This window comes from Salvia splendens, chromosome 13 (genome assembly GCF_004379255.2).
Source record: "Salvia splendens isolate huo1 chromosome 13, SspV2, whole genome shotgun sequence".
NCBI lineage: Eukaryota > Viridiplantae > Streptophyta > Magnoliopsida > Lamiales > Lamiaceae > Salvia > Salvia splendens.
This window is the reverse complement of record NC_056044.1, coordinates 12,417,391-12,489,479: the sequence shown is the minus strand read 5'-3', so window position 1 is coordinate 12,489,479 and position 72,089 is coordinate 12,417,391. Positions and strand designations below refer to the sequence as shown.

Sequence of the window (72,089 nt, the reverse complement as noted above, 5' to 3'; positions counted from 1 at the left end):
TTCTGTGAGGTTTGTTCGGTGAGAGGTTAGATCCAGTGTTGAGGAGTGTTTTGGGGTTGGTTTCCGGTGTGTAAGGTGATTCACTTGAGGAACCTTCGGTGCTCCCTTGGATCTTGGTTCTGGAAGAATAGATATGCCCTATTGGCGGGTGGCTAAGCCATATTTGTGATCTATTGTGTTTCCAGTTGCTTCTTATCTATTTCTTTGATCTTATTGCACTTGATCCGAGAGGATCCTACCTATTGTACTAACTACGGTCTTGAAGTGTGCAGGTTCTCGGAGGCTCAGAAGCGCATCCGGTCAAGGAGTGTGCGGTCCGAGTTAGTTAGCTATAATCTGTTGTAATAGCTAGTTCATTTGTATAAAATCAGTCGCGTGGGTGATAGTTTGATTGAGCTATCTTGTACAAGAAAAAAGAGGTCTTGGTAATTAGTGAATCCGGATAAGTCTGATCCCTACTGATTCAATGAAAACTCCGACAGAAACTCGAAACGCAAGTTGTTTGGATTAAGCAAACCAAGCTTGAGCTCAATCACAAGTGGAATAAGAAGAGGGTTCGTGCGAGGTTTGGCTCAATCAAAGCTGGAATAACCCGAGGATTTGTTCAATGTTTGACGAGTGGGAAGAAGAGGAGAATTCTGGATCCGCAAGGGAATTTTCTGCAGAGATGGAATAAGATATTCGTGTTGTCCTGCATCATCGCTGTCTCCCTCGATCCTCTCTTCTTCTACATTCCTGTCATCATTCGCGACCAATTTTGTCTGTCTTTGGATAGGAAGATTGAGATAACTGCTTGCATTCTTCGTTCGTTTGTAGATATCTTGTACATATTTCACATTATGTTATCTTTACTAAGACTGCGTAGCTGCTTTTAACCTTGTCCTCTATATGCTTGCTAGCCATGTAGGACTAATTCTTTTTTCTTATTTTCTTTTTATTGTTTGTTGAACATACATACATACATACATACATACATACATACATACATACATACATACATACATGATGTGTCAGGTGGTAGGTGCGTTTTGGTATCTGTTTGCAGGGAGTCGTGTTGGAGCGATGTATGTGGGAAGAGCAGTGGTTGTAATGTGGATGGTTTATACTGTTTAGGCATAAATGGTGGCAACAGCTTGGAGTTTCTGAACTCATCCTGCCCGCTACTGGATGCTCTTCGGGCAGGCGTAGCTGAACATACCTACTTCTAGAGGAAATTCTTCTTTTGCTTTGGTGGGGCCTGCGCTATTTGAGGTAGGTTGTATGAGTATGAGTATGAAAATTATGTAATGTGCACTTGCATGCAGTTCATTGGGGCAGAACTTGAAAACCAGCATTGGCCTCATACTCTTTTCCTTGCTTATCGGCAACATGCAGAAGTATCTGCAGTCGATCACTACTAGGGTGGAGGAGATGAGAGTGAAACGCCGCGATGCAGAGCAATGGATGTCACACCGCATCCTCCCTGAGTATCTTCGAGCTCGCGTGAGGCGCTACGAGCAGTATATATGGCAGGAAAACAGAGGCGTCCAGGAAGACTCGTTGATCCGCAACCTCCCAATGACTTGAGAAGGGACATCAAGCGCCACCTCTGCTGGACTTTGCTCACAAGGGTTAGCAATCTCAACTCAATCTCATCATATATAATACTCCCTCCGTCCACAATAAATAGTCTCATTTGTGGACGGCACGGGTTTGAATGAGAAATTGGTAAAGTAAGAAAGAAGGAGAAAAAGTAGGTAAAGTAAGAAAGAGAGAGATTAGAAAAAGTGAGTAAAGTATGAGAGAGTGATACGAGACATTAATGTCATATCTTCCATATCTTTTATTTAGTTATCTTTTGATTCATAATATCTTTTCATATATTGTTTTCTTGTTCCATAAGCTAGTATTCTAGAATTATAAATAGAGATAGGTTGTTATCATTTTATTCATTCAACCAATTAATGAAATCAGTATTTCGCCCAACTTGGCTTGAATTACAAAACTCTAATTCTCTATCGTTGCCGACGAGAACCTCTCTCACGCCCAGCACCCCCTCTTTCGGACGTCTTCGCCGACCCAAACTTCTTGGGCGCTCGACGACCACGGCTTCAGTTTCTTGATTGTGTGGAATTCGAACGTTAAGGAAGGCTACCCTTAACAACTGTTTCTTTCATCGTGAGCTCACCCTCCACAACACCGATCGAACAATAGCTACGTCGCTGCCCGACGGGAATCCACCCGCGCACAACAACTAGCCACACCGCTGCCCGACGGAATCATTCCGCACACCCTCCGCAGCACCACCATCACTGCCGCATCTCGTGCTCATCCTCCATCTTCTATCAACCATAACCCAAACCTCACCCAAAAATAATTTAATCCACCACCACTTTTATCCTTTCATCAAAGCCGTCAAAATTTTCACAAACCATGGCTACCACCATCTCCACTTCTCAAACCAAAATCCACCAATATCAGCCCCTGCACCAGATGCACCCTATTATTGCCAAACTTGATTGCCTACTGGACAGGATGGAATCCCGTATTGACGCAGCAGATCGGCGCGTGGACAACCTTCGTCGGAAACAATACCGACAGAATGGCCACCGGCCACCGCCGCCTCACCGAATGGGGTCGTCCGGACACGCCGCCCCTCCTGTTGGGATCCTTCCGGAAACCGGCCACTACCAAGCTTCCAGCCCTATGACCCACCACGGTCATGGCTGCCCTCTTGTTGGGAACCACCGTCTCATCGTGCATCGCAAGGATACTCGGATTATGATCAGCCACCTCCATGTCCGCCTAGTTGTTGGGATACACCCAGGCGGCAAACCGTTCACTTCCGGCAGCAGCGCAGCCCACGCCCTGGCACACAACCTTGGCAACACTTACCCCCAAGTTACTTGCCCGCACAGCAGCGTCGGCACGCCTATAGGCAGCAACACCAACCTGTTGCTACACATATGGAGCCCCTCAATCAGTTTGGCGATTCCCGACCTCGACATCAATCAAACCCAACACCAGTCTTTGAGCATTCGCCGTACACCTGCACGCTTTCAGACGCGGCGCTGCAAAATCCCGACGCCGAATACCAACCACATAAGCCACCAACGTGTATGGAGCCCCCAGACTATGTTTTCCAACCCCTACTGCAGCCACCACAATCACATTGCTGTCAGAATGCAACAGATGAGGAAAGATGCATTGGAGAAGTCATTACTCATACACATTCACCAAACCTTGACAAGTGTTTGGATAGTTATGTGTGTGGATATGCACATGAATTGAGAGACCAAGACGAAGAAGATTCTTCTTCATCGAGTTTCGTTGCGCCGATTGGGCATTCATGTGAGGTTACAAGAGATTTTGACTATTATTCTAAGCGCAGGACGGTGGAAGAGGAGCATTGTGAAAACTTGGGCAGTATGCTTTTAATGGACTCTAAATCCGAGACAGAAGTGGAAAATGTATGTGGCGATGATGCTTCTAATTCGGATGCTACTGTTGTATCGATTTCGTCTATTGCCTTGCTTGGTGAAAAGCATGGAGTTGAGGAGGATAGAGCTGTAAGTCCTGCAGACCACCAAGTTTCAGCTTCTAAAGAAATATATTGGTCGTGCAGCTCCGATGTGAATAACATTCTCTCAACAACGCCTCTGCCTGCTGCTGTATTATTGTAGGATGTCGACGGGGATTTCAAGTGTTTACTGCAGGGATATACACACGACGAGTGGGACATCTGCTTGGTAAGAAATCATTCCGTGCAAGAATATATAGGGAGACGTTCAGTTGTTCGGTATGCATTTGATCCAGGAGGAGACGCCTCCCAATAGCTTTTGCTGTCAACTCTCGTCGTTGGTTCGTGGTTTCCACCTTGAGAACAAGGTGGATTTTAACCGTGGGGGAGTTGATACGAGACATTAATGCCATATCTTCCATATCTTTTATTTAGTTATCTTTTGATTCATAGTATCTTTTCATATATTGTTTTCTTGTTCCATAAGCTAGTATTCTAGTATTATAAATAGAGATAGGTTGTTATCATTTTATTCATTCAACCAATTAATGAAATCAGTATTTCGCCCAACTTGGCTTGAATCACAAAACTCTAATTCTCTATCGCTGCCGACGAGAACCTCTCTCGCGCCCAGCACCCCCTTTGCCGGACGTCTTCGCCGACCCAAACCTCTTGGGCGCTCGACGACCACGGCTTCGGTTTCTTGATTTTGTGGAATTCGAACGTTAAGGAAGGCTACCCTTAACATATATCACATTAATATCACTTGACATAACAAAAGAATATCAATTACTAATACTTAATACTTCCTTCGTCCGCAAATAGAAGTCTCGTTTTTATATACACAAATTGTCTCCCGGTTCATTTATACTATAAATGGTAATATGTCCTATACTCCACTCACATTTCATTTAAAACTAATAAATACAAATGAGACTTATATAACACTAACTTTTTTCCATCCACTTTTCTTAACATTTCTTAAACCCGTGCCGAAAAGAGATGAGACTTCTATTCACAGACAATGGGAGTACTATTAATAAATAGTAGTAGAATGAATATCAGTAGATTTTGTGATGACCAGATATAGTTTCATTTTAACCAACATATTAGTTCTGAAACGAACCACTCTCAAATTGATTACTCCATTCATCCACGAAAAAAGTCTCATTTTGCAATTTTGGATGTCCACAAAAAATAGTCAAATTTCTAAAAATGGAAAGTTGTTCTCTACCTTACCTATTTTTTCTCCTCTCTTTCTCTGATACGAGTATTCTATTATTATTATTATTTTGTTTAGATATTATAGGGATTTAGCATATCTTTTTTGTATCCACGCATATTTCTTGCATAATAATTAGTCAATCAATCTATGAAATTATCGATTTTGGCTCAATTAATTGTGCATCAAGAAACCGTCTTTACCGCTGCCGACGAGAACCTCTCTCGCGCTCAGCAACCCTTTGCCGGAAGTCACGTATACTGGCCAGCAGCGAGAACAACCCCAAAACCGGAACCGGCACCTGCACCCCACATTCCCAAGCCCCCGTACCCCCACATATCCACAACTCGTTCTCGACCAGAAGCCACCGCTGCAGCACGTGCTCGACCAACAACCACAGCCAAGTCACCGCCGCGCAGCAGCGCTACCGGCCCCTGCTGCTGCACCGCCCCCACCACTACACATGGATCAGCAACGACCGCCATCCCGCTGCCATCCTACGACTCACCTCCGTCAAGCTGAGGCCTGCCTCGAATTGCCCAGTACTGTGAAGCAGCCCCTGCTCCAACGCCCGCTCTCCTGCCTGCATCCACCGAGCCTCCACTCCGCTACGAAGCTTGTTTCTTGTGAAGAGAAATACTTGGGAATTGAGGGTAATTCAAAAGTGTTGAATCAAGTTGACTTGCGGCTCAATGAGAAGAAATTAGTTGATGAAGAAGTACGAGCTATAGAGGTGGATAAAATTGATGACGATGATGGTCTTCATGATTCAAGTAAAATTGCAATATTTGATTTCGATGGTTGTCTCGCAAAGACATCTGTGAAGGGAGTGAAGGCAGATACATGGTCCATCGTGTCTCCTTCAATACCAGAGAAGCTCCATAATCGGTGTAAAGATGAGCTACATGATGCTCGCGAAGATACGATTAATGGGTTGAAAGACATGTCAATATACTCTCGTATGGGTGTGAAGAGGATGGGGGAACTTGATAACAAGCCATTTCATGTTACGATCATGAGGAAGTTCGTTGAGGATGTTTACATCGAATATGCAATAGTAGGTTATTGGAGATTGAAACAACGATCGTGTCCGTTTGATCCGGGAGGAGATAAATCGCCAAAGCTTCTTCTTTCAACTCTTCGTTGCTTCATGGTTTCCACCTTGAGGACAAGATGGATTTTAACCATGGGGGAGTTGATACGAGTATTCTATTATTATTATTTTGTTTAGATATTATAGGGATTTAGCATATCTTTTTTGTATCCACATATTATAAATATGTGTGGAGTCTTCCATAATAATTAGTCAATCTGTCACGACCGCCAATACAAGGGGTACCACAACGCGGCGATCGTGACCGACATGCATGGATAACAATTTAAAAAGAACAACTTGATTAACTTAAAAGAAGAAAAACAACTTAGTTTAAAGAGTTTAAGGTTATAATTTTTTTTTGAAAAGACATAAGGTAAACTACTTTTAAAAAGGACAACGGGAAAAATTAGACTTAAGAAATACAACAACCAATAATAGAAGTAGAACAAACACTTAACTTAAATCTCGAAGAATAAAGTTCTCAAAAGACAACGTAAACACTTGTTTAAAACTCATCACCACCATACATGTTCAAACACAAAACATAAAGGAAAGATTAAGTCTTGAGTCATAATTCAAATTATAGCAGCGGAAAAGAAAAGGTTTAAAGAGAGTCAAGGATAACGCCTATGTATGAAGACACAACGCATCCTAAGTACTTAAGCCAGCTCAACATCAACCGCAACATCCCGCTCAACCTGCACATAGGAAAATAATATGCAGGGCTGAGTACTTGTTGTACTCAATGGGCTCATGCCGAAAACATTTAATAAGTTATGTCATCCATACCAGTGATCTCGAGTTTTATGTAGTAAGAAAATATCACGAGAAACACAAAAATATTCAAGTCTGGCCAGACAATTTATCTCCCCACCTTTCACATCAATCCAACAATCACAATCACAGTGAGACGAAAGTGTGGCCACACTATTCGCCCACGAGACCGGCCAACTTGCAAGGACGGCTCACGATCCCACTCGGACCCGAATTTGTTTCACAATACAGCCATATAGCCTAACGGAGTAAACTCATACGAACTAGGCATCAGGCACACAATCTCATAACAAAAACAACATGGCATGACATAACAGTTAAACCACCCTTATATCTCCACATTCGGAAAAGTAAAGAAGTTTGAAAAGAAAGCCCACCTCGTTCTCTTAGCAATTCACAACCCAACTTAGCAACTCTCGATCCTCGAGTTCACGAATACACAACACCCTTGTCAATGACAACACAGTTAGCTTTCCACAACAACATATTACTATGCATGTCCTATGGATTCTCTCGTCGTTTTTCTCAAATTCCCGACCCAACATACGTCACAAAGATGGGAGAACACACCGTAACACATTTCAAATTATCACACGTGATCACATCATTTAAACACGTTCCTTGGACATACATGTATCATATAATACTTTTAAACATGAAAATAAGTGTCATTTTAACAGGGCAGAAAACTGGCAGAACTGCGCGACTGTATTGTAAAAATCACTATAAATTCACCCGACCTCAAAAGATGCTAAATTTTGGTCACAATACAGAGGACACATTCAAGCTCATCTATGAAAATTTTCACACCGAAATCACATCATTTAGTCAGTCATATCACATATTAAACTCTCTGGTCGGAACATACAATTTCTGACAGTATTGCGCAGTTCATTTGAAAAATTCACCATAAATTCATCCAATGCCCAGATAGGCTGAAAATTTACCACGACTCAGAAGACACTTCAAATTTTCATAGAGTTCAAGAATCACATCAATTGGAGGTAATTTGGTCAGTCAGACAGAAAACGAAACGTTCATGGAGAGAACTCAAGTTTCTGGCAGATTTGTACAGTCAACTTCAAAAATTTATTAAAAATTCATATTTCAATAAAAAGGGCTGAAATTCACACGGGACACAGAAAACACCTTGAAGTTTACTCAGTAAAATTTTCATAGCAAGATTCGTTCGTTTGATGGGTCAATCACAGATCGTAAGTCACTGGTCGTGCATCACAGATTTCTGGTTCAAATTCGGAATTAGGGTTTTTAAAACTTCCACAACACAACCACCGATTTTTCATGCTTGAACACACATAATCATGCTTACACGTTCCTCATACACATATTTGCATACAACCTCATATTATTCACAAATATTTCGATCCAATACACATGATTCCAATCAAAAACGTAAAAATCAAACAAGTTCTTACGAACACACAATTTCCCTCCCGTTAAAACTTGCGATCTATCAAACCTGTTGAGAAAACCGGGTAATTTTCTCTCAAATAGTGAAATGAACCGATTCAGTAATTTCAGAGTTAACCCAATGGGGTCTACTCGATAAAATTACTTCTCCAAATAAATTCTTTGGAAAGACTGGCGGGGATACTGTCCCTCTTAAATACCAGATTCCTAACAGAATTTATCAGTCGGTGTAATTATCACAATATAAAAACACCCAAAAGAACCGTACAAAACACTACTACCAAACCCGCAAATAATATTGAATACAATATCCCAACAGAAAATAAACCCAGAATTAAATGCGGAACAAAATAAATAATAAAGAAAGAACACACCCGAAACTTTGATAACGGAGTTCGGCCAAATTGCCTACGTCTCCGAGCACCCTCTGCAGAGCCCGCTTATATATAGACGGAGAAGAGAATACAAATTTGGGATGTATTACAAAATGGGGGGTGAGCTCCTTTTATAGGCAGCCACACCCCCAAACAAGTGATAGCCCACCGATGTGGGATATGGAATTTGTGAAAATTTGACAAACTTCAACAAATCTCCACCTTGGCAAAATTTCAAATCCCACCGAACACGATTCTTCTCCATCCAAACAGACGACTCGCGGTGCTTTCATATTGGCGCAGTCAAGCGCCAACTCCAAATCGCAGAATATTAACCAAGTCCAAACAATGTTCAAACTTGGCCCTCGTCACCACCTTGGTCAACATATCTGCAGGATTCTCCAAAGTCGGAACCTTTCGGATGACAATTTCCTCTTCTTTGAGAACTTCCCGCACAAAATGATAGTGAACATCAATGTGCTTCGTCCTTGCATGAAAGACCTGATTCTTTGCTAAATGAATAGCACTCTGGCTGTCAGAATATACTTCAAGTTGTTTCTGACCAACACCCAATTCTTTCAGCAACCCATGAAGCCAAATTGCCTCCTTCACAGCTTCAGTAACGGCCATGTACTCTGCCTCTGTCGTAGACAAAGCTACCGTTGACTGCAAGGTAGACTTCCAACTAACTGGCGCACTCGCTAAAGTGAACAAATAGCCAGTAGTAGATCTTCGCTTATCCAAATCACCAGCATAGTCGGAATCACAATATCCAACCGCAAAATGACCAAGTGATTTATCCTGCTCAAACAGCAAACCAATATCTACAGTATCTTTAATATACCGCAGAATCCATTTTACAGCTTGCCAATGACCCTTGCCTGGATCATGCATGTATCTGCTCACAGTACCAACGGCCTGTGATATATCTGGTCTTGTACACACCATTGCATACATCAAGCTTCCAACTGCGTTAGCATAGGGAACTTTCGCCATATATCCTCGCTCTTCTTCCGTATTTGGAGATAACTGAGAACTAAGTTTCAAATGAGGAGCAAGTGGGGTACTTACAGGTTTGGAATCATCATTTATACCAAAACGCTGTAGTACTTTGGTCAAATATTGTTTCTGTGTCAGCCAAAGCTTGCCTCCTTCTCTATCTCTTGTTATCTCCATGCCGAGAATCTTCTTGGCTTCCCCCAAATCCTTCATCTCGAACTCTTTACTCAACTGAGCCTTCAATCTGTCAATTTCAACTTGGCTCTTTGATGCTATCAGCATATCATCAACGTATAAGAGTAGGTAGATGTAGGAACCATCTTGAAGTCTGCGCAAATACACACAGTGGTCGTATTTGCTTCTTGTGTACATCTGATCCTTCATAAACTTGTCAAACTGTTTGTACCACTGTCTTGAAGACTGTTTCAATCCGTACAACGATTTGTTCAACTTGCAAACCCAATTTTCTTTACCAGCAACCTTGAATCCCTCCGGTTGGGTCATATAGATTTCCTCCTTCAGATCACCGTGTAAAAACGCGGTCTTCACATCAAGTTGAGCTAGCTCCAAATTCAACTGCGCTACCAAAGCCAACAAAATTCTAATGGATGAATGTTTAACAACAGGAGAAAATACCTCATTGTAATCAATTCCCTCCTTCTGGGCGTAGCCTTTAGCTACCAATCTTGCTTTGTAGCGAACATCATCTCTGTCAGGAAATCCATCTTTCTTTGCAAAAACCCATTTACATCCAATTGCCTTCCTGCCTTTCGGCAATAGCATCAACTTCCACGTCTTGTTCTTCTGAAGAGATTGCATCTCTTCTTCCAAAGCACCTTTCCAACCATCGCTTTCTGAACTTTCAATAGCTTTCGAAAAGATACATGGAACATCATCAACAACTGGAAGCGCATATGCTACCATATCCGCAAATCGAGCAGGTTTCTTATTTTCCCGCCTCGTTCGCCTAACTGCAATTGGCTCTGATTGCTGCGAAGGTTCTTGGGGTGGAACCTCTTCATCATCTGACTCTTCTTCTTCCGTAGGAGAGTCATTTGTGGTGTTCGTAGTTGGGATCACAACTGCTTCTTCGAACTCCACCTGCTTCGGTGTATACTCCACCTGCTGCGAAGTATCACTACTATTTGGATTTACCTTATTCAACATGGAAGATTCATCAAAGGTAACATCCCTACTTACAATCGTCTTCTTAGACTCCAAACACCATAACCGATATCCTTTAACACCAGCACTGAAACCCATAAACAAAGCCTTCTTTGCACGTGGATCTAATTTTGACTCAGTCACATGATAATATGCAATAGAACCAAAAATACGCAAAGAATCATAATCAGTTGCAGGTTTACCGGACCATACCTCTAAAGGAGTCTTGCCATCAATGGCAGAACATGGCAAACGATTGACAATGTGTTGAGCGTATGTGATGGCCTCAGCCCAAAATTTTCTGTCTAGCCCAGCATTAGACAGCATACAACGAACTTTCTCCACTAGTGTTCGATTCATACGCTCTGACACTCCATTCTGTTGTGGTGTATTTCTCACTGTGAAGTGCCGAACTATGCCACACTCCTGGCATACATCTTGGAAAGGATCACTCTTGTATTCTCCACCGTTGTCAGATCGGAGAACCTTGATCTTCCTCCCCATCTGATTTTCAACTTGAGCTTTCCATTTCAGAAAAATCCCAAGGACTTCATTTTTGCTCTTCATAGTGTACACCCAAACTCTCCTGGAAAAATCATCAACAAAAGTGACAAAATAGTGTCTACCTCCAAGTGACGGAGTCTTGGCAGGTCCCCACACATCTGAGTGCACGTAATCCAGAATTCCCTTCGTATTATGGATTGCAGTGCCAAATTTCACTCTTCGATATTTTCCCAGAACACAATGCTCGCAAAACTCTAATTTGCAAGACTTCGTACCTTTCAATAATCCTTGCTTGGCGAGAATTTGCAATGATCTCTCACCAGCATGTCCCAATCGCAAATGCCAAAGCTTCGTCGCCTCTGCATCCTTCTTATTACTCGAAGTTGCAGTTGCTACTGTCCCAACAACTGTACTACCTTGGTAGTAATACAAATTGTTCTTCCTCACACCTTTCAGCATCACCAATGCTCGCTTTAAGAATTCCATCTCGCATCATCACAACTAGGCCTTTAGATTCTAAGGCCCCCAATGAGATGAGATTCTTCTTCAACTGGGGCACGTACCGCACATCCTTCAAAATTCTGGTAGATCCATCCTGATTCCGTAGCTTGATTGAGCCTATCCCGGCTGTCTTACATGGACTGTCATTCCCCATGTAAACAAGTCCGCCATTGAGTTCTTCGAAATCAAAGAACCATTCCCTGATGGGACACATATGATAGGTGCAACCTGAATCCAATATCCACTCGTCTGGATGCGATGTTGAAGGTGAAACCGTCAAAGAACAATCTGACTCCGCATCATTTTTGCATTCAGCAACATTTGCATCTTGCGAAGCCTTTTCTTTCTTCTTCAACTTTGGGCAGTCTTTCTTCCAATGTCCTTTCTCATAACAGAAAGCACACTCATCTTTGGCAGCTCGCTTTTTCGATTTGGACCTTCCTCTTCTCTCCTTTGATCGGCCTTGTAGACGACCTCTTGCAACTAATGCTTCATCTGTAACTGCTTTGCCTTTCATTTTATCTGCCTTTCGCAATTCATGACTATACAAAGCAGAACATACAGTATCTAAAGACACATTCTCTTTACCGTGGAGTAATGTGGTCTCCAGATGTTCAAATTCATCAGGTAGAGACGACAACAACATCAATGCCAGATCCTCATCCTCAAATTTCACATCTAAATTTAGCAGGTCTGCTACTAATTGGTTAAACAAAGTAATGTGTTCATTCATAGTGGTACCTGGTCGGTATTCAAATCGGAACAACCTTTTCTTCATAAGGAGCTTATTCTGACCACTCTTCTTCAGAAATTTGTCCTCCATTGTCTTCCACAATCTATGTGCAGAAGTCTCATTCTTGACAGCATACTTCTGCTCCCTGGACAGACACGACCGAATTGTTCCACAAGCTAACCGATTTATGGTACTCCAATCTTTATCATCTATATCTTCTGGTTTCTTTTCTTCAATGGCAATGTCAAGACCTTGCTGGAAAAGAGAGTCTAGAACCTCCCCCTGCCACATACCAAAATGGCCAGTACCGTCAAATATCTCCACCGCCAATTTCATATTTGACGGTGGAAACCTCGACCATGATGACGAAGAACTAGCCTTGTTTTCTTGATCATTACCCGCCATTACAGACTCAAAATAAAGTATTCAATATTACAAACAAACAGAACCAAGGACGAACCTTTGGCTCTGATACCACTTGTTGAGAAAACCGGGTAATTTTCTCTCAATAGTGAAATGAACCGATTCAGTAATTTCAGAGTTAACCCAATGGGGTCTACTCGATAAAATTACTTCTCCAAATAAATTCTTTGGAAAGACTGACGGGGATACTGTCCCTCTTAAATACCAGATTCCTAACAGAATTTATCAGTCGGTGTAATTATCACAATATAAAAACACCCAAAAGAACCGTACAAAACACTACTACCAAACCCGCAAATAATATTGAATACAATATCCCAACAGAAAATAAATCCAGAATTAAATGCGGAACAAAATAAATAATAAAGAAAGAACACACCCGAAACTTTGATAACGAAGTTCGGCCAAATTGCCTACGTCTCCGAGCACCCTCTGCAGAGCCCGCTTATATATAGACGGAGAAGAGAATACAAATTTGGGATGTATTACAAAATGGGGGGTGAGCTCCTTTTATAGGCAGCCACACCCCCAAACAAGTGATAGCCCACCGATGTGGGATATGGAATTTGTGAAAATTTGACAAACTTCAACAAAACCTACACTCTCTACATGCATGTAGGACTCAAAACATGGTTCAAAAGAGAAGGAGAAGAAAACGTGTGCAAATATACCACAATAACATAAATCTCAAGCTCGTCATTCCACAATAACCACGTCAATTTTTTTCACACAAAGCACTTAATCACATAGAATCAAACGTTTCAGAATTCCCCAAAATTCCAATTACATAAAAAGAAGTCACAAAAGTTTGGGATGTTACACAATCAATCTATGAAATTATCGATTTTGGCTCAATTAATTGTGCGTCAAGAAACCGTCTTTACCGCTGCCGACGAGAACCTCTCTCGCGCTCAGCAACCCTCTGCCGGAAGTCTTCGCCGACCCAAATCTCTTGGGCGCTCGACGGCTACGGTCTTCGTTTCTTGATTGTGTGGGAAGTTTGAACGATTAAGGAAGAGATTCCTTAACAATATACTAGTTCTTATTTTAATCAAACATATCACTTCTATAATGAACCATCTCCTCAACTCTCAATATATACATGTCTAGGTGTCCAGGTTCGACAAAATGGACGAGCAACTTCTAGACGCTATGTGCTCCCGCTTAAAGCCGGTGCTCTACACGGCGGACAGCATCATAATCTGGGAGGGAGATCCTGTGGATGAGATGCTTTTCATAATGAGGGGAAATATATTGACAGTGACGACAAACTGAGGGAGGACAGGGTTCTTCAACGCAGTGGGCCTAATTGCAGGAGATTTCTGCGGAGAGGAGCTCCTGACATGGGCACTGGACCCCAACTCCTCGTCCAGCCCGAGCTGTGAAGGACGTGGAGGCATTCTGCCTGATGCCCGATGACTTGAAGAGCGTGGCGTCGCAGTTCAGGCGCCTCCACAGCAAACAGCTGCAGCAGCAGTGGAGGACGTGCTTTATACAGGCCGCATGGCGAAGGTATTGTAGGAGAAAGATGGAGAGGGCTGTCAAGGTTCATGATAGGGAATTTGAGGCGTGCCCATCATGTGCCCTCCCCAACCCTGCTGCCTCAGAAACCATCTGAACCTGATTTCACTTTCTAAGATGCTTCTTATGGAAACTGGACTTCTTACTAAGAATAGCTACATGCATTTTTTTTATTTTTATCATCTAGTCTTGCTTGCTTCTGTGTATTGTGATCATTTGTGATCGTCTTCTGTAAAGAGAGTCAACAGCAGCTTATTTGTGGTTGTCTTCTGTAAAGAGAGTGAACGAATTGTGCTTCTGTGAATTGTGATTGAAATACATATTTGGTTTGTTTTTTCCTCTTCTATTACTTGCCGTTTTGAGGTGCCGAAGGATTCGAATTCCTTGCAGCTTGCTGCTAGGACGAGCAGGAGCTTGGACTTTTTTGGGTAAAAATGTAAACTTGTTTCCAATTCTTCATACAATTTTCAACTCAGATTAAAAATAAAAAATAAAATTGGCATAATTCTTATGATCATTCAAGACTCACGTGAAATGTATATTGTAAATTGAACAAATAGAAATGGATAGAAATAGAGTCATTTCTACAAAGCAAACATCTCCTAATCTTAATTAATTCCATGTTTTAATCCTCGTATATTGGTTTGCTTCTCAGTTTACTAAAATGTGGGTTACATAATATTTTTTGCCTATATTATCTTCATCATTTATATAGGCACATCTTAAAAATTTAAGTATCATATGAAAACAATGTCACAGTAAAATCCTTGAGATGCAAACAAACAGAAATTTAAGTAGTTATCATTAGAAACAAGGCATAGACATATATGACTAAAGGAGAGAAGTCCGGCAAACAGGGCAAGTAGCATTCTTTCCCAGCCACTGGTGAACGCAGTTAGCATGAAAGCAGTGTCCACACTTACTTATCACACTCACCTTCTCCTTCTCAGAGTAAGCCTCTAAGCATATCGAACACATCTTACTCTTACAACCTTGCTCACCTTCACTAACAATAACTAGTTCCGTGCATCCCACAATCTTGGACTCGTCGAGCCCTGTCGTGGAAGAGGGCAGATGTACTTCTGCAGCCTCTGCTTCCACAACATTTCTGCCTCTCATCAACCTCAATAAGTGAAAGCAAAACAGGGAACAACAACTTAAGCTCATTATAATCAGGCCAGGTAAAGTCAATGCCACTGTAACTATTTTGCCTATTATCTTTGCTCCCCATCCACCTGCAGTACAAAATAGTTTCAGAGGACAAGTAAAATAAAATAAAATAAAAGCATTGTAGAACCATTCATTTATTGAGAGAAAGAAAGAAAGAGTAACTCCTGACCTGAATCATGATCGTCACAGTTTGCACAACCATTAGAATCCCAAGTTAAGGAAAAAGCATTATCTTCATGAACTGGAAGAAGGCGATAGTGGGTGGGCTCACACTTGTTGTCATCCTTGAAGGATCCACTAGCAACTACTGTTATGTTGGTGGAGTTGCTCAAGCAAAGAATGGAGCCCATAGCAAGATCAGGAGGGCATACGTACAGAGTGTAGTTTTCATAGTTAGTCTTGAAAGGAGAAGGCACGGGGAGGCTCAAGTCGAACAGTCTCTTTGTGAGGCAGTTTCGAGGATCGTAGAGTTGGATGTATTGTTGAGTGTAGTTGATTTTTTGAACGTAGAAATGTCCTGCTGGAGGGAGGTGAAAAATGGTGGTGCCTGAGGTTTTGTTGCAGATCAGATTGAAATAGGTGCACTTGATCGAAGCTGAAGGCGTCTCGTGTTCAAGGTTGAAAGGGTAATGCACGCTCACGTTGCCGCACTGAGAAGATGGACACACATTATGTCCGAGGATTGTTGAGATGTTCAAAAGAGCCATAATTAGAAGATAGTTTATGTACAATCCCATCTTCCATGACAGCTTTCATGTCTCAAAAAAAGTATAAGAAGTTGCTTCTTGCCTAGTAGATTCCTGTTGTTAACAAGGAAATATTCGTAACCAAGTGTTACTGACTATTTTTAGGGAATTCTTTGGTTTCTACAAACTAGTAGTATTTTTTTGTTGATGTTTTCTATACTAACTGAAAGCAATGTAAAAATAATACTAGAAAGTAATGCGTAGATGTCAACTGATTTTCTTTATATACGAAATCCCGAAAATGTGTATATCAATTTGCATATGTTACATTACTATTGGGTTAATGGGCATATGATGACATGAAAGAAACTAAAGTAACCAATAATAATAACAATCCTTCCAAAGGTAACTAATACAAAGTGCTAGCTAATCAATAACAATACAAAACAACCACATTTTAATCAGCACCATTTACTTCCACTCTTGAGAATAATAAAGGTTTTCCTACAAATAAATTAAGTAATAGAGCAGCTACAATTGTGATTTGTGATTTTTTATTGTGTAATATGCTTTTAATTAAATGAAGAGTAAATGTCAAAACTGGTCCTGAACATATGTCCATTTTATGATTTTGGTCCTATACTTTATCTTTTTGCATTTTTGCATCCTGAACATTTCAACTAGGATCACAATTGGTCCTACACTAACAATTCCGTCAATTTTTAAACGGTTTTAACCCGATTTTGATGGTTTTAACAGTCACATTCGGGTTAAAACCGTTTAACGGCGTGTTACGAGGATGAGCATTATGACGAACCGAGAGTACCAAAGATTCGTAATCCCCACATATGGTCATCTGACGTGATCGTAAAGTGAAAGTAGCTTGTGACCAAAGTTTCCCATAACTCATTTACCATTCTCTATAAAGAGTTAAACAAGGGAGTATCACCGTTGTAGTTAACCAGGAAGATTCATCAGCAACGCTTACTTGGATTCCCATGAATTCCATTTTCTCGCATCCCCCTTATCAAAATACTTTTTGTTGAATTAAGATCTTAAATGACTTCTTTTTCAAGGTAATGTGTCATTATTTTCCCTCTTCTATGTCAAGGTTGTGAATCACTTTCAGTTTTGAGCTTGCTCCCTCATGTTTTCTGATAACCTCCAGTGACTACGGTCCTTCTTTACTCGTTCTGTATTTAAGCAATACTTTGACTCTCTGAATTCTTGCCACACAACTCCTATACTCGGAGCTGCTTTATTTATAGCCTTCAGAATGAACATGTTTCTCTAAACAATTGTCTTTTCAATGATGTATTCTTCAAAGATCATTAGTGGACCTTTGTGTTTTCAAATGTGCTTGTTGACAAGCTCTTTAATTTTTAAGAATAACCCCCTCATTCCACTATAATTATTCCATCATGCTTTGAGCTCTTCAGCAACTCCAAGTCTATTCTCTCCGAACTATTTTTGCTTTGCTTGTCATCTCTATTAGTTGATTTTCGTGATTTGCTTATAAACCTCGTGAATTCGTTAATGTGATCTATTATCATGATGTTGTTGACCAAAATGGTAGTTCCTTGCTATTCTTCTTTCTCAAATCTACTTGAGATCAATCATTTTCGGTCTTACTATAGCGGAGCAGCCATCTGGTGGGACCTTAAACTTTTTAATTTACCCTTGTGTGTCCTCAAACATGCTTGGTGACAACCTCTTTATTTTATATGTGTACTTCCCTTTTCTAAAATTCTAATATGATTATTGTCTCTTGATTTGAGTTTTTCCTGCAGCTCCATGTTTAAGACTAGCACATTGCTTTTTCCTTGACTAGTTCCCTCTTGTTGCCCCTCTATGAGTTGGTTTCCTTGAGTTGCTTATAAACGTTGAAAATTTTCGTTGACATGATCTTCTATCGCTATGTTGTTGAGCAAATGGTAATTGTTTGCTTTTTCTATTCTTTTCTAATCCACCTGTAACCTCCATCTCAGGCTTACTGTTATCATCTAGGAATACTTGAAGTCTTCCTATTTGACTATTCATTTGAATTATATTATTTACAACCTATTGATGAAATCTACATTCGGTTCATTTGTACCCTCATTTTCGCAATTTATTCCATCTGGCAAGCTCTTCCCACAAGAAAATTCTCAAGTTCTAAGGGTATAGCTTAAAGCCCTTGGAAGTTGTATCTTTTCTTTTCTTGGAGTGAGCATAATGTGCCCAATTGAGTCTAGTCTTTGCACTTATGAAAACTTTTGTTGCAAGCTACTGGTGAGAGTTTGTAGTGAACCAAACACTCAAGTAATTGAAATAATTATAATCGTTTTGTTTTCATGGTTATCTTAGAGCCTACCCAAAGCAAGGACGATTCGAATAATTCTCTTTGAACCCCAAATTCAGTTCCTATCAAAGTTAAAACAGTTATATCAACTCTATGTTTCCTCGCGTGAGGCCCTCATGGGAAGCAAGGCATTGACCTCTACAGAAAACGCCAAAAAATAAAATAATAATAATAATAATAATAATAATAATAATAATAATAATAATAATAATAATAAATAAATAAATAAATAAATAATCTGAAATGGACATCCATAAAAATAATGAGTTGACCAAAAGTGTCAAGACTAGAGCGACAAGCCGTTAGATTTATGCTATGACTAAACACTGCATGCGACGAGCTGCAAGAGGATCGAACGTTAGGTACCTAGAAAGTACAATTTTGAGAAAAGAGTGATAACAATGGTCGCTGAAAATTTTTATTCGACCCTATTAGTCCCTTCATAGTGCACAAGATCTCTACGTATACAATTGGGTGATCAATCGATACACGATTAAAACTAAGTGATCAGCGAGAAGTGAACTAATTAAGATCTATACTACAATAATGACTAAGAAATAAAGGTATGAGTACCCTACTTATTTTCGACCTAATGCTAAGACGAGACGTGAATGAATATTTGACAACTAGGAATAAACGGGAGAGGACTTAGAAACGAGGAGAGAACTAGCAAAGATGTGCAAGAGAACTTTGAAATTTGAGCAACAACGCCAAAGGAGATAGCAGTATCAACTGCGATACAACACCTCTACGAACCAATTCCCAAGATTTCAAGAGGCAGAGTACTCCTAATTAGACAACAGAACATCCTGCTTGTTATTCTACGAACAACCAAGTGCACAAGGGAGTCTGCAAGGCTGGGAGCGGCCACTGATACATATGTTATAAAGTAGACATTTCGCGAGAAAGTGCCCCACGAGAATACCAAATGTAAATGCAATAGAAAAATTAATAAATAAATATGATGGGTAGTTGGGAGAATGTCTCTATCTCAAAAATGAGATGCTCACCTATCGTAAGATGAATGAAGAATGTGAGCGACCACAGTGGAGGATCACGCTAGAAAATTTTAAAGCTATAACTCACCCATAATCCCAAACAAAATTCAAAGTTCATTTGGATTTGTAGGTTACTACCTAAGACTCATTAAATTATTCTCTAAAATCACAAAACCGATGAACATAAATGGAACCAGGTTTGTGTGGGGCCCTAGAATGCAATGAAAGTTTACAGCTGCGATAAAAAAAAAGTGACAACGACGTCGTGTTAGCAGTACTAGAACTAGGAAGAAATTCCAAAGCCTACACAGATGCATTAAAGAATGAACTGAGATGAGTTTTGGGAAGATGATCGTTAATGCATCGTGAAGGCTTAGGCCCCACTAGCTAAGATACTAACACATGATCGGGAATTTACAATTATAGTACACGCACGGAAATTATAGAGACACTACCTCTACAAAGTTCGCTGCGATACTTCCCAAATCATAAGAATCTTAAATAGTCATTTTGAGAAAAGAAACTGAGCACGCGGGAAAGAACGAGCTAATTGACGACTAAGATTGCAGTTTTAACTACCATCCTAGTAAGGCTAATGTGTAACCGACGCTCTGAGTCGAAAATTTTAACAACTAGTCATTCCAATTAAGAAAAAGAACTACCACGAGAATTCGGTAAGATGAACTTTGAGTTAGTAAAGCACCAAAAATAGTGGGTCCAGTGGCATATCAATTAACAGTACCACTAAGTTTGTGAACGTACACCATGTTCCACGTTTCGCAACTTCGAAAGTAAATGTTCAACATAAAACACATAATTCATCATGAGGAGATTACGTAGCACCATACCTGAGTCACGAAGAATAAGGCAATGACAACCCTAAAAAGAAAGGTGGCAGCAACTATAGAATAAATCAATTTCTAAGATAATAGATTGTGGACTCAACATGGAAAAGAGGAGGCAATTTGGGAAGTAGAAAATGAAGGAACAATACCACGAGTTATTCGCCTAAAAAGCTTTCCAAATTCTGGGACGAAATTTATTTTAAGGGGGATAAAATGTAACATCCCAGACTTTCAAAATATATAATTATTATTATTATCAGTAGCTTAACTACAAATAATATTAAATAAGTGTTCGTTGTAGTATTAAGAATAAGTGTTTGTTGTAGTATTAAGAAGCGGCCCTTTTAAGTTTTAAAATGATCTATCGATGAGTTGTAAGGGAATCGAGATGCGACCTACTATAGTAGTTGTTTCCACGAGTATTTCATATACAACTAAAAGAGTAAATCCAAAATAAAAGTTGTTAATGTCCGGCATATCCATCGCATGTCCATCGGAACTTCGAAAAAGTCTTATGATACAAGTTTATCGAATCCTAATCTAAATCAATTGGGGAGAAACGTGCTGAGTGCCGAATAACCAGTTCGATGGTTGTAGTATTTTCCAAGGAAGCCCGATGTATCGCCCATGTTCCCTACATAGAGATTTTCTTTCCTACATAAGAAGAAAGTTAGAGAGAGTGAGATAAATTAGTTATAAATGAAATCTACATGTATATACTTGAGAAAAATCAAATGAAATCCAATAGTAGAAATGAACAGAATTAATAGACGGAGGAGATTTATCCCAAATCCAAACACAATCTTTGAAAAGATTTTATGTAGTAAACCTCCCACAAGTTAAAACCTTCCCCATGTTAAACATTCCCCAAGTTTGAACTCCCCACAACTTGCATAGCAACTTGCAAAGAAACAAGTGTATAAACCCCACGTCATTGCACTTGCAAGTACCCATCACTATCCAACATCCCAAAGTTCTCTTCACACACACACCAACACAACATAGGATTGACAAGGAATCGAAGGTGAAGAGCTGCAGATAATTGTAGGATCAAGTCCTACAATCCAACAACACTTTTTTTCACCATCAAAAGGTAAATCCCAAACATTTCTTTTCTTGCATATACGTACAAACATATGCATATCTAAAGAGAAAGTAGAATCTGCCCATATCAGAAATGAACAATACACAGCAAGTTTAACACCCATGTTTCACCATCAAATCTCAAGTAGCAAGATAATTGTTCAAGGATCACCAAATTCATATAACATATATAATCCAAGTCCTACAACAAAGGTAAGCATAAATTAAGAATCTTATCTCATGAATATGAATCTGCCAGATTCCGGCGACTGAACTTAGGCACCCCGTCGACACGGTGGCAACCCCACACCCCTGATCCGTCACTAGTTTCACCATCTACAAGTTTAAACACCAAACCTTGAAATCAAAGATTAATTTTTTAGAAAATAAAACAAAAAGAAAAGTGATAAAATCTGCTCACCTTACCTATCGGAAAAAACGACGTACGACGGGGGAGGGGTGTCGGCAGTGGCGGCGACCGACGGTGCGAGGCACGGAGGAGGCCGAAGCCGCCGCCTGTGCATGCACAGTGTTGGCGGCGGCAGATCCGAGAAAGAGAGGGAGAGAGAGAGACGTCACCGGAAGCGGCGGCGCCGGCAGGGTGGCGACGATAAGTAGCAGGTAGTGAGAAGTGGGAGCTTCTCTCTCATCAAAGTAGGATTAGGATTTGTTTGGTGAGGGGGGTGAAGTGGATATTTATATGTGGGTTATTTTGATTTAATTGTTTGGGCTAGCATTTTTTTTACTTGGGCCAAGGGAATGAGAAAACAAATATGAGTCCAACTCTTTTAAAATAACAATGGCTGCATTAAATAATTGGAGGGAAGCCCAATTTCGGATTTAATTATTGTGGTTTCAAAAATGGTTCATGAAATTTTTATTTGATCTTCATGTTTTCTAATGGTGAAATTAATTTGGTCTTATTAAAGTTGAACCTCCGAAGCTAAGTAGGTAATTTACTCCTTGAATTAAAGTTTTCTTTACCGAAATATGTATGAGGGCCAATTTTCATAGTAAAGTATAGAGTTCTAATTTAATCAAAGCCTGAGAATAGTGAAGGAAGAAGCAAGAAATAATATATGAGTTCTAGAAATTTGAAATAATATATGAGTTCTAGAAATTTCTTAAAGATAAGTGAAAAAAAGGAGACTAATTATGAGACATGCATTCTAATTATATTAGTCCTTGAGTCTAATTACTATATTATATTGGGATGTTTTTAAAAAGGTTATCTCAACAAGGTTGGAGCGAGAAATTCAAGTTAAGGAAATTAAACGAACGAGGTGAACTTTTCTATCCTGCATACTAATGTGGATAAAAATAAAGAAATTATTTTCAAATGATTTTTATGAAAACTCGAACTTATGTTCGTTGCTCATTTTCAAAGTATGTTGTCTTGACATAAATATTTTGTGTATGATGCCTATTTGTTTTGGTGTGAGGCCAAGTGAGTTGTGAATCGAATTCGGGTCCAAGTGAGGGACAACTCGGACTAGTGTACACAGGAGACCTATGGCCAGAGGGCAGGTCTGATAACCGAGGAAGGTGGTCACCATCCCGGCACAAGAATGTTAATTTGGCAGTGAGAGAACACCATCTCTACGACACAAGAATGTTAATGCGACCGTGAGAGAACACCATCTCTACAGCACAAGATGATCAGATATGGCAAAATACAGAAAGAAAATCGACTACAGTCGAAAAATGATTTTTAGTAAGCTCAGGTCTTTTTGATAAATCCCCTGAGTGTTACTGTGATAATGGCTTGACACTATTTTCAAATGTATATTTGTATTTTTCGACAATGTGTTCACTGAGTACTTTTGTACTTAGCCCCACATATATTTCTAAATGTGCAGGTTGAGCAGCGAAGTGGTGGAGGAAGTGTTATTGAGATGATACATTTAATTCAGTCATATTAGGACTCTCGGAGGTTCGTGTCTCCATACAAGGAACAACGTTCATTTGCTTCCGTTGTGCACCTTAAAAGACTCAAGTTTATTTTGGTCAAACCTTTAGTATTTTGAAATTTTTACAAACAATTACTCGAGTTTTCATGATCGAATATCTTTTCTTCTATGTATCAGCACTTGATTAGTCATGTCTCGCAACCAATGTTTGATTTTATTTTCCCTTATTTCTTTCCCCGCTTCTCATACCCCCGCCCCTAGTCACGGTTCCCCGACTATTCTATCTTTAACAAGTGCGGTCGTGACAAGAATAAACGGGGGACTGTCAGTCCCCTGCAAAGTGTACGATAAAGTAAAAACTTTTTAATAACTTCATCTTCTTCACCGAATCAACATGGAAAACAGAACAAAGAACAGATCTGAAAAGCTACGGAAGATGAAACTTCATAACAACTCATAAAATTATGTCTACTCCTAAGATCTAAGCTACAACTACGTAAACAAGAAAGCTAATCCATAATCATGCAGAAACTAAACATAAACTACTAGATCTAAACATCCTGAGAACTCTCAAACATAAAACATCAGATCTGACCAAATCAAAACAAAAAAAGATATTTTTTAGCTAAGACATGCAACATGAAAAGGAAACCGAAAACAGATCAGAAACACCATGCATGAAACAAAACGCATCAACTGGAAAAGAAAACGTAGTTTCAAATCTACTAAATCAAAACATCAAAGAGTCAACAACACCAAAAGTAAACTTGAAAATGAACAACGAAAGCAATAAATTGTTTCATCGCCCCTTTCGGAGCAGAACAACAGAACCGAAAGTTAAAGTGCAGGGAACTACCACCAAACGCCAACTAAAACTAAACTAGACTTGGTCCAAGTGTGTGCGTGCAGCGGAAATCAAGAAAATGAAGTAAAAGAGCTCCGATTTCAGCCCTAGAAGAGAGTTGAATTCCTAAAGATATTCTAAGAAATCCTCTAAGACCCCCCCTTTCACCACTGGCTGGGACTCCCCTCTTTTCTTGTGTTGGGCTTCCTTTATATAGAGAGGCGTAGGGCTCTGATCCCTAGGGTACCATCCTCTTTGAAATGTCATTCATTCCCTTCACTTCGTGGTGGGGGTCTTCAGCTCTATCTCCCATGCGGAACTCCTGCTGGCTCTTTCTGATTCCTGACTTGATCAACTCAATGCCACGGTTTTTTACTTCTTTCCTTGATCCGTTCGTCCGCCCAACTGATTTGTTCCTTTTCTGAATATGGCGCTTTTCATATACACCTAACTCAAGATTGGTTGTTAGTTTACAAAATTTGATGTAGTTTTACTATAGAACACATGCATGAAATGAGCCTCATAAAAAATCCTCGTCAAGTGTCAAATTTTAGAATGAGGATCACATTATTTGGTATCATTAGTCAGTTCAGGTGATTTTTTTCCTTTTTTAAATTTTCGTGATTTAATAAAAAAAATAAAAAATACTTTCTCTGTCTCATAATAAGAGTCACATTTTGTCATTTCGATCCGTCCCATAATACGATACACATTTCACTTTTTTACTATTTTTGGTAAGTAGTCTCACATTCAACTAACTCACTTCACTCACATTCTATTATAAAACCAATATGAAAGTGGACTTCATATTCCACTAATTTTTCAACTCACTAACTATTCTTTATACTCACTCCGTCCCTTAAATTTGTCACATTTTTCCATTTCCGTCCATCCACAAAATTTGTTTCATTTCATTTTTTTACAATTTTGTTAGTGCATGGACCCCGAGTATATTCCACTAACTCATTCCAAGTCACATTTTATTATAAATAGTATAAAAGTAGGACTCACTCTCCACTAACCTTTTCAATTCACTTTCCATTACATTTTATAAAACCCGTGTCCGGTCAAAGTGTGACAAAATTTAAGGAACAGATGGAGTATTTATTAAAACTCGTGCTCACACCAAATGTGACTCCTATTGTAGGACAGATGGAGTAATTCTTTTTTTTTCCTTTTTTCTTGTGATTTTTTCATGTTTTATTAAAAAATATTTTTTATAATTTCAAGTTTTATTAAAATAAAGAAAAAAAAATTGGCCAATTTTTAAAAATATTCAAGTTATTGTCTGCCAAAAAAATCTGTTTTTGCCGAATTTTTTCAGCATATTATATGTCTACAGAATTTCTAGGAAGATTCTTGAAGGAGCAAACTTGGAAGTATGATACTGGGCAGAGAGAGAATGCGTTGTACACGCGTTGTTACATCGGAGATAAGGTTGTAGTGTGGTCATAAAAAAAGGACGCAAATCAATGCGGTTAGTGATATACTCTGTCCATTCCATAGTAGTTGAGACATTTAATTTCGGCAAGGAGATTATGAAAAATTGTGTTAAATGAGTTGAGTAAAGAAAGAATGTAGTAGGAAATGAAAAAGATAGAGAGATGAAGAGAGAATAAAGTAGGTGATAAGAAATGCGTTAACTTTTACTAAAAAAAGAAATTACCCTACTCCTATGGAACAGAGGGAGTAGTTGTTGAAAAACTAGGACTACCTCTAGTGGAACATGCTCAACAGACGTCTCATAAAAGAAGTCAAGGGATTGTTGTAAAGAGGTGATAGTACCTATTAGTCTATTACGTATAAACAAAGGGTATTACGTGTTATACCTTAAGGCTATGTTTGGTAGCTATGTCATGTTTCGACTAGACATGATAAAATTTAAGATAGTTATCATAGTTTCAATTAGTTTAGTTATCTTGATTGGGTGTTTGATAGCTTAAAATAACTATGAGTTATTTTATTTAAGTGTTTGGTACATAAGTTATAAAAATGATAAAATTATAATGGTCAAAATTAACCTCACTAATTTAAGTTAATAATTAAAGTACCCTTGAAGAATAATTGCTACTCCATCTCTCTTCTACGGCTCTCTCTCTCTACTGTACTTAACCAAATTCCCAATATTCCACAATCTCCATCTTCCTCAACTCTCTCTACTATACTTCTCCAAATTTCCAATATACTAAAATCACCATCTTCCTCAATCTCTCTCTACTGTACTTCTCCAATTTCCAAATATCCCAAAATCACCATCTTCCTCAATCTCCTCTTCACGGACCGGCGATTCTCCATGGCACCACCACGCCGTCTTCCCTCTCCCTTCTCCCTCTCCCAATATCCCTCTTTTTTTTTCCGGCGGTCTGCGCCGCTGCTGGAACCCATCGCCGTAACACCTCGGTTCGCGCTGCCTACCATCTCGCTCAGAACCCATCGCCGTAACACCTCGGTCGTCTCCGTCACACTGCGGTCCCGTCGCTTCACCGCACGCGTCGGCAGTCCGTCTCTCTCTATTTCGGCATCGATCTACTTCTCCCCCAATTCCAAAGTTTGGATTTTTACTCCTGCTCAGATAAATCTTGAAGAATAATTGCAAAAATTTTAACCTTTGATTCAAAAATAGTCGCCGGAAAAGATACATAAACGGAATCGTCGAATTTCGTCGTCCGGAGGGAGGCAGATTGAGAAAATGAAAGGAGAGAGACAATAGCGATTTTGAGAAGAGGAAAAATATGGAGGCACGTTTATATTTTGTTTAAGGATAGAAAAATTGATGGGTAAAAATGTATTTTACTAAAATTAACTAGGTATCCTGATATGTAACATAGCAAAATTGGGGGTTACATATATGGTTGAAACATAGATTTTTCAGTGGGCTTTGTGCGGGCCGGATATAAAACACGGGCTATTCAAATAAATAACATTGCTACCAAATGCACAAATAAACCCATATTACTCTTCTTATCTAACTGTAACATAGCTACCAAACGTAGTCTAACTGTCAACCCATATTATGTTGGGTGCACAATGGCAAGTTGATCACCAAGTGAAATTCGATAAGTTTCACGATAAATACTCTTTCATGTTGGATCAGTAGAAGATTTTTTCTTGCCCCTCTCTCGCCTCACAAAGTAAGTAAAGATCAAGAATATGTGCAACATCAACACGAAAAAGCGACAAAGGTAATATGAGGCCTAAGTTGCAATTACGAGGCGTAGAACAATAAAGAGTTACAAAAGTTGGCTATTGAACAGTTCTGATTCCTACTTATGGAGCCAACAAAGACACTATCCTATCTCCTTCAAAATTTTGTTGATCTCAATACAAGGGTTCGAGCTATAGAGTGGAAAGATAGATTAAACCAAGAAGGGTGGTCTCGTGAGTTGCCCAAGATGTTCAAGCAATGCAAAAGATGGGTTATGTTCTAGCAATAAAAAATATGTATACTTAACTTGCATGTGAAAGGGCTGAAACCCGAAACAAGCCAAGCTACTGAGTTGGTTTGTGACGAGGTATTTCGGTCGCGAAATATATTATCTAATCAGGATTTGAGGACAAATCCTTTTGAAGAAATGGAGAATGGATGAACCAAGAAGCATAATGATGAATTAAGAAGAGTGGTCTCATAAGTTTCCCAAGATGTTCAAGCAACGTAAAAAAATGGGTTATGTTTCAGCAACAAAAAGTATGTGTACTTAACTTAACTTGCATGTGAAAGGGCCGAAACAAGACAAGCTACTGAGTTGGTTCATGAAGAAGTATTTTGGTCGCGACAAGGATTATCTATTCATGATTTGAAGACAAAACCTTTTGAAAAAATGGCAAATGATGCATACAATACTCGGAGGCTTTCCAAGTTTATTTTAATATTTATTTATTTTCTAGTTAGTAGAATTAGTAGATATTAATTGTTTTTCCTTTTTTACTAAATTACTATTTCCTTTCTGTTTATTTCATTTCTAGTTATTTCCTATCAATTTTATTTTTCCATAAGTTTGAGATTTGTCTTTGCGTATGTAAAGGTCTCATTGTTGGACTACAAAAACACACCTATGAAGACTAATATAATTCTGAGTTTCATTACTCTTGAGTTCTCATTTCGTTGAGACTTTTATCTGACTTATCAAACGATCTTTTCATAATCGGTCGTGGCGTCATTCATTCCACCTTCACGACTTATAAACGGTTCATTCATCGACGTTGTGGCATCATTCACCTCACCAATTCACTCTTTCAAGTCTTTTCACCCCTTCCTTCATCAAGAACCTAGTCGAGCGTCAAATTCTAGAACAAGGATCACATCAAATTAAAATTAATCATCTAAAATACTACTTCCTCTGTTGCATGTTAATTGAGTTATTTTTCTATTTTGGGAAGTTCCAAGATAGTTGAGTCATTTCTATTTTTGACAAAAAGTAAGCATCTCACTTACTTTATTCATTATCCACTTAACACACTATTTTTAATTGTCATGCTGAAAAGAAGTGTAATATTTATTAAGGAACGGAGAGATTATTTTAAAAAAAAAGATTATATTCTTTCTAATTCAGAGACTTAAATATGCAAATTGCAATTTTAAAATTTATATTCTTTCTAATTCAGAGACTTAAATATGCAAATTGCAATTTTTTAAGATGTTAACTCTTATTTTTATTATTAGAAAAAGGGATATTTGCCTACAAATGCACCAAATTTAAATATTTTCTTATTTTTCCCCAAAACTTTGATTTTTGAATATAAATACATCAACTTTACATTTTTCTGATTTTTCCCCAAAATCAAAAATCAAAACACATTTGGCAAGATAATACTTAGGTGGGAGTCAACTCTACATCTATATTAATTTTAATTACTGAAAATAATTTTAAAAAATACCACGTCATCACATTCAACTTTACTTGCATTTCTCGTCCCCTTCTATCTCTTCCTTCATTCTTTTCCCCAAACTTAGTTTTGTGAATTAGTACAAAAAGAGAAAACTTATCAATTTGATTTTGAAGGTCCTCCGAAATTGAGGAATACGCCAGTTTTGTATAGTTTAGTCATCTAGATGATTTGAACTATTTCCGCCATTCTAATTGCTCCCTCTTGGATATACCTGTACAATTGTACTGCAAGTCCGCCGCCAATTTTTCCGACAGAACTCCGTAAAGCTAGTGTATCAGCGACACCGGAGGAGACATGAGCAGCGAAAGAAAAGCAGCAAGTTTCGGTAAGGAATCACGGGTAGGAGCCTAAGCGGACGGAGACTTGGCAGCGCAGGTCTTGACACTGGCGAAGGCTTCCCGGAGAGCTAGACAATGAGGATCTAACTCTTTTTCAGAATGGAATGAAAACAAAATAATGTGATGGACAGTCGTAAGGTTTATTGCTTAAGTGGAATGATGATGTGGAATTTTTTTATTAAATAAATTGTGATAGTTAGAGTTTTGAGTGCCACCTAAGTATTAATATGTCAAATGTGTGTTGATTTTTAATTTTAGGGAAAAATCAGAAAAATGTAAAGTTGATGTATTTATATTCAAAAATTAAAGTTTTTGGGTAAAACAATAAAATATTTAAATGATGTATTTATATTCAAAAGTTAAAAGTTTTTGGGAAAAACAAGAAAATGTTTAAAGTTGATGCATTTATATAGGTAAATAACCCTTAGAAAAACAATAATGAATGAAATAAAGTTATAAATTGACCGTCCGTAAGTGGATAAACCCTGAAACTCGGAAAATGGCAACTCTTCATCTCCTACCACACCATTCTCACTCATTTGCCCTAATTCAACACAATTTCCCCCAAATTTCTCACAAATCAACGCCAATCAAATCCTCCGCCACCGATTCCCCCTCAACCACTTCCACCAACCCCCGCCGCAGCCGTAGAAACACCACCACCACCACCACCAAAAAAACAAGGCGGTCGAGAAAAACAGAGGATTCACCAGAGCTCCACGACTACGACGACGGCGTCGATTTCCCGTACCTGGATCCACCGCTGGTATGCTGCTTCGGAGCGGCGCAGAAGGAGTTCGTGCCGACGGTGAGAGTGGCGCCTGAGCAGATGCACCCGGACATCTACTCGCAGTGGAAAATGCTGCAGTGGAACCCGCCGGAGTTCTCCCGGGCCCCCGGAGGTCCACCTTCGAATGTGGCTATCTCTCACGTGAGGCTCGGCGGGCGGGCGGCCTTCATGGGGAAGGTAGGGAAGGACGAATTCGGCGAGGAGCTTGTGTTGATGATGAATCAGGAGAGGGTGCAGACGAGAGGGGTGAAGCTCGACGAGGGTGCTCGAACTGCGTGTAGCCTTATGAAGATCAAATTTGAGGACGGGAAAATGTCTGCTGAGAATTCCAAGGATTGCCCCGAGGATTCGTTGCTTGTTTCAGAACTCAATCTTGCGGTGCTTAAAGAGGTTCATTTTTTATTCAACTTCAAATTTGTTTTTCAATTTGCTTATGTTGCTCTAGATGTTGAATTGTTGATAGTGTATTACTCCCTCCTTTCCTCAGAAGTAGAGGTTAAGAAATTGTGTTAAAAGAGAATTAAGTGAAGGGATAATAGAGTAGGAAAGGAGAAAGGTAAAGAGATGAAGAGAGGAGGAAATATGTTTCTTTTTGTCAAAAAAATAAAAAGAAATGACCCGAAAATGTATACAACTCAGCTATATAGGGACGGAGAGAGTACTACTATTACTACTACTCCCTCCATTCACACAAAAATAGTCTCATTTGAGGATGACACGGGTTTTTACGAGAAATTAGTAAAGTAAGAGAGGTGAGAAGAAAAAATGGATTAAGTGAGAGATAAGGGGAAAATTTGGAAATTGGTAAAGTAAGACAGGTGAGAAGAAAAAATGGATTAAGTGAGAGATAAGGGGAAAATTTGGATAAAGTATGCAGATAAACTTTCTATTTTTAGAAATGAGATTCAAACTATTTTTGTGGATATTTCAAAATGGCAAAATAAGACTATTTTATGTGGAAGTGAGGATTCAGAGTTATCAATCTACTTGTAGTTGTTTGCAATTGCAGTGTAGAGATATGTTGATTTACTGATTGATGCTAGTTAATTTGGTTTTTGCAGGCTAAAATATTTCACTTCACTTCTCAAGTCCTTACATCAACTTCTATGCGTTCTACCCTGTTTAAAGCGCTTGCGTGGACTAAGAAGTTCGGCGGTCTTGTATTTTTCGACTTGAATCTCCCACTACCGCTGTGGAAATCACGGGACGAGACGAGGGAGGTGATCAAGGAAGCCTGGGAGAAAGCAGACATCATCGAGGTCACCAAGCAAGAATTGGAATTCCTCTTAGACGAAGAGCATTACGAGAGGAAAAGAAACTATACACCTCAGTATTTTGCTGAGAGCTATGAGCAAACCAAGCAACGGAGAGACTACTATCACTATACCCGCGAGGAGCTCTCGCCTCTGTGGCATGATGGCCTGAAATTCTTGTTTGTCACGGATGGGACGCTCCGGATACATTACTACACCCCTAGTTTTGATGGAGCTGTGGTTGGCACTGAAGACGTGCTCATAACTCCGTATACCTGCGACAGAACTGGTTCGGGTGATGCTGTTGTGGCTGGAATCATGCGGAAGCTCACCACACAGCCTGAGATGTTTGAGAATCATGATGTTTTGGAGAGGCAGCTCCGATTTGCCATTTCAGCAGGCATAATATCACAGTGGACGATAGGTGCGGTACGAGGTTTTCCCACGGAGAGTGCTGCGCAGAATCTTAAAGAACAGGTGTATGTGCCATCCATGTGGTAGGCAAGACTGCTTCGTTGAGAAAGACTCGTTAAGTTTCAGTGGCGCACAGTCCCTTGTATCCGGCACATCTGAATATGTATTCACCACCTGTTTCAACTACCATTCTCGATTATCTAGCCGCTATTTGTAAGTTGTAACACGCCTTAATGATGTCTTGTGCATGTGAGTGTGATTATTGAGAGATTATTGCGATTCTCCTTTCAACTGTTTAACGAGTGTATTTTTTTCATTCCAAATTATCAACACCCATACATCTTTGTGTGTTCCAAATTAACAATACCGTACCTCTTCTAAATTCCTGAGTCATTACTATTATGAAACGAAGGGAATATTATTACAACCATTATTTATTATTATTAGTTGTAGTAGTAGTAGTAACTTACTAAGCAAATCATAACATATGATCTCATATTTTATGTTGCACCAGGGTTTGCTTGGTTTCCATGTTGGGTTCGCATGGATTGGTGCAGACATAGGTTAATGGATTAAATATTGCATGTTTTGATGGGTGTTTGGCTTGTATTACATTTTTTTTATTATCTGGGGTTTGGTATCATGAACTCAGGATGCCCTTTTTTTGAAAATGACTAAGTTAACCTTAGGGTTTGCTGGTATTTCCATCTATACCCTCATTGTGAACAAAAACCCAACATTTCTCTCTCGTGTCGCATAAATTTATTTGCAGATTTCCAAGCTCGGAAGAATATGCAATCCTGCCAAGAGTGGTGATCGTCTCCACCGGATTATCTCCCTCGTTGAAGCCCAATCTCACGAATATACCAGGTTGTCCAATTGAACCTAGTCTCAGTTTTTCATTTTTCTTCTTATATTTTGCTACAACTCATGTGTCGTTCTGCCATGATATTTATTTGAATGTCCGGCGCTAAGTTTCTTTTAGGTTCTAGGATTTGAGTTCTTCTGTGTATTAATTTTTTCTTGTGTGGTTTTATAGTGATATCAATATAAATTTCTTATGAAATCCCCAGAATAAATCTTTTGATTTCTTCTATAGTTTATACCCCTGAACTTATTGACATGTTTCTAACATCAACCTATAGCTACGAGTTTAATTTTTTGTTTTGTTGTTGTTATGTTTGCCGATATGAACGACAGCTACACACAACGCCATGTCTCATTTTCGTCGAACAATGCCAAATGGAAGTTTGAGCCAGGGCAATCCGAGTAAGTTGCGACATACAAAAGAATTTTATTCTCTCAATTTATTTTACTGGGACATGTGGTGAACCTTCAAATTGCCCGAAACGTATGCATCACTTTTGTGTAGGTGCATTCCAGTATGGAGGCCTGGCACATGGAGGGTAGACAGATCACACCAGAGCTGGTCGGAAAAGGAAGAGCTTGCGCTTATTGTAGCCATGAAGGATTTCGTTGCGACTGGTTAGAAATCTGACAATGGCTTCAGAGGTGGCTATTTGAACAAAGTGGAGGAATCATTATACATAATTTTCCTACCACGGATTTAAGGGCAAACCCTCTTATTTAGTCTAAGATAACAGCTTGGAATAAGAACTACAATAGCCTCAGCATTATTCTCGAACGTAGTGGGGTCGGGTTTAATGTCTGCAATGACTACAAAATTGAATGCAATGATGAGCAGTGGGATCATATTATTAAAGTTTGTTTGAAATTCATCTTAATTTTTTTTGTAATTACATAATGTAGTTGACTCATGCTATTTTTGCAATCAAAATGTCACCCACAAGTGTACGGGATATGTAGCACGTGGCAAGTTAAATTATCAATCTACAAGGACTAAAATACTAGAATGATTACTATGATGCAATGTCGAACACTATCTAGACTAATTAAAGTTGTTTTTGAGTTTTCTTAAACTAAGAACAAAGAGCAAACAAGCAAATAGAGACAATTAACTAAGTAAAGCAAGTAAAAGATTGTTTTCACACAAATTGGGGAAGGTAGGGATATGGATTCGTTAGTATGGATCACGGGTGTCACCTAGGGATCACGCTCATCTATAGGGTCTCATGTGTGGTTAGGAAGGTCGGGATAATTTGTTAGACCCCCTCTCGGGTGCATCTAACACATGGGTTAATCTCCAATGTAGGAGTCTCCTCCATACAATTCGAGATTGACTCCCAAGAACAACGGACCCAAGTCTTCTCTCAAGCTCATGCATCTCTCGATCATATGTAATGTACGGAGCTGTTGATTACTTAACCATTCTAATCATGCATCTCTCAAGTACAACAATTAGAACAAGATGTATCAAATTGGTAGCTAAGCAATTGGATAATAAGAGCTCAATAACTAACAAAACCAACACAAAGAGATAGATAGCATAAATCAAGGTTCAACCCATGGATTCCATACAAACATCACTACATCCCTAAAGAAGATTTAGCTACTCATGATCAAAGTCAAAATAAAAAGAAATACAAAAGAAACAAAGCAAATCATGGATGTAAAATGAAACTAGAACTCCCTATAGGTGGAATTGATGTTAGGAAGTCTTCTTCCTTCAATCTCTTGAAAGGGGAAGCACCTTGCCTTCAAATCCTCTTCAATCTCTTGAAATCTTGATTAATTTGGTAATGTGGGAGTTAGGGTTCAAATGAGTGAGATCCCTTTTATATCCGGAGTGAAAATTAGGAGAACATGGGCATCCGTCGTCATCGCCCGACCGCAAGATTTGTAAGTGTGAAAATGCTCGGTCGGGCTTTTCTTAATCACCGCGAGATCTGCTCTAAACGCCCGACCGGACGTTCTGTTGGATGAAAAACGCCCAGCCAGGCGAACTTTCTATTTCTCCTCTGAATCGCCCGGGTCGGGCATTTTGTTCCTAAAATAACGCCCGGTAGGGCGAACTCTCTGGAATCAGCCTCGTTCGCTCCGTTTTGCCCGTTTTAACCTGTTTTTACTTAAAAACTCCAACAAACTCGTTACTTCATCTGATTGATAAGTAAATGGGTGAAAACCTATAATAAACACCTTAATTCAACAAAAATATGGGTTAATCACTTCTAAAACCATCCTAAACTATGAGTTTGTCAGTAGTTCATAGTGATGCTTACAACTCTTGTTCACGGGGAGATAGTAGTCTCAAAGGTACGAGGACTAAAGCATGGACCTATTGGGAGGATTGGAAGGTGATCTTTGGGCCAGTGGTGAAACTGCGGAGGATATGATGGATGCTAGGAGATGGCATGGAGTATCAAATACTGATGAAGTATCACATTTGACGAGATCTCTCCTGAGATGCCAATTGGTTACAACGGAGTGCATCTGTGCCAACCTCCATTCCCAAACGAGCTTCCCGAAAACGGAAAAATTCTGACAACAACGATGGATTACTTCAGGTGCTCGAGAAACTCCATACTGAGACGAAATCTCTTATAGATACTTTGTCTGCTAGGATTGGCTGCGATTGGTAGAGCAAGGCAGGCGGTGTTTGAGCAGGTCAGTGGCATTCGTAGGCTCTCCATGATTTGTGGGATATAAATGGCAAAGAGAATACTAGGTTGGAGATATTCATGGGTATACCACCAGAGTCGAAGGCATGATATTTGTAGCGTGTTCTTGAGAAAGGAGAATGCGATGTGAAATCCATTCAGCTGGAAATGGATTATCTAGCATGGGATTTTTGTGCAGGGACGTACCTAACATCACACTAATATGATTATTTTTGTGTAGGAACAGATATCTAAGGTTGAAATGGTTTTTTTATGCATTTTTCCAACATCAAACTCTTTTACATTATGTCGGTTAGTTATACGTTAGTTAAGGTCCTATAATTATGTTTATATCAAAATAAATTTGGTTTTGTATACCATTATCACAACCTTCATTTTGATTATAATTTTGCTCTTTCTGTTATCATTTTTTTAAAGCTTATCATGGAACAATGTTTTCATATGATGATTTTATTTACCGGGAATGGAATACAAATTTTTCAAAATAAAATTTCATTTTATTTTCTCAAACTCCTTTCGTTGCTAATATATTGTGACTAATACATCTTTTCTTTAACTTACTGAATCTTATTACAATAGCAAAAGGCATTCGTCAAATTACATGAATATCTTTAAATGAAGATGATCGTCAAAGGTATGTTGTAATTGATTTTTATTCTTATTTAACTTATGGCTTCTAATTATAATATCCAAAACGCCATACTTGACGTTATAATAATGAGAAATTTGGGTATGTAATTGAATTTTATTCTAAGTAACAGCAAGATAGAAATCGATGAGCATACACACACAATTGCCACTTTAAATTCAACACAAAATATTTTGTTTAATACCTCGAACATACAAGAGTTTCACTTGAATATTCAACACAAAATATGGTTCCCAAACTTGTGGGTATAACTGCTACGACGAGGAGATAAAACAAGTGCATAGAAACAACTAAAACAACAACACAAAATACACGTCTCTTGTCGATTGTTATTCCTCCCCACTTATTCCGCGTCCGCCACCACATCGGGGGGCTATAAGATGCCGAGAAGCTACCATTAGGGCCGGGGAAGATAATGGGTGGGATGGTTTTGGCAGTGGGCGAGATGACATGACTGTTTTCTGCTGGCAAACTAATTCACCACCGGGGCTCACTTCGTACAAGTGATCGACCGTTTCATTGGTTGATTGCATGTCATCTTCATCAAATAACTTACGCCGAGCAGGGGTGACATGCACGCTTTAAGATTCTCCATCATGGGTGGTGAGGGAGAATCAGATATGCTGATCACCGTGTGCCCCTTCACGTCTTTCATCTTATTGAACCCAAATATCATCATCAACTCATTGTACGTCGGTTCACCTCGCCGATTATAAGGAGCTGTCGACAAAATTAGAACAAATATTAGTAAATGTTAAGAAAATGAGATCAAATGATTATAATAACAAGAGTTGAGGTTACATTCATCAGAGGCTCCAAGTGATGATCGACTATCACCTTTGAGTTTTCGTCACAGTTCCATAGAATACCTTGCTCATCAAGGACGGTATTGAACGATGTGTAGCGAAGTTCTAGAAAATGTAGTCGATCATACAATTTTTCCCACTTGAACGCATATCCAAGCTCCTCCTCGATGAAAAGAAGAAGCATGGGAAAATGGTGTCGTCCCACCCGTGTCAACATCTGAACTAGCGTGGAGTCAAGAGTTAGAGTCCAGTTTGCTGTGTAAAGGAAAGAACTTTGGTTAGGGATGGGGAGAACTATATTTGGGTAAATAATCAAGACCAAAGCTATGAAGTTGTTGGTGTTCGATTGCAAGGAGTTATCATTTTTATTGACATTGTCTATAGGGTTATTATAGTGTATTAATAACGTGACTTGACAGCCAACTACCAAGGAGATATGGGGTGATTGCTTCCAATAAGTGCTCGTAAATATGTACTAGGATTTAGTTGTTTTGTAAATTTCTTAAAACCTAGTACCAGTCAATATAAGACATTTAATTGCAGTAGTCGGCAGTGACATGCTATAAGTTGGAACAAAAATAATAGAGTGGCTTGTTTCATGGTCATGACTTGTAAGCACTTGGCCTAGAATATGGTGATAGCATGGTAATAAAAATTTAAAAATGAGTAGTAGTAATAAAAATTCAATGCTGCAAAACAACAACGCCCAATCTTCTTCCACAATTCTCTTTCCTCATTCTATAACTCTTTCCCAAGCTCTCTTCTTGCATTTAACTTTATCCTCAAGTTTCTTCAATTCCACAATAATACTTTCTCTGTATTTCTCTCATTTCCTTACTGTTTTTCACTAATTTTCAGCACTTACTCTGTTCCTCATTTTTCTTCAATGGAGGTGTCAGCTACATATATTTCAGGCTGTTCATACAAACTATAGAATTTTAATAATCAACTATCCATCTTGAAACATAATCGTAGTCATACACTTTTCCAAAGTAATCAAGTGATTCATTACACATTCAATCACAATAAAGGAACACAAAATTAGTTGAAGACCATCAGAAGTAACCAACAACCAATATTAGACATAAACATAAGCATTACACGATCCTATCATACGGAATTACAGTAGCTTCCCTACAATTACACCAAATAGAAACAACACGATCCCCATAAAGGCGAGGATAATATGGAAAACCTTGTCTGCATCGTAGCGTCTGTTAGGCAAGCTCGAAAACATCCAGATTTATCCGCCTCGCATCGACCATGATATTTCTTCGGGAGATATTCTTGATTCAAAACTAAAGATGGCACCTATAAAGTTGTATTAGAATTGTGATAATCATCACACCACATAAAGGCCCCCAGGTGTTCCCATTTCCTGGGCACTTGTAAAAGTAAAAACAAACGGTCCAGGTTTCGTGTTGGTGCATTTATAAATACTCTTGTGTGTGCAAAGCTTCAACTTGGCCAGAAGGGTACTAGACCTAGTAGTCTTGCGTTGGATCTGTGTCTAAAGCCTAATATCAAAAATCTCAACCCAATTCTACTGGCTAGTATAGCGGAGTAAGGATCGATCCCACGGAGATGGATGGGACGTGTACATTTGCAATGACATCTTGAAAGAGTTGGTTTGCTACCACGCTTTATAGGGTTGAGACTAAACTACTATTAACTTGAAGAATAACAGATTATGCGTTTGACTTAGCCAAGAGGTCTGGCTGACTTAAACTAAATCCTGACTTGTAATAATGATCGGAAATTGTGTGAACATTAACTACTGGTGTGAAAAGCAACAAATTGAAACTTACTAAATTTGGACTAGACAAAAGGTAAAAGCAATAAGCAATAGGGACCATTAATCTTAACCAACTACCTAGTACAGAAAAGCTGATATGCGAAAAGTACTAAAAGCATAAAACCTATTTTTGATCTCATGCTTGATTTGGACATTTTCTTCTTCATCAAGCTAAACTAACGAAACAACAATAATCTTAAAATACGAAAGATGAACCGAATGAAACAACTTAATAACTTGAACTAAAGCAAGATCAAAAATCTTGGCATAAACAGAATCCAAGTACGATTAAACAATGAGATTCAAGAGTAGCTAGAAGTTAACTACGAAGAACTGGAATCTAACAATATCTAGAACTAGAAACGAAAATGGAAATGAGAACGAAAACAAAATGTTTAAACTCCTAAGAACGGCGGAACTGCTGCTTGACTAACTACGTCGGCTGGAATGGAAATGGCATGGTTGAACTTCTCCTTCGGCTGGTTGCCGAAGGTTGTGAGCTGGAGTAAAGGTGGTGGAACAAGGATCATGCCCTCTCCCTCTCTCCCTTTTTTCTTCATGTAACTGCCTCTATTTATAGGGCGGTGCGACACAAATCTCTAGGGTTGCTTTTCCTTTGACTTGACAATTTTACCCTTAGGATTTTTCATCACTTCTTCCTTCTTCACTCTGACTTCATGGTGTAGTCTCTCGTCTAGTTTGCATCTTCCCTCTTTATTGATTTTGCCTTCAACTGGCTCTGCATCATGCTCACGTTGCAGCGAATTTGATTTTGCTCTACTTGATCAGTTGGGAGGCAATTTAACTGCATCTTTGTTCCGTTTTGTCTCTTTTTCATCCACTTGGTCAAGTTGCACCCTGAAACTGATTTAGTAGTAACCATGCACATTTAATCTCAAAATTCGTGCATTATTGAAAGAGCTCACAAAAGACTCAGAGTTCACATGCAAATTAAAACATGTAGAGTTGCGCAACTTGATCAAGTTAGACAATAGACGGTTCAAGTCGGCTAACAACTACTGGTCGCTGGGTATGCGAACGGAGAGACTCATGGCTTTCAAGACCTTAACCCACAATACTATGATTTAGTAAAGGGAAGTAAGGGTCGAAGCCCACAGAGACAGAGGCGAGTTGAGTCGTGTTCGAGACATTTGGGAGGTTGGCTGCGACCACGCTTTTCAGTGGGTTAAGTTTAAACTAAGAAACAGGAACTGGTCAACTTGCTAAACTAAACTGATCAATCTAGACTAGACATACTCAAAACAAAGGAATAGCTGACTTGATCAACTAAACTAAGAACGGAAAGGTAAAAGTAACTAGGGACCACTGACACAAATAGGCGCACTACTAAAAAGTTGTAAACAACGAAAAGGTGACAGAGACTGCTATTCTAACAAACTACGAACTTGTTCTTCGCTAAGCAACTAAACAAAACAGAGCAGATAACACGAAAGAAAGAAACAAACAAATTAAACACAGATCCATGAAAATTGAACGGAAGAAAAACCGATCTAAAGTATCTACCCTAATTTCAAGCAAGTTGACGAACTAAAATGTAAATCTACCTACGGGAAAATCATAAACAAGGCGGAACTAAAACAAACGAAAGCAATTAAATCAGAGAGCATCAGATCCAAAATATCGTGCACTAAAAACTCCATTTCATAAGCGATCTCCAATAAATACAACTAAAGTAGAAACCAAAAGAAAGATTTAAAGATCAATTAACAAAGAAAAAGGTAACTAGAGTAGCAACTGAGCGAAAAACATTATAAACAACTAAGCTACGGAAAGGATGAACTAAAAGCAGAGTAGAAATTGTTTTAACCCCTCGGGGTGTAAGGAAAACACAAACTACGAAGACTTCTGGGCAGATCCAGGCCCATCCTGTTGGTGTTTAGCAGCGGAAGTATGAATAAATCAGAGAACTAGTTCTATTTAGCATATTATTTAGACAAATTCTATTCGCGCAATTATCACATGTATCATGCTCAAAACTTGAATTAAAACATGCTTTTGATTAATTGAAACCTAAAACATGCTTTTCTACGGAACAGAAGTTGTACCTTCTTGATTCTCCAAAGAATCGCGGATGGCTTGCTACTTCTCCACATGTCGTTCTTCAATACTCGACCACGAATCTTCTGACTGTTTCCCGAACCGTATTCCGATATCAGTGTGGGCTGATCTCACCAGAACACTAGGACTCGAATAAAGAAGACAGAAATTCTCACGGATGAGAGCTGAAAAATTCGATCCCTACACTGTGATATGATGGACAAAAATTTCAAATAAAATATATTGTCTATCTGTCTCTCCTTTATTCTCCTATTTATATTGAGTTCATATTTGTGCCCAGACAAGGATCTATGGAAGGTTTTGGATATGGCTTCCCCCAATTAGCTTAGGACTAATTAAATTGAACCCACAATTTAATACAAGCTTACATTGGAATATTATTTGCAGCCACTACAGAAATAATATTGCACTGCCCATCCAAATCCGAAATTACGAGTAATCCGGGTTTCCATTTTTAATTAAATTTTTATTTTCCGCACTTAAGATAGAAATGTCCATTAATTAATTATTGTCTGCTATGGAAGAAATTAATTAACTTCTTATTAATTCCAAGAGTGGACTTAGCACGAAACTCTTATTTATTATTCATAGAGTAATCAAACTCCAACTAGCCAGGTTCTGAATAATAAAACCTTGTTTCACGCACCTCTTGAGGACATTATCAAACGAGACTCCCCTCGCGTGCGTTTCTACATAATAGCAATCCTAGCACCGCTAGATATTAATCATCACCACCCAATATATCAGGCTCAATGCTAACGTATGTAGATTAAAAAATACTTATTTATCAATACCTCGTCTTTCAGTACATAGCATAAAGACACGTCTTGCTGTTATATCCGTTCAGTGCTATACCACACCAATGTCATCTTATTTCACTAAGGCTTAGAAACAATCAGACTAACATTGCAACCTTTCTCGATAGGTAGTCAAAGCCTATCTAGGTTGTGAAATTCTTCTTTTTCTTTGTTCAGAACTGACCGTGTTACCTTAAAGTGGACGACGTCCACAACCGGTCTACTAAAACAAAGACTTAGACTTTGTTAAGTTTCTTATACATTTAAACATGTAATAAAATAACCATTAAATGTAAAACATAACAACATTATGAGTTATTATTCATTGAAAAATAAAATAAGAGTTATTACAGTATCCAATCACTCGAAAGGTGATTTCTAGTATACAAAACTCTAACATCTCCTTCCTTGGCGAGGAAGAAAAGATGAAAGTAGAGGTGGAACGACGACTCCTATTGCTGCTAACTTGCTTGCTCCATGCTATGAAGATAAAGGGTGAAATGTGGAATGTGGTGAAGGAAGAGGATGATGGTGTCGAACTCCCTCTTGTGTGCACTCTCTCTACTATTTATAGGATGACATTGGGCCCAAATCCCTAGGGTAAGCCCATCCTGTCTTGACATTAATGCTCTCGAGATGGCATCTTTTCTTCTCTCTCCTCTGACTCATCATCTCTTGTGGTGAATTCCACTTGATCAACTTTTTGTCTAAGTAGGCTCCATTGCTTGTCCGCAACTGATCACCTTATCTTCTATTCTGATAATTTTTCGCTGCTTTCCTGAGTTGATCAAGTTGTTCCTGCATTTTGCCGCTTTGACACTTTATAACTCCTGCACACTCAAATTCACCACTTTTAAGCTCATTATCAACCATGTTAGTGTAATAAACCCTAATAAAATCATGCTTGTAACGAGCCCTATCAATTATCTCCCCTAAAAATAGATAAAACAGCCAAAAGTCAGGGCATGAAATGAGACTCTTCAACAACCAACATGCTTCGCAACCTTCCCCTTCCACAACACTCGTATCTTTCATGTCCCACAACGACAAAACAGCACACTATCAATTGTTGTGTCAGTTACCACCTCCATTAGCCTAAGCATATGAGGAATAAGAACATAGAAATATAAGAAGACATTAGACAATAGTAGTATCACATACCATATTTGTTTGTGCATACACAATGCAAATAATCTAAGTAATAGGATTGTCAACAAGCACTAATATGTAACCACATAGAATTTGCCATCTCAACTTGCATTTGTGTCCACTCAGTTGAAGGCTCAACGTTACCGACATACTCTTATTCTCCAAGGGGATGGGATCATGTATGGCATCGAGCTAGTTCGATAGGGTCATTGGTCATCTCTGCTCGGATGAAATTGTGGAGAAGGATGCAAGCCATAATTAATCAGATTTGGATCTTAATTGGGTAAAAGGATGCGCTACGAAGGATTCCCTATCACATTTTTAAGACCGTGAAGGCACGTCCAATTACGTTGTGCGTTAAAATAAAGAACTCAATAGCATTTTGAGGGTGTTGTGACCTGACTATCCATTCCCTGAGATGGTAGTGCACACCCTTGTACGGTATACAGTCCATTGTGTTAAACAATCAGTTACAAAAATGTTGACAGCAATGATCCATGAGTGAATGTTTCTTCCATTCTCAACTAGAACATGTAAACCTTAGACTCCATCAGGCTTTAGACTTCATACTTGTATGGAGTATATATTGTTCGTAGATGCTAGAATTGCTTATTTGATCTATAAGTTCTGTACAAGAATTGCAAATATATTGATTACTTAGTGTACGGTTTTCTCTTCTGGTAGGTTGTACAGAAAGCTTTGGAAGTGTGGGATTTGCAAGTCATTCCGCTCAATAGATAGATCCCGAGAAGGAAAATGCATTTATTTGTCACCTACAGGACCATTGGCTCTGTATCAGGAAAGTTAACGGTGAGTGGTACAATTTCGACAGCCTCTATCCCGCACCAGAGCACCTCTCAAAGTTTTATCTTTCAGCCTGAAGGGCTTCGGGTGGAACATTTTTCTGGTAAGAGGAAATTTCCCAAAGGAGTGCCCTGTAGCATCCTCCGAGGCCTCCAATGGCTTCGGCCAGTGGCTTTTACCTGAAGATACTGAGCGGATCACCAAATCATGCAACACTGCATCAAGAACACAAAAAGGAACTGAGCAGCAGCAGCAGCAGCTTTCTGATCCATACATGAAGTATGATGAGGATTTGAAAGCTGCAATAGCTGATAGAATCCTCTCCGGCAACGACAACTTCTACTAGTGAAACGCAACCAAGTTCCTCAGAAAAAGAAAATAAGATCAGTGAGGAAAGGAATGAATGAGACTTGTTCATCTGTGTTGAATGGTTTGTGTATATTTATGTAAAGGAAACTGTAAAAACTTTATCCTCAAAGCAGTCACTACGAGAGGCAATTATACCCACTTCTTTTTTTTAATATTATTGCCTTACATATTTGAAAATGTGTGATCTTGGCTGGAGATTACAACAAACTTTTGCATATCTTGGGGTTTGAAATCCCAATCTCCCTGTGTAGCTTTCCTGTCTAAACACAGGTTCTAGTAATGTCCCATTTCGTCATTTCGGGATGTCCCCGATTTAGAGTCCTATTTACCTTTTTCCATTATAAGTAAATGGGCCACACCATTCATCTAAATCATTACACTCACATTTTATTACAAAATCAATATATAAAAGTGAGGTTTACATTTCGCTAACTCATTTATCAATTTTTATTTACAAAGTCGAGCAATATTTGAAAATCCGTGTCAAGTCAAAATGAGACTATAAATAATGGACGAAGAGGAATAGCTGGATTATTAATACATGTACATGTGTGCGTGTGTAAGAGAGAGGAACATAGACACGAGATTTAGGTCAGTTGATGTTAGAAACAAAAAAAAACACTACAATTTGCCTCTAATATAATATGGTCATTATTACATACTAGCCGCCTCCACAAAAAATTGACTAATTTTATCATTTTAGGGGTGTCCACCAAAATTAAACCAACTTTAAATATAGAAAGTTTTAAACAAATACTAATCCTACACATTATTATAAATGTGAACCTTAGGTCATCCGCATCTATGTCTCAATATCGTCTCTTAACCGTCTCATCTCTTCACTATTCATGAGTTCCAAGATGGGCTTGATATTGGGCAGACGTCATGCGGGAAGAGTCAGCCATCGTGGCGGTGAAGTACATGGACATTAGGGAGGACGGCGACCCTTGGGAGCCCGCCGGGCTTGATTTGCCTCGGCCCCTCCCCCCTCCCCCTTCGCCGCCTTGTTCCCTTGCGGCCGACGTCGTGTACCGAAGGAGCCCCCTGCATCGGATGTCGGAAACTCAACCTCTTGTGAGGCGTTGCCTTCCCCGCCATCACTAGACGAGTATTAGCCACCCGCCATATGCTTTGTGCGTTTCAAGCTCGAGCTTGTGCTGGAATCGACACAGCCAGCCCACCTATCAAGATGTTTGACCGCCTCCCAAACATAGGAAAATTTGAACTCTTTTTTGGTGTCGGATTTAAAAACTCGTAAAGCCGCTCTCAGAATGTCGGCTCCACTGACTCCGCTTTGGTATTGCTCTGCTTCCCTCTTGTAGATCCCACAAAATCTTTTGACATCTCTGTCGGCTCGCTCAAAATGAGCGTGAAGCATCTTCTGGTTGCGTCTGAAGGCCCCCTTCGACTTTTTTTGCGTTGTATATCCCAAAAATACTTGCGGGTTTGTTGATTCCCGAGGATGGGATCGTTCGACGTGTTAATCCAAGCGTCGAAGAGAACCATCGTCTCCGCTAGTGTGTATGGATGACGGTCGCCGTCCTCACCGCCCTCCACCGCCTCCGAAGTGTGTTCCTCCGGAATATCCTCCCTAATTTGGGATAATCCTTGCGTTTGCGTGCTCCTCGGGCCTGGGGGACGATAGTATGCATCAACTTGAAAAGATGGTGTTTGGTACGCCGGCGTCGCCGAGCCTTGGGTGGACAGCGACGAACCGGAACCGGAAGCACCCAAAACATTGTACATGCTCCCCCAGTCGACAAACGCGTTCAAGTCGTAGCCGCCGCCCTCGCCGCCGGAGTTTCCGTCACCAGACATTTTTGTAGAAATTGGAGAGGAAAGAGAGATGATATGATAGTGTGTTTGTGAGAGTGTAGTGTTTGTGTGTGGAAAAAATGGTGGAGGAATTGAGTTATTTATAGATGAATGTAGAAAAAAAGAAAAAAAAATCTGCAAAAAACGGTAAAAAAATGGTCATTTTTTTCAGATTTAAAAAAAATTAAAAATAGCCTAAAACGTCGCCCACTCGCAGAGCCGGCGAGTGGGCGTCACGCCCCAACCACTGCTCGCCACGTGGCCGACGCGCGTGGCGAGACAGCCCGCCAACCGCCCCTCCCCCGAGCTACGAGACGCGACGGAACACCCGCATCAGCGTCTCGATGCAGTCTCGTCTCGCCGGGACGAGACCGAGCCTGCATCGAGACGCCGATGCGAGTGCTCTTATGATCCACTAACACTACTTCAACCACTTTTTTCTTCTATCTTTTTTACTTTACCAATAACTCGTTAAAATTTGTGTTATTTACAATTTTATCTATTTTATTTTGAGAAAGATAGTATTGTGTTGTTGTGCGCTATCACCACCCTCTGAAACACCAAAAGCAAACGGTGGAAAAGAGGAGAAAGTTATAAACACCAACCACACATGCCCCCTAAATCTGTATCTATATTCAATCTTCTCAGTATGGAAACTTTATTAAATAATTAAACTTTATTATTTTATGTAATTGGAAAAAGGAAAAAACCAGTGGCGAAATAATTTTTCGAACCTTTCAAGCTGGAATTTGATTTGAGGACTATCAACCCCACAAGTCAACATCTTTTATTCCACACCCATATATACAACACCAAGAAAAATAAAAAAAGCGGATTAATAATACTTTCCAGGCTACCAAGTTTTCACTTAAAAAGAATCAAAGGATCCAATTTTTATGTCTCTTTTTTTCCCATCTCCCAAATCTTGATCTCTGATTTTCTAGAACTGGATTCACTAGTATAAGTTGATGGGCTCTGTCTGATTCTGATTCTTGAAAATGGGTACATCGTTTTTCAAAAAGCAGAGAACTGTTCATCAGATTCTTGGAGGAGGTTTTGGTGAGTTTTTTAATGGTTTAAATCTGCATATTTACTTTTTATACTGATTTTATTTGATTTGTTTGAATTACTGTCATTCTATCTTGACCTTGATGCTTAATTTCGATCTCACAGAAAAACTATTAAATTTTGTTGGTCAATGGTCTCATCTGAAAAATGAAGCAAAATACTAAATCTGAAAAATGTTTGGCTTTTTTTTTTCTTTATAAATATTCAAAAACAGTTGCAGATGTGATGCTGTGGAGAAGGAGAGATCTAACATTGGGAATTTTGATTGTGACTTTGGCTGCTTGGATGATGTTTGAGATTTCCGGTTATACACTTCTCTCATTTACCTCAAATGTGTTCTTGCTATTATTCACAATACTTTTCCTGTGGGCAAAATCAGCTGCAATTTTGAACAGGTTAGTTAAGTGCTCTTATTTTTAAGTAATAAAAAAAAGTGAATTAGTATCCGAACTTTGTATATTGCTCGTTTGCAATTCTGGGAAAGTTGTATCCTCATCCTCCGGGAACCATTAGAGTGTCCACTATAAGGCGGACACGCCCAATAGCCCCGCCCTAGTTTTTGTCCATATCCCCAGTTTTGTTGTCCATAGCTCCAAAATTCTATTTCCGCTACTATAGTGGACACCTCCAATAGCCCCCAAATTTTATTATTAAGATAATCGCAGTGTAAATAAATAAAAAACGAGGTAATTAGGGCTGAATATTCGTTGTATTGCAAACCGGTAAAATTATACAACGAATAATTAAAATAAAATACAACTAAAAACTCTGCCACCGTCTACTCGGTGTCGGAGTCGGCTTCCTCGTCGTCTTCTTCTTCTCCTCCTCCTCCTCATCCTCCCTCGCTGCTGCCGGCCGCGGTTTCCCCAGGATCATTATCAACGCTCCCCAGTCATCTCTCAATCCGAGTGATGAGCCGCTTGTAGACGTTCCTGAGGTACGGGTCTTTTTCCCCTGCGTATTTGTTGCATACGTCTTGCAGTTGTTGCATCAACGTTACGTCTATGGTATTGATCAATACCTCGTGGGGTTGCACCGTGGGCTGTGGGATTGGGGCAGACTGGAGATGCGCGATCCGGACGCGGCCGCCGTTAGGCGGGAGGCACTTCTACCCCCTCTGGCGCTGCGGATAGAGGCCTGTTGTCCCGGGGGCCGTCGTCGCCTAATGTGAGTCGCGGCTGGCTCTTCGACTTGCTCGTCGGACTGCTCGAACTCGTGCGAGCCTCTCCCACTGCTGTATTCCCCGGCAAGGTTGTGCCTTGTGCGCTTCGGGCAGGAGCTGTGCCCACCTCTTGCGCCACGATCGACCTGAATTTCGGACAATCCGCGAGGACAAGATACTCCTCTCACAAGGTGAACTTCGGCGCGCCCATCTTGTGGTATTGGCCCTCCGATAGGGTCTTCACATCTGCTACGCTTCGGCCACTCTCGGCGTGGCGAAGGTTGTTCTCGTATATGGACGCGAACAGCTTGGTAGCCCGCAGAATCCTACCGAACTTTTTTCGGACCTGTTCTGGGTCGCGCTTCTCGGCGCCGTCGGGCTTGAATTCCTCGTATGCCATCATGACGCGCCTCCAAAAGCTCCCCGACTCCTGATCGGTGCCCACCACGGGGTCCGAAGTGATAGAATCCCACGCCTTCGCCACGGCAATGCTCTCATCTTTGGTGTATGGCTTGCCGCGGCTGGACCCCTCGGCCTGATTAGAGCCACCGCTACAGCCGGCGCCACTGCCCTCGCTACTCGCAATGCCGGGCCAGCAGCTCGAGCGTCCACCGACGTTGCCGGTGCCACGACTGCCGCCTCCGCCCCTAGGGCCTCCGCCCCTACCGCCACCAGGGCACCGACTGCCGCTACCACCTCGGGTCGGAACGGGCGTTTCCACCCGCGGTGCCGGCGTATCTGGGATGCCGGAACTGAGCAGACCCATCATAGTATCAAATGCGTCTTGATCTGCTTCGGTGATCGGAGATTGGCTGGCTTGGAAAGGGGAACCCGGCCGCGGCTGATGAAGCGCGTCTAGGTTGGGTCTGTAATCTCCAAATGCGGAACGACTCAGATTCCGCTGTAAAGGTGGCGGCGTTGGAGAAGACCTCCACGGCTGAGATGGAGGAAGGGGTGGACTCGATGCCCATGGTGGGGGAGATTGATTCCAATTCCAATACTGGGACGGAGTCGTGCCATATCCGGCAAAACCCGACGGGTGTGATGTATTGGTGTCATATCCCGATTCCTGAGAGTCGGGTGAGTCGTCGTCTCCTCGATTCATTTTTTAGAGAGTGGTTGTGTGGATAGTGAGTGGATGGATTTTGTGAAAATGGTGAAAAATAAGTAGGGGGGTGTGGTATTTATAGAGGGAGTGTAAAAAAATTTCAAATTCCCCGCAACCGGCTAATTCGCAGCGGCTATGTCGTCCACTATAGGCGCGGCTATAGCCCCCCCTGCCGCGTCCTCGCCCCGCACCCGGCTATCGCGCGTCCGCTGCCTCTCGCCCCCCTCGCCGCGTCCGCCCCCGGGGCGGACAACTTCTCCACTATAATCCGCCGCCCCCCCGCCCACCCTCTTGGCTACAGCCGCGTCCACTCCATAGTGGACACCCTTAGGAGTCCTGATTTGTCATTATAGTCCGTCCGACAAGGCGCCAACAAAAGTTCCGATTCACTTTTACTATAAATACTACTAAGTAGATACCATATTCCACTAACTCATTCCGCTCACATTTTATTTTATAAAATTCACATATAAAAATGGGTCTAACATTCCATTACTTTTTTACCGAATTTCCTTTTTATTTTTTAAGATTCGTACCAAACTCAAATAGGGGACTTCTAATGGCGGATGAATGAAGTATTTAATGTATTTATATTTGAGATATTTTCACAGCTTTTTTTCAACGTTTTAAGTAGTAAAATGCTCACCAACTTATAACGTATAAGAGTATATTTATCAGCAACCACTGAACTCAATTACCTACTTTTTTAATATCCAATTAATTCATTCAACCCAACAATACCCAACAATACCTTTTTTATTGTTTATCAATAACCACCAACCAAAACATTATATATTTAATTTTTATATTTCATTAGTCCCCTAAAAATAGAAATTTTTTCATATATAGTCAGTCCCCTAAAAATAGAAGCTTTACATTTTAGGAAATTTCTTTCTCTCTAATGATGTAAGACTTATTTTCCATTAACACATAATACCAAAGTTCATACTCTTTAAATTTTAGTTTTTAACTAAGAGGTCTATGGTGTAATCAAAAATAAATATAGTAACATGTTTTTTTTTCTTTTTCTTATCCGTCCTTTCTCTATTTTATACTCCCTCCGTCCCAAGGTAGAAGTCACACTTGGGAGATGGCACGGGATTTTAGGAGATATTATTTTGTGTGTTAAGTAGTGAGAGAAAATATAATTTTATAATTGATGTGAGATGGAACTTTTTCCAAAAGAAGAAATGTGACATCTTTTGTGGGACAAACTAAAAAGGAAAGTGTGACATCTACCTTGGGACGGAGGGAGTACGTATTTTTATAAATTAATATAACTTCTTTTTATCAAAATAAATCCTAAAATACTTTATGAAATCAAAATTTTTACTTGTTTACACATATGAGGTGTGATCAATTGCTTACTCTTCTTAAATTGTTAACTTGCTACTTCATCAACGCAGCGTGTTAAAAATGTCAACACAACGTTAACGTTAATATGTGATGACAAAAATTTTACACCAATTCCAGTTACATAAACATATGGGTATTCCAGTTATGGAAAGTTATCCCATTTTTTTACACCAATTCATCAAGTTATTTACAACTTATACCACTATTAAAACACTAAAAATGATATAGGTCTCACTTTCCATTAATACTACTTTAACTACCCTTCCAATCCTCTCTTTTACTTTATCAATTTTGTCTTAATTCTCGTGTCACATCACATGTCCATATTTTTATAGGACATGGGGAGTAATAAATAGAGAAAGGAGTAATGTAAAAGATAGAATAATGTAGAAAAGAGGATATTTCTTCAACTTAACTATTTATTATTATTTTTTCAAAACGAGTGCAGAAAATAAAACGCATCTATTAACATGGAACGAAGGAAGTAACTTTTTAGAATTACTCTCTCCGCCCCACAATAGGAGTCTTATTTGGTTTGGGCACGAGTTTGAAGAAATGTAAAAAAAAGTAGGTTGAACTTGAATAAGTTAGTGGAATTTGAGTCACTCTTTTATATATATTAGTTTTATAATAAAATGTGAGCTGAGTAAGTTGGTGTAATGTGAGGCCTACTTACCATTCATAATAAAAGTGAAATATAATTCTTATTGGGGACAGAAAAAAGGATAAAATATGACTCTTATTGTGGAATGGAGGGAGCATAAAATTCTTCATTTCTTGTAATTAATGAGGAGTTATAATAGATACGTATTCAGACATCTTTTAAAATAAACTAACTATAACAAGAAAATCTATTAAATTATTACTCCATTTGTCTCATAGAAATATGTCATATTTCCTTTTCCGTGCGTATCATAGAAATAGTCTATATCCATATATGAAGATCTATCATTTATGGTTTTCATCATCTATAAACATTATTTCAACTATATTTTCTTCTTCTCTCTTACTTTATCATTTATGGTCTCCACCATCCACTAATAATATTTCAATTATTTTTTATATTTCTCTCTTACTTTACTAATTGTGCATTAAAATCTATGCCGTCCTCAAATGGTATATTTCTATGGGACGAAGTATGTACAGCTTATGCATGTTTATATTTTATTTAGGATTTCATAAAAAATAGTCACATTTTTCATTTTGATCAGTCCCACAAATATAGCCACTTTTTATATTTGGTTTGTTTTTCTATCTTATAAGGTGGGTCTCATCTCTACTAACAATATTCAAATTACATTTTCTTTCTATCTCTTACGTACTTTACCAACTTCACATTACAACTCGTGTTGTCCCCAAAGTCCCTATTCTTTTCATTTTGGTGAGTAAAATATAGTAATATTCCGACTCTAGATGCAAGTGATACTCCAATATAATATTCCGACTCTAGATGCAAGTGATACTCCAATATAATATACTCCCTCTGCTTATGAAAGTGGTCATCTTCCTTGTAAGAGAGGGAGTAATATATTAATTCTATAAGATATTGGTGTTGATTATTGATTTATCTAACAGAGCTCCTCCTCCATTGCCTCATCTCCATCTCTCACAAGAAAGTGTAAATGAAGCATCCACTTTGATACACAATGTCATAAACACATCACTCTCCATGTCGGAAGACATTGCCCTCGGAAGAGATTCGAAGGCGTTTGTGAGACTTGTACTTGTGCTCGTCACAATATCTGTGATCGGGAGCCTCGCGAGTTTCCTCATCCTATCGTACATTAGTAAGTCACCGAGTTTGATAAAAATTACTGAATTTAGGGGTTGGATGTTAAAATGATGGGTCTTTTAATTTGCCTCATTGCAGGTCTTGTCCTTGTTCTTACCGTTCCACCAGTTTATGAAAGATATGAGCTCCAAATTGATGATTATGCTGGGATGGCCTACACAAAAATGCAGCACTTATATATGAGATTACACCAACTACACATCTCTTCCATCATTCATAAATGGAAGATATATTGAGCTGATAAAATCGATCTCTTTTGTGTTCTCAAATTTTACTTTTATGTTTGTTCACCGCAAACGAACATCATATAAACAACCAAATCTTATTATCATATGTTATGTCTTATTTTTGGATATAAGTTGTTATAGTATTGTTGAATTCATATGATATGAGTTATCACAAAATTGTGATACAATTTTTTTTAGATTGCTTAACATCTTAAAAATAAACCATGATTTCCTACCATATTGGTTTTTCATTTTTAATTATTGTTTATTATACTATAAATGATATTCACTTTGCTTCAACTAATTTGAGCCGTATTTCTTTTCGGATGCCCGACAAAGTTGAGTCATATCTTGTAACGATCCGCTAAAACGATATTATTAGAAACAATAATGTTGGCGTAATTACACACACATAAGTGACTTTTTGCGTAATTAATTTCGAACTACGATAGAGGGTTGTGTACGATAGAGTGTCATTGTTGTTTCTAACGGCAGACAAGTATATATATATATATATATATATATATATATATATATATATATGTACAATAAAAGAATAAAGACTCATAATCAAAGTTTTAATGTCTGATACATCCAACAAAAGTCCAAAAGCGTTTTTACAACGAGTTCGATGCTAGATTAGAATAAGAACACGATTTCGGACATCACAAGAGTCGTGCCGGGACGGACTCGCGTCGGACAGCCGTGCCGAGTGCCGGGCAGCCCCGGGACAGCCCGTCTTCTGTCCTCCGGGTCTTGCTCGATCACCACTTTTTGCACTCCCGATACCTACACGAAATAATAGACCACGTATCAAATACACTTTCGACATCAAATCAAGACGAAAAGTTGGATAAGAACCGCATCACATCAAGCACGTTTTCCTAACGACGGCCGCATTTATTAGTCGTCGTATCGAAATGAGAAGACGGGAGTTTTTGTCCTTTGTGAAAAATGTAATTTTCATTCCATTTTTTTTTTCTCCTTTGTCTATAAATATAACTCCCAAACTCCACGCATCCTCCGCAAAATCCGCCAATTTCTCCACCGCCTTAAAACATTCAACAACACGTGTATCATTTTGTTCCCAACAAAAGCTATCATATTGTATGTTTCTCAAGTTATTCCCCAGTTTCACCACATCCAAAATTTAAGAGAAGAAAATTTAGAGTTTCATAGAAAAAGGGTAGAAACAGTGAGCTCCACTCAACAAGTATTTTTCTTAGAATTGCAAATCCGTTTCTCCCGTCTCTGCAGCAAAACAAGATTCATTCTTTAGTTTTTCCTACTCAAGAAATCGAGAACCAAATTCGAGAGAGAGCTATCGATAATCCTCTCAAAATCCGTCGAAGGTATACCCCCCCTATTTCAAGTTTTAATCATCAATTTTTGCATACCATCATCCGAACTAATCGCATAACTCAAGCAATTAACACAATTGAACACTCCCACGGTTAAATCGAAATGCGAAAAGAGTATAACTTTGAGTAAGGAGAACTTATCTTTCGGGGTTGTGCGGGGCTGTTTGGGTTGGTTTCGGGACGAATCGGGGGCTGTGGTGATGATTCAGGGCTGCACGACCACCGACGGAGCAGCGTCGAACAGCAGCCGACGGCTCGGTGCAGATGGCGACGGCAGCAACGTCACGCACGAAGGGGAAAGCAACGGTGACTGGGGCTGCGCGAGGTGACAGCGGCCTCTGCGGCGACGACGGTGCGTCGTCGTGTTCACTGCGGCGGCGGTGCGGCGAATCCGAGAGAGAGAAGAGAGAGGGGGAGCCGAGAGAGGAATGGGGAGGAGAAGATGATGGAGGGAGGAGCCGATGGCGGCGGATCCGCGACGGCGGATTCGTGGCAGCGGCGGCAGCGGTGAAGGGAGAGGGACGCGAAGGAGAGAGAGAGGGAGAGAGACGACGCAGACGGAGGTGCGAGGGTGGCGACGGAGGGATGGCTGGTCGACGTCGCGAGGTGTGAAGTGGGGTGAGGCGGCGGAAGTTTTTGATTTGGGGGAAACATTTGTGTACAAGTGGGGGAGAAGGTGAATAGTGATTAGGTGAGAGAGAATAGATGATACGTGTGGTGGAAGGGGGAGTATATGGACTAATTTATTTAGTGAAATGGGCTGGTCTCTTTTTCTAATTAGATGTTGGGCCTTTTGTTTTTAAAAGAATTGGGTCTCTCTTGGAGTTATAACAGTTGGGCTTATTAATTTAATTAGAGGAATATGTTGGGCTAAGTAAGTAACTAATTTGATTCTTGGGCTGATAAATTAATCGTGGGGAATTATTTAATTAAATCTCGAAATAATTTTGAAGTATGAATAGTTTACCCAAGTTTCGAAATAAATGTAATTGCGAGGGGAAATACTTGCGATAATTCGGTTAAGCGCTTATATAATATGGGATTTTAATTCGATATCGTGGAGGGAAATACGAGGAGCCAACGGAGGAATTATGGGCGTAAACGGTAGACCGGCGTCTCAAGCGACGCCTTGGGCGGCCGCCGATTAATCGAAAATACGCGAAAATCGAGAAACGAGATAAAAGACTTTAATGAGGGTGAATGCATTCTAATTAGTAGTTTTATCGCGTTGATTGTTGTGTTATTATTTTATTTATCTAAAGGGAGTTGTTCCGTGAGACTCTAATCCGGAAAGAGGAAATACTCAACTGCGACACCTTTAAGCAGTCGAGGTGAGCTTTCTTATACTAAAAATACAAATCGTATTTTATGAAAACCTGAACACATGTTCGTGATTTTTTTTAAGATGTTGTCTTGCCATAAATGATTTTGTTTTTATGATGCCTATCTGTTTTGGCTATGCCAAGATGAATGAATGAAACGAATTCGGACTCCAATGGGACCGAAAATCCTATTCGAGTTAGTGTACACAAAGGAATGGACCGTGTGTCATCGTAAGGGTTGGCCGGTCAATGTGATCGTGGAAGGTGGCCACCTTCCCAACACACTATGAACTATCAGATATGGCTAAGTACAGGAAAAAGGAGTTGCAACCCAATGTGACATTTTTAGTAAGCTCGGGTCTTTTCAATAACAACCCCCGAGTGTTACTCTGATGATGGCTTGACAATATTTTCAAATGTATATGTGTAATTTTCGGCAATGTGTTCACTGAGTACTTTTGTACTCAACCCTGCATATATTTCTAAATGTGCAGGTTGAGCAGCGAAGTGGTGGATGAAGTGCTATTGAGACAAGACATTTAATTCAGTCAGATTTTGACTCTCGGAGGTTCATGTCTTCATACATGGAACCGCGTTCATTTGTTTCCGTTGTGCATATTAAAAGACTCAAGTCTATTTTATTCAAAACTCTGATATTTTGAAATTTCTTTACAAACAATTACTCGAGTTTTCATGATCGAGTATCTTTTCTTCTATGTATCAGCACTTGATTAGTCATGTATCGCAACCAATGCCTGATTTTATTTTTCCCCTTATTTCTTTCCCCGCTTCTTTAACCCTCCCCTAGTCGCGATCAACCGTGTTTTCTATCCTTAGAAAATGCGGTCGTGACAGAGTGGTATCAGAGCATTCTTTCTCGCTCTGAACCCGAGAGTCTTCTTTGAAAATCTTTGGTCTAGCCTTGTTCCACTAGACTGTCTAATATACTCCCCGAGCGACGAAAAGAAAAGGGCGCGATAAGAAAGAAACTTCGATAAAAGCAATCTAACATAGAACAAAACGATGTTTCTGGAAAGATGATAGAAGTTGGATGCCATTTTCTATGTCCCAAAGACATGAATAATCTGGGTTAGCCATTGTCTTTCTTGACAATCCAATCACTCCAAAGGGTCGTACCTTCGATCCAACTAAGTGATATATACATATTTAGCAAGAGAATTGACTGCAACGTAGACAAAGAATCCAGTCTTGCAAATAATAAGTAAGCAGAAACGACGTGTTACGAGGATGAGCGTTATGACGAATAGAGAGTACCAAAGAGTCGTAATCCCAACATATGGTCATCTGACGTGATCATAAAGTGAAAGTAGCTTGTGACCAAAGTTTCCCATAACTCATTTACCATCCTCTATAAAGAATTAAACAAGGGAGTATTACCATTGTAGTTAACCAAGAAGATTCATCAGCAACGCTTACTTGGATTCCCATGAATTCTATTTTTTTTCTCTCGCACCCCTCTTGATCAAAATACCTTTTGTTGAATTAAGAACTTAAATGACTTCTTTTGCAAGGTAATGTGCCATTACTTTCCTTCTTCTATGTCAAGGTTGTGAATCACTTTCAGTTTTGAGCTTACTCCCTCATGTTTTCTGATAACCTCCAGTGACTACGGTCCTTCTTTACTCATTCTGTATAAAAGCAATACTTTGACTCTCTGAATTCTTGCCAGCAAACTCTTATACTCGGAGCTGCTTTATTTATAGCCTTCAGAATGAACATGTTTCCCTAAACAATTGTCTTTTCAATGATATATTCCTCAAAGATCATTAGTGGACCTTTTTGTTTTCAAAAGTGCTTCTTGACAAGCTCTTTACTTTATATGAGTAGTTCCCTCTTATTAATTCGACTACAATTATTCCATCATGCTTTGAGCTCTTCAACAACTCCAGATCTAAAGCCATTTGCTCTCTCCCTGAACTAGTTTGCTCTGATTGTCTTCTCTACTAGTTAATTTCCTTGAATTGATTATAAACTTTGTGAATTCGATAACGTGATATAGTATCACGATATTGTTGACTCAAAAGGGTAGTTGCTTGTTATTCCTCTTCTCAAATCCACTTGAGACCAATCATTTTCAGTCTCATTATATTTGAGCAGCCATCTGGTGAGACCTTAAACCTTTTAAATTGACCCTTTGTGTTTTCAGACATACTTATTGACAAGCTCTTTGTTTTACATGAGTACTCTCATCTTCTAAATTCAAATATGACTATTGTCTCTTGATTTGAGCTTTTCTGCAAGCCCCATGTTAAAGCTGGCACATTGCTTCTCCCTTGGCTAGTTTCCTCTTGTTGCTCTCTTTATTAGTTAGTTTCCTTGAACTGCTTATAAACTCTAAAAATTTCGTTGATATGATCTTATATCACAGTGTTGTTGAGCAAATTGCAATTGTTTGCTTTTCCTATTATTTTCAAATCCATTTGTAACCAACCATCTCAGGTCTTCCTGTTATCATCTGGGGGATACTTGAAACTTTTCTACTTCACTGTTCATTTTGATTATATATTGGCAACCTATTATTGACATCTACAATATATTCATCATACCCTCACTTTCGCAATTTATTCCATCTGGCAAGCTCTTCCCATAATAAAATTTTCAAGTTCTATGGGTATAGCTCAATTGAGCCTAGTCATTGCACCTCATGAAAACCTTTGTTGCAAGCTACTGGTGAAAGTTTGTGGTGAACCAAACATTCATGTAATTGAAATAATTATAATCGTTTTATTTTCATGGCTACCTTGGAGCCTACACAAAGCAAGAACGATTCGAATATTTCTCTTGGAATCCCAAATTCAGTTCCTATCAAAGTTAAAACGGTTAGATCAACTCTATATTGTTTCCTCGCGTGAGACCCTCATGGGAGGCAAGACATTGATCACTGCAAAATAAATAAATAAATAAATAAATAAATCCTACGCCGACGAACGTCGAACCGAATTTTAACATCGGAGAGAAGGTCTTTTTGAAAGTATCCCCTTCCAAAGGAATAACCAGATTTGGACTTAAAGGTACGCTAAAACCACGATTTATTGGACCCTATGAAATTCTGGAGGAAGTGGGCCCAATAGCATATCGCTTGGCATTACCACCCAACTTTGGGAACGTATACAATGTATTCCACGTCTCCCAACTTCGGAGGTACGTGTTCGACCCAAAACATGTGATTCGTCACGAAGAAATCGCTCTAGAACCTGACCTGAGTTACGAAGAAAAGTCGGTAGAAATATTAGATCGAAAGGTGCAGCAGCTTCGGAACAAGTCGATTACTACAGTGAAGGTTTTGAGGAAAAACCACGGACAGGAAGAAGCAACATGGGAGCTAGAAGAGAAAATGAAAGAGAAATATCCCGAGCTTTTTGTCTAAGCACTTCCTAAATTTCGGGACGAAATTTCTTTTAAGGGGATAGTATGTAACGACTCGCTAAAACGATATTATTAGAAACAATAATGTTGGCGTAATTACACACACATAAGTGACTTTTTGCGTAATTAATTTCGAACTACGATAGAGGGTTGTGTACGATAGAGTGTCGTTGTTGTTTCTAACGTCAGCCAAGTATATATAAATGTATATATATATATATATATATAGGGTCCCCTTATATGTCAAACACCTCTTTAGTGTAGAACTAGAGACTAAATATTGATCATTGGATTTAGATTTTAATGGCTGAGATTAAAGAAACTACATCTTAATCCCCTCATTCATCCGGTTAATTATTTGTTTCAGCCAAGGGATATAATAGTCTTTTTCTAAAGTAGTAAAATTGATTCTGCGTAAAACAAGGACCCATGAATTAGGGTAAAACTTAATTTCACCGCTTCCACTTCCACTTCCCGTCCTCACTTTTCAACTCCCCACTTCTTTTCCCACGCGGCGGAACGACTCAAATCATCTTCTCCCACACAGCGGCAGAGCGATACCAATCATCTTCTCCCACACCAGCGGCGCGATTCCAATCGTATTCTCCCTCACCGCGATGGCCCGATTCTAATCGTCTTCTCCCACCACGTCAGCACCATTCAAATCAGTCCGTTTTCTTATCCCTAGTTATCAAACAATTATCACCATGGTGGACACAAGGTGATCCAAACTTAACGGTATTATTTTTATTCTACAATTTTACCATTCGATGAAAACTTTACAAACTAAAGTTTTGAATTTTGGTTGTCGATGAGCGGAATCTGCATTCCAGATCTGGTGGTGGTGAGTTCAGTGATACGTTAATTTAGTAAGCTTAATGTTTTTTTAACTGTATAAGGTGAATTGATTTCAATGTAAGATGAAGTGATTTCCTCTTAAGATGAAGAAATTATATCATATGATGAAGTTATTTATTTTGGATTGTTGAAATTTTTGATTCATTTTAATTGAAATGTTTCCACTTTCGGGGTGAAGTTATTACATTAAAAGATGAAGAAAAATTTAATGATAGGATGAAGTGATTTCATACTATAATTTCGAAATTTTGATTCATTTTCTAGTGTATTTGTGGTTAGTATTTTCTGTTCTTTTTTGCTTTTTTCTGTTGTAAAGATGATTCTGTAGTTGGAATTTAGTCTCTGGTGAAGTGTAGATATATGTTTTGTAATGAAATTGTTGAACACGTGTAAAACAACTGTTGCTTGTGTAAAGGTTGGGGGTGCGCAAACCAGTAGGCCATACCCGAGATTGCCGCCTGTAAGGAAACGACTGGTAAGATAAATCAATCGATGTCTTTAGATTATGGTCTAGGATGGTTCAATTGTTGTCTACATTTTTTTATTTTTTTTTTACTATTTTGGTTATGATTTTTGGAGTTAATGAACACTAATCAAGAGATAGGTGATTACAGTAGTTTAAGTGTAAGATGGAGTTTTTACATTGTTATATGAAGTGATTTGATTCAAATTTTATTTGCTTCAAATTTGGATTATTTTTTTGGAAGGTTTAAATTAAAATATGAAGTTATTAAATACTCAGATGAAGTAATAAAAGTATAAGATGAAATTATTGTTACGTTATGAAGGTTTAAATTAGAATATGAAGATATTAAATTATTATTTGGGATAAATTTTGGATATTTGATTAATATGTGTATTTTCAATTGTATTAGACCAGAAGTGTGATGCCAAGAAGCCTGTTACGAAGAGGAATGTCAAGGCCAGGCGCACAACTACATATGAATGGGAAAATGGATGCGATGTTGGCGAAAGTTAAAACAAGAAGATTAATTCAAGCATACACTATCCATTTTCATTGTATATTAAACCAATCGAATAAGATTTTACATATGTATTTTGAAATCTTATTCGGTTCACACTGATTATCTATTTGGTTCTACTAAACTTCCATTGGTTTCAATTTTTTGTGTATCATGGTGAACCAAATTACTAGTATTGTGGAACTAGTTCTCAATTTAGGATTTCTTGGTGCTCTTCATTCAAGATATGAGTTTGGATTTTTTTCAATGGTTCAGATCTGATTCATTTTAAATGTATAAGGGGAATTGATTACAATATAAGATGAATTGAATTCTTAACAAGATGAAGAAATAATGTCATAAGATGAAATTATTTATTTTAAATTGTTGAAATTTGTTTCATTATAACTAAAATATGTCCACTTCTCGAGTGAAATTATTACACTAAAAGATAAAGAAATTTGATTATAAGATGAAGTTATATAACACAACAACCACTCCCCATAATCCATTTTTCTTTTTAAATGTATTATATAATGCTCTGATTTCTTTTTAAACTGAATAAATTTAATTTCGGATTCATTCTCTTCATCCTCTTGGTTGTCTAGTGTTGGAATAGAACCCAATGATCAATTGAAGACGCATGAATTGTGTGAAATTACAAGCGTGACTTGACAATGGAGATGTGATTGTAAACGTAAATTGATGATGGAGCTGTAATTGTAGGCGTGAATCAATAGAGATGAAATCCCAAGCTTGAGCAATGTGTGTGGCAGACAATCTATGAATCTCGTTGATCTACCTTGTTGATGTGGTGGTGATTGAATCCTTCATTAATATTGGTTGAGTGTATAAGAAAATAAAATAGTGATACTATCTATCTACAATAATTAACGTGGGATAATGGACAAATTTTGACAATATATTCCATATATAATTGTGTATGATTTTAGGAAAGAATTAACTACTGAAAATATCAGTCTTCCAATACAACCCCTAAGCCGATTTTTAAGATTAAAAATTAAAGATTTGAATGATTTATTATATCCACAGGATTATAAAATCGGATGGCTGAGATTTGATCTCTGGTTCGGTCTTTAAAATTAGTTCGACATTGAATACAATCCTATATATATATATATATATATATATGGCCATGTTAAAGTCCTTTTCTATCATTAGATTTAAGTTCCAATTTGATTTGGATCATCGGATCTGCTAGATGAACGACCCGGATTTGATGATTAGTTAAGCATTCCGTAGTTCATTATTTGGTTTATTTCGTGCATTATGAGGGTGAATTAGTAATTTTATTATCTCAAATCTGAAGAATACGAGGAGCTGCGAGTTTAGCGGGATACACCCACAGCTTTCCATCTACCGCCTCATTCATCATAAACCGTATTTACTCCCACTTCTCTCTCCATAATCGTTCTCAAATTCCATCCAAACAGCAAAACCCTAGCCGCCAAAAGGGTTGTTTTCGGCGATAATTCTGAAGTTCAACCGGTTTTTCAGTCGATTTTCATTCTTCCTTGCTGTGCTGAACAATACTCCACCGCGTTCTAAGAAGAGGTAGGGTTTTCCGATTGTTAATGGACTGCTTCAATTTTCGAGTTTGAACAACCCTTTTCCAATATTCGCTAGTAACGCAACTCCCACACCACAATGCACCCGATTACCACCAATCGGCCGTATTTGTTAATACAGTCTAACCCCCTTTTGTTTGGTTGAATTTCTGCGTAGATCTTAAAATGACAAAACGAGGACGACCTACCAATTCTAAGCAATCCCAGCTAGAGGGTGAGCTCCTAGTTTTTTGTGCAATTCGAATTGCTTTGTATGTTTGGATTGTAATCCCACATTATTTTTGTAATTGTGTGAATTAATTCAAATATCGTATCCATTATTCGTATGGTGGTTGATTTTAATTGTATAAAATAATTCAATGTTGGCTTGTTCACAACTGTAATGGATATGCACATTATATGTGTATTTTGTTTTCCATCCAAATATCATGTACTCTGCATCATACAACTGGAGTTTGAATTTATCCAAGAATAGGAGTAACATGTATATTTGCATTCCATGTTATGATAAATGGTGTACAAAATCAGTTTGTTCATTACTTGATATAAACTCTTCATTATCTGCCAATGTGACTACATTATTTTCATATGTGAATGTAGTTTGCTCATGTCTCTTTTAAAGTGTCAGATAACGAATGTAATATTTGTATATTCATTTAATCATATAGTCTATGCATTATTTTAATATGTCAATGCATTATTTTTCATATATGTGTACATTGTGAATGTTATTAATGTGGTTTTAGATTTTGAAAGAGTAAATTGAAAATGTGTTTGTTCATTACATGTCAACATCTATTCATTATTTTACAAATGTGACAACATTATTTTAATATGTGAATGCATTATGGTCATTTCTGTTTAAAATTGGCAGATAACAAATGTGATATTTGTTTATTCATTAATTCATATAAACACTGCATTATTTTCAGAGGGTGGTCATTGTGGAGATAGTGGATGCAGAGGTGTATTTGTCATTAATAAAATTAGTTTGTTCGTTAATTTGTATTCTATATATATCTTGCATCATGCATCATGCCAGTGTTAGGATTGCATTATTTGAATATGTGATTACATTATTTGCTTATGTGATTGCATTATTTGTCTATGTTAATGCATTATGTTGATTTCTGTTTTAAACTGTCAAACATTAACTGGAAAATGTTCATAACTAGCCTGAATCTGTACATTATGTAGCTATTTCTATGCATTATTTATCTTGTTTTATGCATCATTTGACTGCTGTTGTACATGAGTCTAAGAGTGAATGAAATATTTTTATCTGTTCATTACTTGAGTGATTTTGTTCATCATTTGGCTATTTGAATGCATTATTTATCATGTTTTATGCATCATGTGACTGCCAGTAGGAATTGCCCAGAAATTCTGGGAGTGAGTATCAGAGGTCGGGACTAGTACAGCTCTGGAAGAGACGGAGGATAAGAAACCAAGGGGTAGGAACGTCGACCATCTGTAATTTCGACGAACCCCTACCGAGTTTCTGAATTGTATAAAGAGTTTAACTCCACGACAGAAGGAAGCCGTCACGGAACTTGTACATGAGTCTAACAGTGAATGCAACATTTGTACATTATTTAGCTATTTCTATGCATTATTTATCATGTTTTATACATCATTAGATTGCTATTGTACATGAGCCTAAGAATGAATGCAATATGTGTATGTTCATTACTTGATTGATTCTGTACATTATTTGGCTATTTGAATGCATTATTTATCTTGTTTTATACATCAAGTGGTTGCTGTTGTATGTACTAGACCCTAGCCCCTAAGCTAGTTAAACCCTTAGGGAAAACAAGGAACGTGCGCCAAACATCGAAACACGGCACACCTTAAATGAAACGGGGCTGGATATATGTTCATTACATATCATAAATAATGCATTACAGAAACTAAAACCACACATTACACTACATAATATGTACATTATGTATATCTGTTTTAAAAAATGCCTACGCGCTATGCATGTGCAACCTCCGAGGAATTACTGCAGCTCGTGTATTTGGACAACGTTTTTTAGACTTAGCACATACTACACCCTAGCCCCTAGGCTTGTTAAACCCTTAGGGAAAATAAGAAACGTGGGTAAAACATCGAATCACGGCACAACCTAAACTAGGGGCTAGGATAAATGTTCATTACATACCACAAACAATGTTCATTATAGAACCTAAACTAAACGGGTAAGGATAAATGTTCAGTACATACCACAAACAATGCGTTACAGAAACTAAACTACGCATTATACTACACAATATGTACATTATGTATATCTGTTTTAAAATATACCCATGCGTTATGCATGTGCAACCCCAGACGAATTACTCCAGCTCGTGTATTTGGATAATGTTTTTTAGACTTAGAACATACTACACCCTAGCCCCTAGGCTTGTCAAACCCTTAGGGCAAACAAGAAACGTTCGGCAAACAACGACACACGGTACAACTTAAATTATAATATTGTCAAGGAGTTGATCGAATATTTGTTTGTTCATTACTTGGTATAAGCTGTTCATTATTAGGCGATGTGATTACATTATTTGCCTATGTGCATGCATTATGTTCATTTCTATTTTTAATTGTCAACAACCAAATGGAATATTTGTTTATTCATTACCTCACATAATCTCTGCATTACGTTCATATGTTAATGAATTATTTTCTTATATGCATGAATTGCTGTTGGTCATTGTTGAAATAGCGGAGACAGAAGTTTTATGCTCATTAAGTAAATGATTTTGTTCATTAATTTGTATATTTGTATTCATTATATGTCATGTATCATGCATCATGTCAAAGTTTTTTTATATTGTCAAAGAGTTGATCGAATATTTATTTGTTCATTACTTGGTATAAGCTCTTCATTATTAGCCGATGTGCTTACATTATATGCCTATGTGCATGCATTATGTTCATTTCTGTTTTTAATTGTCAACAGCCAAATGGAAAATTTGTTTATTCATTACCTCATTTAATCTCTGCATTACGTTCATATGTTAATGAATTATTTTCCTATATGCATGAATTGTTTTTTCTTATGTTTTATATAGTCAAAGTGTAAAGGTATCAATTGTTACATTGTTTGTATTATAACTATATATAACTGCATTATATGAAGTATACTATACATTACCAAACACAAAGAATGCATTATATAATCATCCTTAAACATTACATTTATAATATCGTCCAACTATGAATTCAATATTAAACCAGACATTATACGAATGACTCCAATTCGCGGACATACATACATGTCCCTCGCCACCTCCTCGACGCGGCGGTTTTGATCCATGACGGGCGCCATGAGCTCTTCGTTGATCACGCTTCTGATGTTGTTCATGTTGTTGTGATTCTTCGTGGAAACGTCGCGATTTGGTGATGATTTGTTGCTGATTTCTGATTGTAGTGATTTGTGGCGGCGATCGTCGTCGACAATCACGCTGACCGGATAGAATCTCACGAATCTCTTTGCGCCGGTGGAGTGGTTTCCTCTAGACGACGGCGTTTTGCTGAGGCAGGATCGGGAGAACGACGAAACGGAGGAGCAACAACAAAACCATGAAACGTAAAAAATGTTTCAATAAACCAATACAAAAGCACAACAACAGGAAACACAAATTTGCTGATCTAAGACGATTGGGGCATTCGACTGAATTACAAATAAAAATTGACAGCAACCAAATCAATACACATAGGCGACAATTGCAGTATTACCTTCTTCCATTGATAATCGAAATTGCGGGGAGGAACCGTATGCGTAAGATGTAGATACAATAAAGATGTTCAAAACCAATAATCGGCGATTTGCAGTATGCTGATAAAGAGAAAGAATTAAGGAGAAAGAATTAAACTAAATCAGGAACAAATTTACTGAGAAACTGCAATAATCCTCGACGGAGGAAATCACGCCTCATTCCATAACTAACTACAATATAGAATATCTATTTTACCCTTATCACGTTAACAAAGCATGCAATCTGATAATTATATTAAATTATTTAATCCATTGGATCAGCTTAAATACACGGTGGAGATTAAGAAGGAGATTGGATTAAATAGGTGAAAAGGATTTGAATACAATCATATATATATATATATATATATATATATATATATATATATATATATATATATATGTACAATAAAAGAATCAAGACCCATAATCAAAGTTTTAATGTCTGATACATCCAACAAAAGTCCAAAAGCGTTTTTACAACGAGTTCGATGCTAGATTAGAATAAGAACACGATTTCGGACATAACAAGAGTCATGCCGGGATGGACTCGCGTCGGACAGCCGTGCCGAGTGCCGGGCAGCCCCGGAACAGCCCGTCTTCTGTCCTCCGGGTCTTGCTCGATCACCACTTTTTGCACTCCCGATACCTACACGAAAGAATAGACCACGTATCAAATACACTTTCGACATCAAATCAAGACGAAAAGTTGGATAAGAACCGCATCACATCAAGCACGTTTTCCTAACGACGGCCGCATTTATTAGTCGTCGTATCGAAATGAGAAGACGGGAGTTTTTGTCCTTTGTGAAAAATGTAATTTTCATTCCATTTTTTTTTCTTTTCTCCTTTGTCTATAAATATAACTCCCAAACTCCACGCATCCTCCGCAAAATCCGCCAATTTCTCCACCGCCTTAAAACATTCAACAACACGTGTATCATTTTGTTCCCAACAAAAGCTATCATATTGTATGTTTCTCAAGTTATTCCCCAGTTTCACCACATCCAAAATTTAAGAGAAGAAAATTTAGAGTTTCATAGAAAAAGGGTAGAAATAGTGAGCTCCACTCCACAAGTATTTTTCTTAGAATCGCAAATCTGTTTCTCCCGTCTCTGCAGCAAAACAAGATTCATTCTTTAATTTTTCCTACTCAAAAAATCGAGAACCAAATTCGAGAGAGAGCTATCGATAATCCTCTCAAAATCCGTTGAAGGTATACCCCCCCTATTTGAAGTTTTAATCATCAATTTTTGCATACCATCATCCGAACTAATCGCATAACTCAAGCAATTAACACAATTGAACACTCCCACGGTTAAATCGAAATGCAAAAAGAGTATAACTTTGAGTAAGGAGAACTTATCTTTCGGGGTTGTGCGGGGCTGTTTGGGTTGGTTTCGGGACGAATCGGGGGCTGCGGTGATGTTTCAAGGCTGCACGACCACCGACGGAGCAGCGGCGAACAACAACCGACGGCTCGGTGCAGATGGCAACGGCGGCAACGTCGTGCACGAAGGGGAAAGCGAAGGTGACTGGGGCTTCGTGAGGTGACAGCGGCCTCTGCGGCGGCGACGGTGCGTCGTCGTGTTCGCTGCGGCGGCGGTGCGGCGAATCCGAGAGAGAGAAGAGAGAGGGGGAGCCGAGAGAGGAATGGGGAGGAGAAGATGATGGAGGGAGGAGCCGATGGCAGCGGATCCGCGACGGCAGATTCGTGGCAGCGGCGGCAGCGGTGAAGGGAGAGGGACGCGAATGAGAGAGAGAGGGAGAGAGACGACGCAGATGGCGGTGCGAGGGTGGCGGCGGAGGGATGGCGGGTCAACGTCGCGAGGTGTGAAGTGGGGTGAGGCGGCGAAAGTTTTTGATTTGGGGAAACATTTGAGTACAAGTGGGGGAGAAGGTGAATAGTGATTAGGTGAGAGAGAGTAGATGATACGTGTGGTGGAAGGGGGAGTATATGGACTAATTTATTTAGTGAAATGGGCTGGACTCTTTTTCTAATTAGATGTTGGGCCTTTTGTTTTTAAAAGAATTGGGCCTCTCTTGGAGTTATAGTAGTTGGGCTTCTTAATTTAATTAGAGGAATATGTTGGGCTAAGTAAGTAATTAATTTGATTCTTGGGCTGATAAATTAATCGTGGGGAATTATTTAATTAAATCTTGAAATAATTTTGAAGTATGAATAGTTTACCCCAAGTTTCGAAATAAATGTAATTGCGATGGGAAATAATTGCGATAATTCGGTTAAGCGCTTATATAATATGGGATTTTAATTCGATATCGTGGAGGGAAATACGAGGAGCCAACGAAGGAATTATGGGCGTAAGCGGCCGACCGGCGTCTCAAGCGACGCCTTGGGCGGCCGCCGAATAATTGAAAATACGCGAAAATTGAGAAACGAGATAAAAGACTTTAATGAGGGTAAATGCATTCTAATTAGTAGTTTTCTCGCGCTGATTGTTGTGTTATTATTTTATTTATCTAAAGGGAATTGTTCCGTGAGACTCTAATCCGGAAAGAGGAAATACTCAACTGCGACACCTTTAAGCAGTCAAGGTGAGCTTTCTTATACTAAAAATACAAATCGTATTTTATGAAAACCTGAACACATGTTCGTGATTTTTTTAAGATGTTGTCTTGCCATAAATATTTTTGTTTTTATGATGCCTATCTGTTTTGGCTATGCCAAGATGAATTAATGAAACGAATTCGGACTCCAATGGGACCGAAAATCCTATTCGAGTTAGTGTACACAAAGGAATGGACCGTGTGTCATCGAAAGGGTTGGCCGGTCAATGTGATCGTGGAAGGTGGCCACCTTCCCGACACACTATGAACTATCAAATATGGCTAAGTACAGGAAAAAGGGGGGTTGCAACCCAATGTGACATTTTTAGTAAGCTCGGGTCTTTTCAATAACAACCCCCGAGTGTTACCGTGATGATGGCTTGACAATATTTTCAAATGTATATGTGTAATTTTCGGCAATGTGTTCACTGAGTACTTTTGTACTCAACCCTGCATATATTTCTAAATGTGCAGGTTGAGCAGCGAAGTGGTGGAGGAAGTGCTATTGAGACAAGACATTTAATTCAGTCAGATTTTGACTCTCGGAGGTTCATGTCTTCATACATGGAACCGCGTTCATTTGTTTCCGTTGTGCATATTAAAAGACTCAAGTCTATTTTGTTCAAAACTCTGATATTTTGAAATTTCTTTACAAACAATTACTCGAGTTTTCATGATCGAGTATCTATTCTTCTATGTATCAGCACTTGATTAGTCATGTATCGCAACCAATGCCTGATTTTATTTTCCCCCTTATTTCTTTCCCCGCTTCTTTAACCCTCCCCTAGTCGCGATCAGTCGTGTTTTCTATCCTTAGAAAATGCGGTCGTGACATATCTTGTTTTGATAAAAAATACATTTAATCACTCTTACTTTATTCATTTACTCACTCTCTCCTATTTTATTTTATCTTTATTTATTTAATATAATTTTTTTATTCTCATGCTCAAAAGAAATACCCCAACTTAATTGGATGGAGTGAATACTATTTTTTATGGTTATTGTTCATGGTTTCCAAGCATATTGGTTTTTCATTTCCAATTATTGTTAACAAGAACTAAGGTATCTAATGACTAAAATTTTAATTTTGAAGCATTAATGAGTGAAAAATCATTTTTAGACAATTATTTTGAATGTTTTTATAAACATTCTACTCAACTTTTGTGTCCGATCCAATCAAGTGTAATTTAACTGGTATAATATTTTCTTACATTTCCAATTATTGTTAACAAGAACTAAGGTATCTAATGACTAAAATTTTAATTTTGAAGCATTAATGAGTGAAAAATCATTTTTAGACAATTATTTTGAATGTTTTTATAAACATTCTACTCAACTTTTGTGTCCGATCCAATCAAGTGTAATTTAACTGGTATAATATTTCCAAAGAATTGACAATATTTTTTTATCATAATGTAGTATGGTTCTTGGAAGTAGAATCGAAGAATCCAGACTCTACTATGATATGGCGTAATTAGGGTTGGGAAAAAAATAGCGAAATATCGGCTTTATCATATCGAAAAATACTAAAAATATTAAATTTTCGGCATACCGTGATTTTTGGTACGGTATGATACCTTATCGAAAGATTTCGGTAAGGTAACAATATGAATTTTCATATACCGCTGCATACCAAAATTCGGTATATACCGTAGATTAAGGTATATACCGTAAAATATAAATAGAATTATATATAAAAGATATTTTTTATATATAAAATCTACTGTGAAATATAAATATAAATATTAATATAATTATTAATATAATATATTTAATATATTTTTAAAATTATAAAATATAAATAATATTCTTAAAATTCAAACTATCTATTTTTATTGGTGTTGAAAGTTAGGTGTACTGCAAAAGTACGGTATACCGAACTTCGGTACGGTATCGGTATGGAATTTTGCCATACCGAAAATTTTGGTAAGGTAAATGTATGATTTTTTTTGCATACTGAATTTACGGTAATGTATACGATATGGTGGTTTCGATAAGATATACCGTACCTACCACCCTAGCGTAATAGAATATGGATTTGAGTTTATTTTGAAATATATCAGGAGGTATCTCTATAGGGTTTCACTGAGCTCCAAAGATAATACTACAATTTGCTCAATTATATTATCTTGTGTACTAAACCACAACACAAGAAAAGATGCCTGATATTTGTCCATTAAGCTACCGATTAACCAAGTAAAAGTTGGAAAGAAAGTATACAAAAAAAAACTACACTAAGGGCATCTGCAACGGGGTCGAAGAGGTGTCGGAAGACGCAGAGGGAAACAATATGGGGTTTGCGCAAGCGGGGTGCGGTCTGGCGAGGCCAGGGTGCGCGTTGCGGCTCCCAAGCCGTACCACAACTTATTTGTTGTTGTTATTATTATTACCCTCTTCGTCTACAATTAAAAGTCCCACTTTGACTCAGTACGGGTTCTAAAACATGTGAAAAAAGCGAATTGAAAAAATTAGTGGAACGTATGTCCCACTTTATATATTGGTTTTATAATAGAATGTGGGTGTAATGAGTTAGTGAAAGTGAGGTCAATTTATCAAATATAAAAAAAGTAAATGTGGACATATGGGATATCACATGTTTTAAAGTGTAATAATTGGTCAATTAAAAGATAAAAAATATTCTCTGTCCGTTAGGGCTGTCAAATCGTGCGGGTTAGGTAGTTATCGGATCAACCCGTTATCGACCCAACCCAATAAGGTCAACCCAACCCAACCCAACCCAACCCGAAATCATCATATTCTTATCGGGTGATACGCTCGGATTTTGCATTATTTTAAGGCTATTTTGTGGTCCGTTTTGAGTGTCAAAGTTGCATTACATGCCCATTATTTGCATATTTTATCTATTTTGGTATTTTGACGTGTTTTGTGAGAAATGTGCAAAATAGAGCTAAAAAGGGCATAAAAACGTCAAAGTTCGGAAGCTGGAGCAGAAGGCAACCCAGCGGACCGATGGCGCATGCCAGCGGTCGCTGAAAATCACTCCAAAACGTTCTGACTCTCTCCAGCACCCGCTGGGCATGTTCGCGCACAAAAACTTCTGTTCAAACTCAATTTACCAGCGATTCTGAAGTCTGATCAGGTCTTGCTATATACCATTCTCTTCGTCGTTGAAAGATCTTTGCGTTGGTACCTTGATCATCTCAATCGGACTTATGTGGGGAAAGTTATGGCCTTTCTACCAAAGTCACACAAAGCTGTCAAGTGCAGAATTTTAGGCGGAAATTGAAGGAAGAAAAGAAGGCATTACTTTGTGAAGCCAAATCTTTTCCTTAACCTATGTGGCACGAAAATTCCTTAATTACTATTACTTTGAGGAAACTTTTTACCAAGTTTAAATCCTTTTCAAGCCTATAAATACCCCATAACCTAATTTATAATATTCACCCATCCATAGCCCCCAAAAAGGGAGCCCTCAAAAAGGGAGCCACCAAGGCTCCTCCCTCATTACTCCATAACCTAATTCTTCCACCATTCTTGGAGATTGAAGCAAGGCAAGAGGAGCATGGAGACTTCAAGATTCATCATTGGGTTTTGTTTGTTTATTTCATGTCTCGTACTTTAATTATTGTTTTAGTTCATCTGTCTATGGATTGCTAAACAATAGAATTTTGAGGTTTGATAGTATTTGACTTTTATGTAGTTCTTTTTATGTTTAATGTTCAGAACTCGTTTCCACTTGATATTTCTTGAGCTTTTGTTAGACTAATTGGCTGTTACCTTGATTATTGTCAATCTTTAATCGGTGATAGCTTTGATTGGTTTATCTTATACGTTCATACAATAATTGTGACATGAGTATTGATGCATGATAGGGAGAAATCGTGGTAAAACTTGAGTCAGATGAACGTAGAACTAATTAGAATAACAAAAGAGTTAGTGAAATCATTATCCTTGAAATTTCTCTATTTGCCTAATTCTATCTTAATTGCTTTGTTTCTTTTATTTTATT

General features: G+C 38.6%; 3 protein-coding genes, 2 long non-coding RNA genes and 1 pseudogene across 7 annotated transcripts; 4 read left to right on the top strand and 2 right to left on the bottom strand.

The window, feature by feature from the left end:
- Positions 1-15,072: 15,072 nt before the first annotated feature.
- On the bottom strand, positions 15,073-16,118 carry LOC121760503 (RING-H2 finger protein ATL22-like). The gene is made up of 3 exons (XM_042156160.1): positions 15,581-16,118; positions 15,178-15,476; positions 15,073-15,123 (listed from the first exon to the last, which is right to left on the bottom strand). Exons 1-3 carry the CDS (start codon positions 16,116-16,118, stop codon positions 15,073-15,075), a joined length of 888 nt encoding a protein of 295 aa, XP_042012094.1.
- A 4,550-nt stretch (positions 16,119-20,668) lies between these two features.
- On the top strand, positions 20,669-23,406 carry LOC121759920. Of its 2 annotated transcripts, none has more exons than XR_006041795.1 (3): positions 20,669-21,374; positions 22,592-23,078; positions 23,224-23,406. It is a non-coding gene; the product is annotated as an uncharacterized LOC121759920 (long non-coding RNA). The 2 variants fall into 2 exon arrangements; XR_006041794.1 differs by having other exon boundaries at positions 22,592-23,088.
- LOC121759919 lies at positions 20,689-22,578 on the bottom strand. Its single transcript, XR_006041793.1, has 2 exons — positions 21,786-22,578; positions 20,689-21,700 (listed from the first exon to the last, which is right to left on the bottom strand). It is a non-coding gene; the product is annotated as an uncharacterized LOC121759919 (long non-coding RNA).
- A 6,397-nt stretch (positions 23,407-29,803) lies between the features above and the next one.
- LOC121762678 (fructokinase-like 1, chloroplastic) lies at positions 29,804-33,615 on the top strand. Of its 2 annotated transcripts, XR_006042270.1 has the most exons (5): positions 29,804-30,523; positions 31,195-32,013; positions 32,573-32,670; positions 33,001-33,069; positions 33,173-33,615. XR_006042270.1 is itself a non-coding variant. In XM_042158637.1 (2 exons), the coding sequence occupies exons 1-2, from the start codon at positions 29,843-29,845 to the stop codon at positions 31,885-31,887; spliced, it is 1,374 nt and encodes a 457-aa protein (XP_042014571.1). In that variant the 5' UTR covers positions 29,804-29,842; the 3' UTR covers positions 31,888-32,161. The 2 variants fall into 2 exon arrangements, 1 of the variants encoding a protein (XP_042014571.1); XM_042158637.1 differs by lacking the exons at positions 32,573-32,670; positions 33,001-33,069; positions 33,173-33,615 and having other exon boundaries at positions 31,195-32,161.
- A 1,375-nt stretch (positions 33,616-34,990) lies between these two features.
- On the top strand, positions 34,991-43,805 carry LOC121760502 (annotated as a pseudogene).
- A 2,622-nt stretch (positions 43,806-46,427) lies between these two features.
- Positions 46,428-52,470, top strand: LOC121761101 (reticulon-like protein B12). Its single transcript, XM_042156694.1, has 4 exons — positions 46,428-46,661; positions 46,885-47,065; positions 51,872-52,083; positions 52,167-52,470. The coding sequence occupies exons 1-4, from the start codon at positions 46,601-46,603 to the stop codon at positions 52,322-52,324; spliced, it is 612 nt and encodes a 203-aa protein (XP_042012628.1). The 5' UTR covers positions 46,428-46,600; the 3' UTR covers positions 52,325-52,470.
- The last annotated feature ends 19,619 nt before the right edge of the window (positions 52,471-72,089 follow it).

Excerpts from the sequence above, each read along its gene's own strand:
- LOC121762678 (XM_042158637.1), top strand. The coding sequence starts at position 29,843 with ATGGCAACTCTTCATCTCCTACCACACCATTCTCACTCATTTGCCCTA. Across the intron at positions 30,524-31,194 it reads ATCTTGCGGTGCTTAAAGAG|GCTAAAATATTTCACTTCAC; the intron begins GTTCATTTTTTA and ends TGGTTTTTGCAG.
- LOC121761101 (XM_042156694.1), top strand. The coding sequence starts at position 46,601 with ATGGGTACATCGTTTTTCAAAAAGCAGAGAACTGTTCATCAGATTCTT. Across the intron at positions 47,066-51,871 it reads TCAGCTGCAATTTTGAACAG|AGCTCCTCCTCCATTGCCTC; the intron begins GTTAGTTAAGTG and ends TTTATCTAACAG. Across the intron at positions 52,084-52,166 it reads CCTCATCCTATCGTACATTA|GTCTTGTCCTTGTTCTTACC; the intron begins GTAAGTCACCGA and ends GCCTCATTGCAG.
- LOC121760503 (XM_042156160.1), bottom strand. The coding sequence starts at position 16,118 with ATGGCTCTTTTGAACATCTCAACAATCCTCGGACATAATGTGTGTCCA. Across the intron at positions 15,477-15,580 it reads CTGTGACGATCATGATTCAG|GTGGATGGGGAGCAAAGATA; the intron begins GTCAGGAGTTAC and ends TTTGTACTGCAG. Across the intron at positions 15,124-15,177 it reads CTTACTCTGAGAAGGAGAAG|TGGCTGGGAAAGAATGCTAC; the intron begins GTGAGTGTGATA and ends TGCGTTCACCAG.